Source organism: Antechinus flavipes, chromosome 4 (genome assembly GCF_016432865.1).
Source record: "Antechinus flavipes isolate AdamAnt ecotype Samford, QLD, Australia chromosome 4, AdamAnt_v2, whole genome shotgun sequence".
In the NCBI taxonomy this organism is placed as follows: domain Eukaryota; kingdom Metazoa; phylum Chordata; class Mammalia; order Dasyuromorphia; family Dasyuridae; genus Antechinus; species Antechinus flavipes.
In genome coordinates, this window is record NC_067401.1 from 37,994,391 (window position 1) to 38,066,479 (window position 72,089).

At 41.0% G+C, this 72,089-nt stretch overlaps 1 protein-coding gene across 50 annotated transcripts; it reads left to right on the forward strand.

Annotated features, from left to right (window-relative positions):
* The first annotated feature begins 33,904 nt into the window (after nt 1–33,904).
* On the forward strand, nt 33,905–58,176 carry LOC127559038 (filaggrin-2-like). Of its 50 annotated transcripts, none has more exons than XM_051992485.1 (10): nt 33,905–34,059; nt 35,713–38,171; nt 39,492–39,929; nt 40,456–40,545; nt 42,129–42,302; nt 45,852–45,941; nt 48,316–48,579; nt 49,372–51,747; nt 52,276–53,331; nt 53,859–58,176. In XM_051992485.1, the coding sequence occupies exons 1-10, from the start codon at nt 33,922–33,924 to the stop codon at nt 57,238–57,240; spliced, it is 10,467 nt and encodes a 3,488-aa protein (XP_051848445.1). In that variant the 5' UTR covers nt 33,905–33,921; the 3' UTR covers nt 57,241–58,176. The 50 variants fall into 50 exon arrangements, with proteins under 50 accessions (XP_051848445.1, XP_051848474.1, XP_051848446.1 ...); XM_051992514.1 differs by lacking the exons at nt 42,129–42,302; nt 48,316–48,579 and adding exons at nt 46,205–46,378; nt 46,643–46,732 and having other exon boundaries at nt 45,414–45,941; nt 50,956–51,747; XM_051992486.1 differs by lacking the exon at nt 42,129–42,302 and having other exon boundaries at nt 45,414–45,941; nt 53,859–54,386; nt 54,651–58,176.
* Nucleotides 58,177–72,089: the final 13,913 nt, after the last annotated feature.

Sequence of the window (72,089 nt, forward strand, 5' to 3'; positions counted from 1 at the left end):
TCTCCTCTTTTGAGTTCTCTAACCTTGCTCTCTCTTGCTTCCCCTTCTACATGTCTGACTGCTCCTGGATAATTGGATTATTATTCTGGCTGGATAATTGTTGATATCACATACTCAACTAAGTTTACTTCAAGAGTCTCTCCTGGATCCTTCTCTCTTTTCTTTTTATATTACTTGATAGCCACCTTAGCTGCCATACATTCAATAATCTGTCATCTGTATGCAGATAACTCCCCAGGTTTAGTAACCAGCCATAACCTAGCTTCAATTCAGTTATACATCACAGCCTATTAGATATCACCAATTTTGATATCTCTCCTATAGTCATCTCAAATTCAACATGTTTAAAATAAAACTCATATTTCCCCCCCAAAAAAAAATCATCTTCATGGACTCATCAAGCTAATGAATAGGAAAATCAGAACTTGAATACATCTTTCTGGATTTAAGGCTAGATCCTTATCTACTATAATATAATATAATTCACAGACTCATAAAATTTCAATGTCCAGAAAGGATCTTGGGATGATGTAGTACAGTTAATTGATGGCTGCTATGAAGCATAATAAATAGATGACTGGACTTATAATCAGAAAGACTGGAGGTCAAATCTTACCTTAGTCACTTTACTAGATGAATGACCCCCAAATAAATCACTTAACTTCTCTCAGTGCCAGGTTTTTTCACTTATAAAATGGGGATAATATTCCTATGTCACAGAATTATTGTGAGTATGAAATGAAGAAATATACTTACAATGCTCTGCAAACCTTAAAACAATATACAAATGTTCACTACAATTGTTATAAATAATGTTTACGTATTATTTATATATACATGAATAATATAAATAAATATAAATAAAATGTTATAAAAATATAAAAAATAAAAAAGATATAAAAATAAACTAAACTGAGTCCCAAAGAAGAAGAATAAACTGGTATTCACCAAATTCACATAGTTCTTTTTAAAAATCTCAACAGTATTTTATTTTTCCAATTACATGTAAGGATAGTTTTCAACATTCATTTTTGTAAGATTTTGAGTTCAATTTTTTTCTCCCTCCCTTCATTATCTCCTCCCTCCTAAGGCAGCAAACAATCTGATATAGGTTGAATATGTACAATCATTTTAAAAATATTTTCATATTTGTCACATTGTTGCACAACTCTTTCATGGAAAACTGAGAACCAGAGTCTAGTTTCCTGACTTCTAAGAGCTTTTTCCATATATGTTCTCTATTGACTAAAAATGGAAAACTAGAATTCACCACTAAGCCCCAATTTCTGTTTGCCATTGTCATAATTACGTCTTCCTCTGACCAGTTTTTACTTGATCGTGTCATATTCATTTTTCTTTGTAGCTGATCAATAACTCAAAGATAAAATAGGCCAATCAGGCTTGGGAGAGATCACAGAATACAGATCAGAGAATGTGTGGATTCTCCTCCCCCCTCCCCATTGTATTCAGTCTGACTCAAACTTTGAGATTATTAGTGTATTTCTTCTTCCTCCACCTGTTCATCCATGATTGAATGATTTCAATAGCAGATCCCTTGTTGTTATACAGCTTTAAAAGGTGACTCTTTTTACTATGTTGATGCCTCACTCCTTCTGAGACATCGTCCACCTGGTCAGGAATGTTGCTACAAGGACAATAAAATCCAGATATCCTGGACCGAGTTCAAGAATATCTGCCCTGGCAAAATGACTTGGGAAATGTGACAAGGACTATGACAAAATGCCAAAAGCACCCCAAACAGGAAGCTCCCCACATTCTTGGGCACTGCCACCACCCAAGAGGTTAAAGGGAGAATGAAGGCTAACCCTTTAATCCCCTTCAGTTCTACTTGAATGAGCTGAGTCATCAATAATATCCCCATCAGCCAACTGTTTAGAGAATGAGAAATCATCATCTTGTGGGCAACCACAGCATACAAAATGTATGAATAGGGATAAGATTCACATTGTATTTTCGAGATCCAGGTTAGACCAGCTTAACAAACAAGTCTTCTTACCTAGTTTGAGACACACAGAAACTGGAAGAAAGGAGTCTGAAGAAATTAAATTAATTCAGTTCTTATGGACCAGATTAGTTGAGAAAGATTTCCATTAAGATAGTGGAGGAGGATCCAATCCTCCTAGGCAATCCACGCTGAAATAAAATAATCTTGCTTTCCCAGTATCCAGGAGACTGAGAGAAAATAACCTTAACTAGAATAAGGGTAGATTTATTAAGAATAAAAAGGCATTGCAGGTAACAAAGTTAAGAGGGAATCCTCTGCTTAAATCTGCAAAGGGGTGAACTTGGAAGAATGAGGAATCAAGAACTGAAGAAGGCCTTATATTAGTTCAATAAATTAATGTTTATATATTATTGATCAAGACATTTTAGGAATTATCATTTCCCCTTATTAAATTTTGAACAAGGGGTTGATGAGTGTGGTAATTGTTTTGGGAAAGGAAAAAATACATTTGGAAGAGAGTAGAAAAAAGCCTTTTTCTATGCCCACATAAAAAGGGGAAAAGGCATTAATTAAGCACCTATTATGTGCCAGATGGTGTGATATGTGCTTTACAATTATTATCTTATTTCATCCTCACAACAATCCTAAAAAGTAGGTGCTACTATTATCCGCATTTTACAGTTGAGAAAACTGAGGTAAACACAGGTTAAGTGACTTGCTCAGGATCACATATTTAATTGTCTGAGACTGGACTTGAATCGACGTCTTCCTGACTCCAAGCCCAGCCCTCTACACATATATCATCCAGTTGCCTCATAAATGGGTACTCTTGTGTATATTCATCAATTTTGTTGGAAGTGAGAGATATGGCTGGCAGGAATACATTGATAAATTTACAGCTGTGTCGCAAACTGATAAAAATAAAGTGAACATTGGATTAAATTGCAAAAAAGAACTCTTGCAGACTTCCTATGAGGGGTTTTGTAGATCCTAGGGTTTAATTATGCATTATGAAGTAGAAACTCAAATATAAAATCCTCAATTGGTTTTTTTAAAGTCATTTAGAACCTGGCCTCTTCCAATGTTTCTAATCTTCCTACATCCACTCCCCCCAGCTACCACCCACTCACATATTCCAGGGACCCTGGCCACTTTTCTGTTTCTCACACAAGGCTCTCCATCTCTTTCCTCTTTCCTCATTGACTGTCTTCCATGATTGGAACATTCTTCCTGTTGATTTTGGGGATTTTCTGAGTTCCCTCAAGTTTCAGCTAAAGCTTCTCCTTCTGCCGGAAAGTTTTCTGAGGTTTCCTTAATCTTAATGGAACAGCTAATTGATGCAATGGTGAATTTCTTAACTGTAGAATGGGGATAATAATAGGATTATTGTGAGGTTATATAGAGTTGTTGTGAGTATCAGTACCTCGCACAGGCATTATATAAATGCTTCTTCCCTTTCTTTCACCTCTTTTTTTTGGCTTTCCTTCTGAAATTATCTCTACTTTATCCTACATAAGCCAGCTCCTGATTAGTGCCAATAAAAAATATGTGAAACAGTTCATTATTATTTGAATTTTCATTGCATATTTTCATTGGCCTGGGATGAATTACTATATTTTACATAATTATAACTTTAAGTAGTATGAATTAAATACATGCAATCACTTCACAGGATTTACTATTTAAGCCAGTAAGACTCTAACTGGACATCTTTTTACATATTGTTTGCATGTTGTTTTTCTTCATTAATCTGTGAGCTTCTTGAGACCTGGGACTGCCTTTCTTTATATCTCCAGCACTTAGCACAGTGCATGATACACATATTGGAGCTTAATAAATATTTGTTGATTTAAAAGTGAGAGTCTGGGGGAAAAAAGTGTGGAAGGAGTATGATCACTATCAAAGTAATTGAAATGTTATTCTGAAAAACAGCTAGATTTTATAAATTTTAAGATTTACGAAGCTGATCATCATAAAAACCATGTGAGGTAGGTAAATTTATAATATATTATGTTATGTTGTGCATAATGTGTTATATATGTTGATATATCACATTATTTTATACTGTTATACCATATTATATTACATCACATCATATCATATATCATTACATCATGTCATATATGATATCATATCATGTAATATTATATTATAATCATCCAAAAATACTACAGAGGAAAAAAGGAGGAGTATAATTCCCATTATGGGAGATCTTCAAGAAGTAGAGGGGAGCAGTACTGTTTTAGAGGGCAGTCCAATCCAGTTCTATTATTCTGAGATTCCTTTCTAACTCTGAAATTGTGACCACAATAAGGCTCATACTAGAAGCATTCATTATATTATAGAGTCACAGAACCTCATAATTGGAAGAGATCTCAGAGAGCAACTAGTTCAAACCATCCTTGAATAGTAATACCTTACACATAATAGCCCTTAAGGGGTCATCAAGCCCTTTTTTATGTCCTCCACTGAGGAAAAAATAATTGCAACCCAACCATCACATACTTTTCATTTGTATTCCTTCTAATTGTTGACAAGTCCTTCCTTACAGCAATCAATCAACAAGTATTTGTGGAGCACCCAAATCAACATCATTATATGTTCTGGGCTGTGTATTTTATTTTTGGTATTCCATGACAATGTAATGATTGAGGTAATGTTCAAAGGCAGGAAAATGATACACTATCAAATTAGGTCACATACACATACATGATACTTGCATTCATGAGACGTTATAAAATCCAATGAAATAATATGTTTGGCAAATATTAAAAGTATCTCATTAGGGCCAACCATTATTAGTATTATAATTTCTCTTATTTGAAAATTTCCCATCTAAATATTGCCTCAGTAATGTCTCAAATTTTTTTTTAAAGGAATGGATTAGATTGTTGTGTTAATACTAGAAAATAGCATTGAATATTAGTACATATGTATAATATAGATAGAAATTTTTTTATCCATTTTATCTTAAAATTTAAAACATTTGAGCTTATCATCTACAGAATTACATAGTAATTTTGACTTTACATACGATCTCAATAAATTTGACTTTATTTTTAAATTTTATTTATTATTATTATATTCATTTATATTATATTATATTATATTCATTTCAAAAATATTTATTATATTTAGAATTAATTTCAACAAACCCATTGTTAAAGTTGCATTTTAATTGAAACAATAAATTAATTTTAAGATGACATTTCTTAAGTTTAATTTTTATCATAATCTTCCTTTCTCTATATTTCTTTAGTCTCCCTATGCAACTAGGCAAACCAATTTGATTATTTAAATTCTTACCTTAATAAAGCTCTTTGGTTAAGACAATTGTTTCCATTATTGGATTCTATCTTGCATTTTATTTAATTTTCTACTTGATAAATAGAATCTGAGTCACAGTCAGTGCAGGACCTGTATTATTTTGTTGTCTTTGTATCTAGTATAATTTCTTGCACATAGACAGAATAAATAAATATTCTCTGGATTAAACTGAAATTGACACAGGTAACATTTTAGTACATTTAGCACACAACATAAATAACAAATACAGAGGAGAACTAAGGGGAGAAGAGAGCAGAAAATGGGAGTTTAATATTTAGACAGTGTACAAAAGGGTATTCACTTGTGGTTTTCCATTTTCTTTTTCAGCTCATTTTATAAATGATGAAATTTAGCCAAATAGAGTGACACAGTAACTTTTCTAGGGTCACACAGCTAATAAATATCTGAGGTCAGATTTGAACTCAGGAAGATAAGGATACCTGATTCTAAGTCTGTGGTAGCTCTATTGAGCCACTTAGCTACCTGAGAGTCCATCGAGTCCAAGCCATACCCAACTAAGAATCTCCTTAAGTACAACATATCCAAATTTTCACCTAGGGTTTACTCAAATACCTTCAGTGAGGGGGATAAACTTCAGGAAGTCCATTACCTTTTTGGATTATTCTAATTATCAGGAAGTTCTTCAATTTTCATTTTGCCTCTTTATAATTTTCAGTCCCCTCTCTTAGTTTTGCCTAGTGGGAATCAAATAGAAAAATTCTAGTACCTCTTCCATATGTAATCCTTCAAATAAATGGCACAACTATTATGTCTTTGATAAATCTTTTCTTCATCAGGCTAAACATTCTCATCTTAAGGCCCATCACCATCCTAGTTGTTCTTCTCTAAACTCTCTCTAGTTTACCCATGTTATTTCTAAAATGTGCTGCCCAATGTGGGACTCAATATTTTATATGAGATCTGATTAAGTCCTTTAGTCTTGGGTATTCTGCTTCCCTTCATACAGCACAAGATTTCATAGTGTTGTTGTTTTGGCTGCCACAGAACAATTTAGAAGAGGAGTTTTCAGGGAGAAGGTGACAGCTGAGCTGAATATTAAACATATACAGACACCTAAAAGGTAGAAATAAGGAAAGAATATAACTAGCATGGTCGGTGAGAGTGAGGCCAAAAAAAATCTATTGTTGTACAGTCGTTTTTCAGTCACAGACAACTCTTTGTGACTATTGCACTGTGCTTCCTAGCTGTCCAATAAATCTATATGGAGGTACAAAGGCAAGAATTGCAAGACAAAATTAGGGAATAACTAATAGTTTGATCAGACTTCATTATAGATGACTTGAAAACCAATCAGCTCATATCATAGGTGAGGAAAGACTGAAAAATTGTTACTTTCCCAAGATTGTATAGTGGTATAATCAGGATTAGAATAGATTTTGAAAATAAAAAGCTATTATTAAAATAAAAAGAAGAACCTAAATCCCCTTGAGTCCCAGTACAGTGTTCTTTCCAACATACCAGACCTCCATTCTTCTAATCAAGAAGCCTGGATTTCCTAGATAACTTGTATTTATGACAAACTAAAGCAAAACTTCCATTTGCTGAATCAATCATATACAAGGATAATAAGAAAATCATATGATGGCATCTGGAGCTCTTTGCCTAAGTTTTGCCAACATTATGTAAGAATTGAGTCTTACAACTGGAATTACCAGCTACCATCGTTATAAGCTGGGAACATTTTTCCTCTGCAACCAAGTGCTTCATCAACACACTGCCTCATTCCTACCAGGAGCAAAATTTCTGTATCAGCTGGATGCTGATCCAAATCCATCTTCTGTTGGAAGTATCCTACACATCAATTCCTTTTTGATTTTTGATTTATCTGCTAGATAGAGCACTATCTGTGCTCCCTGAGATTTTCAAGGCCTTTCCATCTATCCTGTTATTTTCCTTGCCACAACCTGGCCTATTTATATTCTATTAACTGAATATAAACATAAGCCCTCTTTTTAATACCATATCCCTCATCTCACTAGAATGTGAGCTCCTTGAGAGCAGATAGTCTAGAATGTTTAGCACAATGCTTAGTACATAATAGTGCTGAATTGATATTTTTTTTAATTGTATGCAGAATTGGCTTAGGACAAGATCCCAACCTTTGTTTTCAAGTGAAAGATAGCTATCAGGTATCTGATATTATGGATCCTTCCCAATGATTACCACGCATTCTCCTAGTAATATAGTAATAACAACACTGTGAAAGTATTTCTGCTCCTACCATCGTAGAATGTTTTGTATCATACAGCCAGATGATCCCACTGCTTAAAACTCCCAACTGAAATTGGCCCCAAGTTTGTCTCTGTCAGCGACTCCCAAAGAATTAGAGCTCATAGAATCATAGATGTACAGCTGAAAGGAATCCCTAAAACCATCATTTTACAGATGAGAACATTGAGGCAGAGAATAGTCAAGTGGTTTACCTGAGATCATAAAAGTAGGAAACATTTGATGTGAGATTTAAACTTAGGTTCTCCCCAAGACTGGTATGCATTCTGTGTCTGTTGCTTTAGTGAACTATGTGTTGCCATGAAAAAAGCAATTGATTTTATTTTTTTCAGAGGATCTAAATTGAATTTTTTTCTTTTCTTTTCTTTTCTTTTCTTTTTTTTTTTTTTTTTTTTTTTTTTTTTTTGCTGAGGTAATTGGGGTTAAATGACTTGTGCAGGGTCACACAGCCAGGAAGTGTTAAGTGTCTGAGCTCAAATTTGAACTCAGGTCCTTCTGACTTCTGGGCTGGTGCTTTATCCACTGTGCTGCCTAGCTGTCCCAGAGGACCTGGATTCAAATCCTGACTGTGTTACTTATTGGTTATATCATCTTGGATCACATTTATACAATTTTCTTAATCATAAAATAAATGTGTTAGACTTCCTGATTTCTAAGGTCTCTTCCAATTCTAGAGATTATGCCCATGTTACCATGGAAAATGAGAAAAATTCATCAAAATAAATTATAATAAATACTATCTGTTTTGTTTTGTTTTTAAATATTAATTTTCCTTTCCTGTTCTACAAAATTCCTTCATTTTATCTTCATTTTAGAAGGTCTTCTATTGTCATTGTGGTTATAATCTCCCCAAACTAAATTCTTAGTTGACAATCCTACCTTACTTTTTTCCCTAAAGACAAACTACTGTGCTCCTCCCCTACCAGTCACTTCATAAAAATTCTTTGAGTGTTTGGATGTAAAGTCAATAGACCATTTTCCAGTTGGGTGTGAGAGTAGTGGATGAATAGGTGTCTAGTATTAATTTAACATATTCCTCCCTGTTGTGATATGGGGGCCACCTGCCAGTGGCTGCTGGAAGTCTAACTCAGACTTGTAGAATGGTTCTCTTCATGTGAGGATGATGATGATGATGATGATGATGATGATGATGATACAAGGAAACTTACAGCTAGTGTTCTCTGACCTCCCCAACTGAAAGGCAGTAGCATTCTCTGATCTCTCTTCTCTTCCTTCTGCCTCCAATTTATTTCATTCCCAGTCCACAAGCAACACCTGTGTCAGTAAAGGCTGCTTTGCAACTCCTTCAGATGTTATGATCCACAGCTGTGGAGGCTCTTGTTGAAATGACCTGTCCATTCACTTAGGCATAGTCCTTAACATTTCCCTGCCATAACCCCTGTGGACAGAGGCTGGTACGTTTTTGGATGCATCAGAGTGGGGAGCAGGATCACATTTATTTTACTTTTTGGGAAGGGACATGAGTTTATCTTTTTTATTGAAGTTTTTTTTTTATTTTCAAAGCATATTCAAGGATAATTTTTCAACATTGACCTTTGCAAAACCTTGTGTTCCTATTTTCCCCTCCTTCCCCCCACTCCTTCCTCTAGATGGCAAATAATCTATTATATGTTAAATGTGTTAAAATATATGTAAATCCAATATAAGCATACATATTTCTATAGTTATCTTGCCACACAAGAAAAATAATACAAAAAAGAAACAAAAATGAAAAAGAAAAGAAAATTCAAGCAAACAAAAAGAAGTGAAAATGCTATACTGTGATCCACATTCAGTTCCTATAGTCCCACATTTATTTTATTATCCACAGACAACTACCTTTACCTCCATCCACAAACAGAAGCCCAGCCTTCGATGCCATTGATATCCATGTTTGTGAAATACCTCCCCCAGGTAACAGAGATTCTGTAATCAATATAGAGAAAGGAAACTAATCCCACATTGGGTGGAGACTGGATTTAATTGGCATATACTTGCCTCAACTTGTTTCTGTGAAGCTCAGAGACTTGAAGCAGGATGGATCAGTCCTTAAACTAGAACTGTAGTTTCCAGTCTCTATGAAAATATAATAGAAAGAAGCAGCTGGAAGCCTACATATCCTCAGTGGATCTGACTTGAAAGAGTTGACCTATAAATATCTGTAGTTGGATTCATGGGTTTCTTTTCTTTTTTTTCCCACATTGGGATACCCTTGGATGTCAGAAACCACACATACTAGATATCACTGGCAAATATTTTCTTGTCCACTGTTTCAGGACACATTTATATCTATCCTTCTCAGTAGCATTTGCTCTTAATGAGGCTGAAGGACAAAATAAATATGACTGGAAATCTCATAACATCAGTACCTAAAAGAAGAAGATGTTGGAATTGGAGCAGTCCATGTTTCATCCAATGAAAAATCAGGAAAAGGGAGACCCCATGAGTTTCTAAAAAAAAAAAAAAAACTGAGCTCTAGGCACATGGATGATCTGAAAAAGACAGAGAAAGAAAAACCAGAAATGTGATGTAGAAATTGGAAATTTGGAACCCTGGGTTTAAGTCTCCGCTCTGTTAGTGCCAGCTATGTGACTTTGGGAAAAAATTATTCTCTTGGCTTCAGTTTTTTATCAGTTAATCAACAAACATATATTAAGCACTTTCTATATGCCTGTCACTGTGCTAGGCATGGGGTGATAAAGAGATGAAGAAAAAACAGATCTTGCCTCCAAGAAATTCACTTCCCAATAGTGAAGACATTGCAAGCATATATAACTTTGTACATACAAAAGTACAAAAATTAGGAAGAATAATATACTGTTGTAATCACAATCAAATGAGATTACAAATGTTAGGCATTCTTAGGCATTCTATACATTCTAAAGCACTAGGTAGATATAAGCTATTATTATTAATGAATATTAATATTACTGAGGCTGGAGTGTAACACACAGTTTTGCCTAAAAGGAGATGAATTACTGGGCTGATAAATGGGTTCAATATATCTTTGTTGTATTTATTCATTTGTTTCATTCATGTGTGAACATTCATGACCTCATTTGGGGGTTTTCTTGATAAAGATACTGGAGTAGTTTTCCATGTCCTTCTCTGGCTCATTTTATAGATGAAGAAACTGAGGCAAACTTTTAACTGCCTTGCCTAAAGTCACACAACTAGTAAGATTTAAATTTGAAGATTTAACTTCAGGTTCAGAACTTTATCTGCTGTGCCATTTAACTGCCCCAACATACCTTGGAATCACTTAATTTGCTACAGGGTGAAGGAAAAACAATGGAGACCAATTATATACAAACGGTTTACTTAGAAAACTCAGTGAAGCAATGAAAAACTAATTAAAATAGCTAATAGCATTAAATAATGAGAAAATAGCATAATATAAATTAAATAAATATGTCTAAATCAAAGTGCACTTCATAAAAGCTGCATGTAACTATGTATGAATCTAATTCCACAAAAATTATTACAATTTGTGAAAAATTAGATAACTGCCTAAATAGAGATCAGTGGCCGAATTCCCACATGGATTGTGGCAAAAATCTAAAACTCACACCAAATCAAATAATGATCAAGAAATGCAATAAATAACTAAATAAGTGCTTTTTTTTTTCATTCTAGCACTACACAAAAAATCTCCTCCAGAAACTTAACAGAAAAGCCAGAGCCAGTATAGGCAAACAAAGTAATAGCCCTTCAGAGCATCATAGACAAAAGATATTGATTACTTCTAAAGATGTAAACCAAGAAATAGAAAGAGTCAAGTGTAACAACCGCAGTAGCATCCAGGACACTCCAGAATCAGCTGGAGTCAGGATAAGCAAAAGTCCTTAATCTTTATTCTTGGTCTTAGAAGCAGGATCGAATAAAATGGAAGCATAATCTCCGTGGCCACCTTCCTCCTCATCTATCACAGAGAGCATGTCCCTCGCTCATCTTACTCCACCCCCTAGTCCCTCCTATAATCCTTTATACACCAATCATTGAGCCAGTACGGATAGTGGAAAGGACCATTTTCTAAATATATGCCCATAGAGTATTGTCCAATCAGAAGCTAGCCTCAAGCGCTCAGCAGTCCCAACCTCAGTGCATCAACCTTCTATACTTCTATAAGTTTCAGCCTTCTATACTCAAGGAAAGGAGTGTCTTCTAAATAAGGTTCAGGATTATTATAAAACCCACAGCCTGGACCTGGGAATCCACTGAGAAATAACTATTGTGTTATATCTTACATCAGTAGTGCTCAGTAAAGAAGCTCCACAAGGACTCCCTCTTGAGATATGGAGGATGCAAGAGATTCATTTCTCTGAACCTCAATGTTCTAAAGTGGCCCAAACCCAGGAGACAGAAATCAGTATAGAAAACCAGATGATATAAAAGGAGACCAAGTAGAACTAATGACTCTATTGCAAAAGCACAGAAGGCTATAGATCCTGAACCTGACACAAATATCCAGTTCAGGAACGAAGCCTAAAGTCATAAGAAGATAAAGAATTATAATGGATTCAATGATATTTAATAATTTAGAAATATGGGGTAATTCACTAACAATTGCAAGATGAACTTCAAAGAAAGAAGGAATTTTTTTTTGCAAGAAATAAACAAATACCTAGAAGAAATGAAACAAGAGTTTAAAGGAATAAAAGCTCTAAAAAGAAGAATTAAAAGTAGAATAAATAGTTTAAAAGAGAACATGGCAAACATTATTTAAGTAATGTAATCCTTGGAAATTTACCATATTTCTAAACTAAAAATCAATAATTTCATGAGGCAGCAGAAAATATTCGAACAAAATTGAAAACTTAAAAAAGAAAAAAGTAAAGCATCTTCTCTCATAAATAAGTAGCCTGAGAAAATGGGTCAAGGAAACATAAATAATCACTATTCTTCTTATTAATCATGGTTTTTTACAAAGCCTTGATACTATTTCAAGAAATTATACATTAATACCACCCAATTCTATTAGGACCAGAGAAGAAAATAAAAAGAGAAAGAATCCATCAATGAATCCCTGAAAGAAACTTTCCTTCCAAAAGGAAAGTCTTAGGAATCTAACAGCCAAAATCCGGAGGTCCCACATTAAAGAAAAAGCATTGTAAATAGCCAGAATTAAAGAGTTTAAGTACAGTGTAGCCATAGCCAAGATACTCTGGTGTCCCTAGATCATACTTTGAGAACCATAGACTTAGTACTTATAACAATACCTAGAGCAAAATAAATAAGTATAACTCCTCTACCTGCCTATCATTTTACATAATTGTTTGTCTGTCTGCCCGTCCATCTATCTAGCTAATTAGCTATCTAAAAATATTCATCTTTTGACTGTTCAAGATAAAAAAAAATTCAAAAAAATATGTAAAGAAAAATTCAATTTGAAATAAATTCAAAATACATTACGTGCCTGTGTTAACCTCCAAAGAAACAGATAGGTCTTATATAAATATGATTAAATAATTCAGTATTTATAGTGGCAAAGACCTTAATAATTAAAGAGGTATTTAAGAGTCATAGATATCCTCCCCCAATGTAATAAAAATGGCGATTCTGATTGATTTAAAAATCTAAACACTAAAGTGTTATTCAAATCAAGTTTAGATAAAATAATGACAAAATTCATATAAAGTAATAAGAAGTCAACTATTTCAAGGTAAATAATGGGAAAAATTCAAATAAATGGGATCTGGCATCTTTATATTTCAAATTATATTATAAAGCAGTAATAACCAAGTCTATTTTGTATTGTTTTGTGAAAGAAAAATAGTTTGGTGAAATAAATTAGATAAAAAAATCCTAAAGGTCAGCATATTCAGCAAGCTAATCATTTTTTTAAAATAACTTTTTATTGATAGAACTCATGCCAGGGTAATTTTTTACAACATTATCCCTTGCATTCACTTCTGTTCCGATTTTTCCCCTCCCTCCCTCCACCCCCTCCCCCAGATGGCAAGCAATCCTTTACATGTTGAATAGATTACAGTATATCCTGGATACAATATATGTGTGCAGAATCGAACAGTTTTCTTGTTGCACAAGGAGAATTGAATTCAGAAGGTATAAATAATCCAGGAAGAAAAACAAAAATGCAAGCAGTTTATATTCCTCTCCCAGTGTTCTTTCTTTGGGTGTAGCTGCTTCTGCCCATCTTTGATCAATTGAAACTGAATTAGCTCTCTTTCTCGAAGAGATCCACTTCCATCAGAATATATCCTCAAACAGTATCATTGTTGAGGTATATAATGATCTCCTGGTTCTGCTCATTTCACTTAGCATCAGTTCATGTAAGTCTCGCCAGTCCTCTCTGTATTCATCCTTCAGCAAGCTAATCTTATAAAAAAAAATTGAGGAGACACTCTTGATTAAAGAAGGACTACTACAAAAGCTAAAAAAGCAGTTTTGTTGAAAATCCACTTAAAGTAGGATCTTGCATCATTATGAATGAATAAATAATCATTATAAAATACCAACATAAAAATTAAAAGACAACGAAATTATAGGACAATATTTATCTTAGCTTTGGAATTCTTAACCATACAAAGGTTTTAAAAGAACATAAAAGATAAAACAGACAATTTCAATTATATATAATTTTAAAGCTTTTACATAAACAAAATCAGTGCAGCTAAGTCATGAAGTGAATTGGAGAAAAACATTTGTATCATACATTCCTAAAAACAGTTTGACACTAAATGTGTTTATGTGGTTACATAAAACTGTAAGCTACAGTCATTCTTATGTTATTGTTAGTAGGTTGAAGGATATGAACAAATAGTTTTTATGAGAAAAAAGGCATCAACAAACATGTAAAGAGTCAAAACCATCGTTTTAATAGAAGTGAAAATTAACACAACCCCGAAGCACAACCTTATAGACTTTAAATTGTAAAAGATATAAAAACTCAACTTTTTAGAGGGGTTATGAAAAGCTAATGGAGTTGTGAATTGGTCCATTCATTCCTGGGGCAATTTCACTTTGACATATAGGTTGATAGACACAGTCCCTAAGCCAATAGAATATCAAATTTAATAATAATCTCATACTAGAAACTCCCCATTATGCTCTGACATGCCCATACTCAAAATATTGCCAAAATTTGGATTAAGAAAGCTTGGGAGGGGTAAAATCGTCAAATGACCTGTCTTGTCCAATTGAATTATGTTCAAAACAAGCTTTCTAATATTGCTGTAATTTTAATTCCTCTTTTCTGTATAAATCACTCCTTTGTTGCTAATTATTGAGGAATTAGTTGACCTGATTTAATGGTAATCTGCCAACTATTACAATTAAATCATCACTTGGAAGTTTTGTATCTCTGTTTCTTCTATTTCAGAAGATCAATTAACTATTCAATCCTGAGATATTCCACATTCAATTTACCTCCTACCTATATAATGTTGTCCTTTTGTTCCTTTAAAGAATCTCTACTCTATAAATCAGGCTCTTTTGCTGGTGAACTCAGTAGACTCTTGTGGGCTCCTAAATTTATGATACTTCATTTGGGTTATGGATTTGACAGTTGTGGGTCTGTTGCAGAGCCAACAATTTTATCTAGAACAGTGTGAAAGGATGCAAAAAGGTCAAGAAGAATAAGGAAGAGAAAAAGCAAGTTAATATGGCAGCTAAGAGAGCATGAATAATTTTGGAGAAACAAATTCAGCATAATGATAAGGTTGGAAGCCAGATTGTAAAGGATTAAGAAGAGAGTAAGAGGGAAGAAAGTGGAGACATTTATTAAACAAAGTCTTTTAGAACAATTTCACTATTAAGGGTAGAAGATGTGCGTGTGTGTGTGTGTGTGTGTGTGTATGTGTGTGTGACGATAGTCAGTGAGGTTGGAAGAATCAAATGAGAGATTTTTTAGGATGGGGAGACAAAAACATGTTTGTATGCAATAAAGAAAGAAAGACTGAAAATAAGTGAAAGACAATTTTAAAGGACTCATGATGAAAAATGCTAACCATTTTCAAATAAAGAACTGATAGATCCTGAGTGGAAGATTGAAACTTTTTTTTCTTTCTTTCCTTCTTTTTCAACATGGATAATGTAAACATTTGTTTTTGCAAAATTTTAAGTGAATACTGGGTATCATACTCCCTGCCTTTTTAATTGGGTAAGGCAGGAAATGGAGGGAAGAAGAAAATTATCAATAGCCTATTAATCATTTCTTCTCTCTAATACATCCTTCATACAGCTGTCAAATTTATATTCCTAATGTACATATCTTTTCACTTGTCTGTAAATCCTAGCTCAAAATGCTTCAGTGACTCAGCATTGCTTCAAGGATAAAATACAAATGTCTCTGTTTAGTATTTAAAATCCTTCACAATTTATCTTTCCAAATGTATAAAGCAAATAGATCACCTTCCAATCAATGTTCCAGACAAACTGGACCATTTATTGGTTTTTATATACCACATCTCCCATCTCTGTTACTATATAGGCTGTGCCCTCTGCCTAAGGAATATGTTCCCTTTTAACTTTTTTTGTTTGGGTTTTTAAAAATTTTTTTTCCCTTTGAATGTCAGAAACGGGAGAGAGTGAACACAGTCCCCTTTTAACTTTTTTATCATAGATTTCTTTGGTTCTTTTAAGGCTTAGCTCAAGTATCACTTCCTTGGTGGTGGTGGCGATGTTTTGTCCTTCAGTCATAACTGATAATTTGTTACTCCATAGACCATGTTTTTCCATGCAAAGAAATATAATGGAGGGGGAGGCAGAGTATGACAGAGTAAAGGCAGGGACTCATCTAAGCCCTCCAAAACTCCCAATCTAAACAATTTTAGAATCATGCCTGAAAATGAATTCTAGAGCAACAGAATCAACAAAATATCAGAAGGAAACAATTTTTCAGCCCAAGATAACTTAAAATGTCAGCAGGAAAGATTTGTTTCATAAGGGTGTGAGTGGAGTGCAGTCCCAGTGTGCCTGGGAAAATGATCCAGCAGTCCTGGAGAATAGATACATCAGTGGCCATAAAGGCTTCCAGAGCTCTCATCCTATAGATGATAAGAGGGTCAGGCAAACGGTCAGAAGGAAAGTACAGGAGACCGTTTGCTACTACTGGGAGAAGGACTCTGTTGCATTGCTCATATGCAATTCTGCATTATGTTCTCAGTGCAAGGAGGAACACTAAGCAAGGTATTTAGAACCAGATCACAATTCCAGGGTAGAGAGGACTCCTTGTGGTCTCTCACAAATCAGAACACAGATAAGTAACTAGAAATCTCCTTATGTTATACTACCTTAGAAGCTTCAAAAACTAAAAGATGCAGAACTACTTCTGAAAGCAGTAGTAAGAAAGATATAAAGCTTAAGACAGTGCCACCACTACCCTAGTAGCAGAGCCCAATTTTAATATGAACTTAAAAATCAAGAAATAGGCTGAGGAAATGAGCAAACAAGGACCTGACTATAAAAAGTTACTATGGTGATAGGAAAGATCAAAAAACAAATTCAAAAAAAGAAAGAAAATGAAATCAAAGTAGCTATACGCAAAATCTCAAAATAAAAAATATGAATAATACCAAAACTATAAAGAAATTCTGGAGGAACTCCAAAAACATTTTTTAATAATAAGAGAAATGCATTACCTTTATAAATATATAACCTATAATGAAGAATCACTTTTTTGCCTTAGGGAAGGTGGAGGGGACAAGAGGAGAAAAGGAATAGAATTTAAATTTAAAAAGAATCAAAATGTTTAAATTGTTTTTACATGTAATTGGGGGAAACATAAAATGTTATTTTTAAAAATAGAGGGAAAAGAAAAACGGGGAAAGAAATTAGACTAATTCAAGAAAATCATGAAAAGTGACAACTACACAGAGCAATACATAGAGCACCAATGCTGGAGTTGGAAGGACCTGGGTTCAAATCCAGCCTCAGACACTTGACATTAACTGCGTTTCCTCTGGGCAAATCACTTAATCCCAATTGCTTCATAAAAAAGAGAAAAGAAAAATCATTTAAAAAGAGTCAATAGTTTAGTAAAGGTGGCACAACAAATTACTGAAGAAAAGAAAAACTAAAAAATAAAATAGGCCAAATGGTAAAAGGAAGCACAAAAATCCACTGAATAAAAGAACTCCTGAAAATATTGCAAGCATCCAGAAAGAAACAATTCAAATATAGTGGAGCCACAGTCATGATAACACAACATCCAGCAGTTTCTATATTAAAGGATTAGAGGGCTTGGAATATGATGTTCCCAACAGCAATGGAATTAGGGTTGCAACCAAGAATCACCTACCCAACAAAACTGAGTATAATCATTCAGTGAAACAAAGGATTTTCAAGCATTTGGGATGAAAAGACCAGAATGGAAATATTGATTTTCAAACACAAGACTCAAATACAGGAGATGGAAAAGGAAAAGGAGGTAATCAGCAAAGTGATATCATAAGGGACTTAATAAGGTTTATCTGTTTACATTCCTACATAGGGGGATGATACTTGTAACTGATTAGAACTTTTTCATTATTATGGTATTTAGAAGGAGTATATATGGACAGAGGGCCTGGGTATGAATTGAATATGAAGGGATAATAGTTTTTTTTTTTCCATGATGAAATTAAGGGATGAGAGAGGAATGTGCTGGAAAAAAGGGAAAGGGAGATGTGGAATGGTACAAATGATTTGCCATTTAAAAAAAGAAGCAAGAAAAAGCTTTTACAATGGAGGGGAAGAAGGAGAGAAGAGGGAGAGTAAATGAATCTTACTTTCATCATAATTGGATCAAATAGGAAATAAGATGAATATTCAATAGGGATATAGAAATCTATCTTGCTCTATAGCAAAATAGGAGTAGAATGAGATATGGGAATGGAAGTGAATGATAAAAGAAAGGGCATATTGGGGGAGGGAGTGATCAGTAGCAAAAGCCTTTTGAGGGGGGAATAGGATAAAAAGAGAGAGAACAAATGGGTGGGAAAATAATTAGCAATAATAATTGCAAAAATAATTTCAAAGCAAGTTTCTCTGGTGGAATATTATTGTTCTCTGGAAAAGGATGAACAGGATGCTCTCAGGGAAAAAAACTGGAAAAAAGAGAAGTCCTTAAAAAGCAAAATAGGTCAAGTAGAAAAGGAGGTACAAAAGTTCACTGAAGAAAATGATTTCTTAAAAATTAAAAATGAGCAAGTGGAAGCTAATGGCTCCATGGGATATTTAGAACTATCCAAATAAAATAAAAGGAATGAAAAAATAGAAGAAAATGTGAAATATATCATTGGAAAAACCAATTGACCTAAAAATAAATCAAAGAGAGATCATTTAAAAATTATTAGACTACCTGAATAGCCATGATCAGAAGACAAAACCTATCATAATTCAAGAAATTATTAGGAAAAATTGCCTTAATATACTAGAAGCAGAGGGAGAAATAGAAATTAAAAGAATCCATAATCACCATCTTAAAGAGAGCCCCAAATAAAAAGTCTCAGAAATATTATAACCAAATTCCAGAGCTCCTAGGTCAAGGAGAAATTATCACAAGCAGCTAGAAAGAAACAATCCAAATATTATGGAAGCACAGTCAGGATAACACATGATTTAGCAGATTCTATATTAAAAGATTGTTGGACTTGTAATATGATATTCTAGTAATTATGACCAAGAATCGTCTACCCAGCAAAACTGAATATAATCTTTTTGCTGGGGAAGGAGGGAAATGATATTCAATGAAATAGAAAACTTTTAAGCATTCCTTATGAAAAGACCAGATAATCTATTTTTAAATGTAATTGGGGTAGAGGGAAAATTTTAAAAAGATACTGGAGTGATTTGCTATTTCCTTGTTCAGTGGATTAAGGCAATAGAAATTCAATATCTGAAACCAGATTTGAACACAAATATTCCTGACTCCAGACTCTGCTTTCTATCTATTGAGTCACCTAGGTATCTCCTACATATGTCACTTTCTTTTTAAAATTTTATTATTTTTCCTTTTTTTAAGCTTTTTTATTTTTCAAACATGCATGGACAAGTATTCAACATTATCCCTTGCAAATTCTTGTATTCCAATTTTTCCCCCCTTCCTCCACCCCTTGCCCTAGATGGCAAATAGTCCAATCTGTGTTAAACATGGTAGAAATATCTGTTAAATCCAATATATGCATACATATTTATATAATTATCTTGTCACAAAAGAAGAATCAATTCAAACCAGAAAAAAAAATGAGAAGCAAAATAAAGTGCAAGTAAACAACAACAAAAAGACTGAAAATGCTATGTTGTGAACCAAACTCAGTTTCCAAGTCCTCTTTCTGGGTGTAGATGGCTCTCTTCATCACTAAACAATTGGAACGAGTCTGAATCATCTCATTGTTGAAGAGAGCCATGTCTATTAGAATTGATCATCATATAATCTTGTTGTTGCCATGTCATATGTCACTTCCTACATAAAGTGTGTCCATTAATTGCTAGAATCCTTCCCTCTATTTTGTATTTACTTTGTACATATCTTGCATTTACTTGTCTAAATGTATAATCCCTCCTCCCCCCCCCATTCCATCCCATATAAAACATAAATACCTGGTAGCTGAAAATATTTTTGTCTTTGTGGCTTCTGTCCCTAGATCAATGTCAAGGCCTGAAAGGATGAGAAAGATAATATAATATCTACAATACAATGTCTACAACTGAAATCATTAGAAGGCAACAGAATTTAGGCAAAATAAAATGGATATGTTGGTCACAAATCATTTAAGTTAAAACACATCCTTTCTTTGTGTTTACAAGTGGCAAATAATAACAACTGACATTTTTATAGTGGCTTAAAGTTTTCAAAACACTTTACATGTATTAGACTTTGTGATCTTCATAAATCTACAAGATAAGTATTACTAGTATTATTTATTATCTTGGCAGCTTAGAAAATGGAGACTCCAAGAAGTTCAGTGATTAGCTCATGGTCACGTGACTACCAAATATTAGAAATTCGCTATGCATCCAGGTCTTCTGGACTGCAGCTTCAGCATTCCATCCATAATATTACATTGTTTCTTAACTGTAATAATGAATGGTGCTCATGGAACATGTATAAATGAAGTCATAATTTGGTTTAACTTTTATAGAAAATTACTGATAGAGAAACACAGGCTTTATGGGAAAGGGGAGTTACTATTATACAAAAACAAACCATATCAATAAAAAGGGGCAATTAGGAAAACAATGCAAACAAATGAAAGAAGGAAAAAGGAGAGCATCAATGTATCTAGCAGGTCAGCTCAAGATATGGTATTCTGCCTTACCTCATAAAAAAATACAAGAACCTCTCCAAATGACTCACACACCTGCAACAAGACAACTCAAAAATTGAGCAGAGACAGCAACAGCAGCAATAGCAGCATGATGGTTATCACTGTGCATCTCCTCTTACATTTAGAATCAAAGGAAAAAGGAAGTAAAACCTAGAATCAAAGGTATGGGATGTTGGGTAAATCACATCCTCTTAAGCTTCTTCATCTGTAAAATGAGAACAATTATAATTATATTACCTGTCTCACAAGGTTGTTGTAAGAATTTATTGAGTTAAATATATATACATATATATATATATATACTTTTCTTTTATTCTTTTCTCATCTTTTTTTTATTTTATTACTACTAGTTTTAGAGAGACAATGCTCAAAGACTACAAGCTGCAAAGCAAGGGCCAGTCTGAATTAGTAAAGGGAATTCTTCATCAGTAAAGTTCTAAATCACAGATCTGGTTTTTTTTTTATCACTATTACTTAGGATCAGAGAATGTTGGACATAGGCAGAATTGTTCATCTGAGCAATAAAAGATGGGAGGCAGAAATAAGCAATTAATTGTTAAAGACCTTCCATGTATCTACCACTCTGTTAAACACTTTTTTGGGAGGGTTGATCCTCAAAGAGCCTTGGAAGATAGGTGCTGATATTATCCTCTTTTTGCATTGAGGAAACTGAGGCAGAGTGGTAAATTACTTACCTACAGTCCTAGATCTAGTATGTGTCTGAGGCTGCATTTGAACTCAGCTTTTCTGGATGTGAGAGCCAGTGTTTTATCCATTATGCTACCTGGCTGCCTTTAGAGTGATCACAACAGATAAGATAGAGTGGGGGAGGGTCTTAGAATTAAGACCTTACAAAGTAAAACAACATTAACTCATTTTGGACTCACTCTGTCCATTAGAGGCCTAAATACAAACCAGTTTTAAGTAAAATCTCTGAAAGGCAGTCTGACATGCTTTGGGGATCAGGAATACCTAGATTCAAATCTGTTTCAGAGACTTACTAGCTACATGACTTTAGGTTTCCCCATCTATTAAAAGGATAACTCACCTTATACAGTTGTTGGGGAAATCAAATGAGATAACATAGGGAGCTTTGCAAAATTTAAGGCACATAAAAAAGTAAAAGCTATTATAATGGGGGCTCTCAATACCCACTTATTAGTTGAATGATTAACAAAGGAGACTGTTAACAGTCCTAATCATGCCAATGATTATGCGTGACACAAATGATTATTCATGAGATTACATAGACACAAACAGGCAGAAGGTGTGTTAGATTTTTTAAAAAGATACCACATTCTAGTTTCATCATAACATTTCATTATATTTGTTATAGGGGTATTGTTTCTTTTAGAGTTTTTTTTCCATAAGTTTAAAAAACTATTGTGACAAGAACAAGAAAGAACTTGGCCATTTAAAGCATGAAATCATATTTCCAAAAGCAAATCAGCCTATATCTATCCTTTTCAAGTTTGAACCCAAGTCATTATCAATCTGAAATCCTTAAACAAGACGTATGGACTGTTTGGAATAATTCTCATCCAAATATACACCACACTTTGGACAAGAAGTAGCCTTCATCTTTCATCTGCTTTTTTTAAAGTTAGTTTTTCCCTTATAAATACTTGGATTGACCTCCTTAGAATGATTAGTAATCTTTTTGGGAAGGATCCATGTTGTTCCTATGGTTGATGCAATGAAAATAATGGCATCTGGTAATAGAGGCACACAAAGGATCGTATCATCTGAAGAGAATCCCTCCCCAAACTGGATATCCTTTAGAACAGTGACAAAAACCTTTGGCAAGCATATGGTAATCTCCCCATGTGAAACCTCACCTGATAAAATCAAAGAAGGGATCATTTTTGTCTAGTGACACCATAAAGCAGCAAATTATGAAATATTATGATCTCCGAGGACTTGAAATTGTGGGTCGCCCCAAGGGGCATAAGAGATAACTAGTAGGCTTAAATAGATTGTAGTTTTTTTATCAATATTGAAATGTGCTCACAAAATTAGATAAAAAGACATCAAATAGTTGTATGACTAGAAAAAAAATCCCATAGCAAGTGAGAGTGTTGCATTAATATACATGTAGAATCTTGAAATCCAGTATATATTGAGTGGGCTTCTGTGGAAATTTTAAACAAGAATCACACAGGATGAGAATATATGGATGTGTTACCATCTGCCCAGTAGAAAGGAGCACCTACCTTGGTGAAATATTAGATTCACTGGCGAAATAAAATATGATGAGTTTGGAAAGAAACTAAGAATAGACAATTATTTAGAAGTTTAATAAAGGTTATGGAGGAACCCCAGGCAGAGAGGGGATAAACTCTGAATCAGCTGATGACACAGTGGATAAACTACTGGGTTTGGAGTTATGAAGAATTGAGTTCAAATCTAGATTATATATGGTCTTAGGTAATTCATTTAGCATCCACCTGCCTCAGTTTTCTCAACTATAAAATGGGGATAGTAATAATACCTATGTGCCAGGGTTATTATATAATATTTGTTAGATAATATTTGTTAAAAAGCACCCAGCAGGAGGATAATAGGTAAATGCTTATCCTTCTTCCCTATTCCATATATCCAGACTTGTCTTTATCTGTGGTATCATTTCCTTTTTCTATTTTAATTCATGCTCTACTGGCTACACCTAAAAACTGCTGGCTTAAAGGTTCCTTCTCTACTTTTTGAGTTTATTGCTAGAATAGTTGCTAGAAAAATCTTTTCATACTGTTAGCAGCAGCAGTAGACACAAAGTGGTCTGCCGTGTCAGAAATCAATGGTACAGACCAACAAATAGTGAGTTGTATAGTAGTAATGGTGGTAGCTGTAGTACACAATAATGATAGTATACAATAGTTGTAGTACACGGAAATAGTAGTAGTAGAATACAGTAGTATGTAGTTGTAGTACACAGTGGTGGTAGTAATAAAAATAGTAGTAGTAATAGTAGTAATAGTAGTAGTAGTAGTAGTAGTAGTAATAGTAGTAGTAGTAGCAGTAGCAGTAGCAGTAGTACACATAGCATGTATATAGTGTTTTAAGGTTTGCAAAGACTTCTATATATGTTAACTCATTTTACCTTCTCAACAATAATGCAAAGTAGATATTACTATTTTCCCTATTTTATAGATGAGGAAACTGAAGCATGAAGGTTACTTGACTTGGCCAGGGTCATACACTCAATAAATCTCTGAAGTTGTATTTTAACTCAGATCTTCTTGACATCAGGTCCAACATTCTATCCAGTATCACCTAATAAAGTTTTGTCCTATGCCTTCAATTTAATAAATACTTATTAATTGACTATTATGAGCTGGAAATAACAAAATAAAACAAATAACAAAAATAAATAAAAAACAAAATAAAATCATCTCTGCCTTTGATAAGCTTATAATCTGCTTGGAGAGGAGGCATATATGATATGTGCCCAAAGGAGAAGTCTTTTAGATCAAATGGATTAGGGACAGAGAAAAGATCAGACAAAAAGCTGTAGAAAATCTGAAGAGGTTTTTAGCTGGAGAGATCAAGAAGGCCTCATGTGGGCTATGACTCCTAAGCAGAGCTTGGAAGAGAGAAAAAGCTTCAACATTTTTCAGAACATCAGTCCTAGTCTCCCTTGCACAGCTGTCAGTGGGGGGTGAGGGTGGAACATCAGGGATTTTCCTCAGTATTCTTGAGGGCTTGAGGGCAGATGGATGAGGAATTGGGTAACAGAACACAGTCAATCCTTGGGAACTTAGTCACACTCTAACATTTAAATATGTTTAATTAATTGCCTAATAAATTTAACTTAATTAGCAATAACATCACAAGGCTGATGACCCAATCCAGCTGGTTCAAAGTACCAGGCCCCAGGAAAAGGTGTTGTGTGAATTCCCCACGTGGAAGAGAAAAACAAAAGAACCATGGCAGCACTTAGCTTCCATAGACCCCCAATATATAACATCCTCATTTTAAAGATCAGCCTTTGAGAATACTCAGTGAGGCTGAATATTCCTTGACCAAAAGTTCAAATATTGGGAGCACGGTTCATGCCAAAGGTGTGGTAACTATGTGTGGGTGGAGTATCATTACCTGGAATAGGTTAAATAAACATAATACATTTCTAAAAAGAAACCTATATTAAAAAATAATAATAATGACAACAATATCAACTTTTTGTTGATTTTAATTTATGCTGATTTAATTCTACTTGGTATATTATCAAAATTCCTTTGCTCATGACTACATAGATCTATAGGTAGTCTGAGGATCCAAATCAGTCAATTTTTTTTCTTATTTGGAAGGCACAGAAGATGAGGCTAATGGAAGTTATGAGAGTGTGATGTTATCAGATAGAATATCCTTGCCGTGTGTGTGTGTGTGTGTGTGTGTGTGTGTGTGTGTGTGTGTTTATGTGTGCATGGGAGAGAGAGAGACAGAGACAGAGGTGAGGGAGAGGGGCAGACTCCAAGAACTCAGATAACTTCCAAAAGAAAAGAGAATTGAGCTCCCTGAATAGGGTCATGAAAATCATTTTGAGATTGAGAACATGACAACAAGAATACAGTCTATTTGTCCTGAGACACAAACCTCAGATCACATTCCTCTGCTATCTAGTCTTCCATCAGCATAAGACAGACCTAGGCACATTCTTCAGTGAATATACTTTTCTCCATGAACTGTGGCAATTATTTCATTCTTGTCTAAGCAGCATTACAAGTGTCCTACACTGGGACTTCATAAAAGATATGACTATTAAGTAATGTTCTCTTAACACCCATCCCAGGATAGGCATATTAAAAGGAGCACTGCTCCTTCTTGGGAAGTTGTATTCCCATACTCCAATGATACTGCCATTGTTCAAATGGATGGAGAACATTTCTTTGGGGATTGCTTTGAATTAGTTTGTTGGAGGAACAGAAAACTGATTTCACACAATTTTAGTGAGGGACCCTAAGGATAACCTCATCCAAATCCATCTTTGAACAGGAATGCTCTTCTGTAACCTCCTGATAAGTGGCCTTCTGGCTGACAAACCTCCAAAAGAGTGCTCAGTCCTTCCTGTGGTAGCCTATTTCAGTCCTGAATCACTCAAATTGTTTGGAAGCTTTTCTTTGTATCAAACCTCCATTCACCTCTGAGATTTCCATTCATTGTTTCTATTTCTGCCTTCTGGGACAAACTAGAACAAATCTAAATTCTTCCTTCTCCCATATTACCAACTTTTAATTATCTGAAGACAACTATTACAGCGAAGTCCAAAATATTCTCTCTTCTAGTCCAAATAGCTAGTTCTTTCCACTGATTCTTCTAGGATATAATTTTGATCATTATCCTAAGCCATCTATTACCTTTTGTACTACACCATTCCATTTCTCAGAGATGCCTTCTGTGATGTCTGATACTTTCTGTCTTCAAAAGAGAGTTGTATAGCCTTAATTTTTTTAAGCCTCAGATCTGTAGGGAATCTCAAATCCTAAGAGTCTTCTATATGATACAGAAATTATCTCTTCAGTGACTCCAACAAATGACCTATTAGCCAATATTTGAAAATTTCCAATGATGAGATACATGCTGCTTCATGAGGTAGTCCATTCTTTTATTATATAATTGATGCAAAATGCTATTTATCACCCATCATATTCATCAGACTTGGCACTAAATTTATGATCTATGGCTATTTCCAAAAACAGTCCGTACTTAGTGTAGTGTAGTTTAGTACAATTGGAGATGTTTTTAAACAAAATAAGCCACAATATTTTCAGAATTGTTTGAGCCATGGCATTGTCTTTAGGCTATTTGCAAACGATCTACTGGAATAAAGGCAACAAACTCCCTTTGAATTATAAATTCCATGTCTATTAGTTTTTTTTTTAAAGTCACATTACTTTAGAGTTAATTTGCCCTCTCTTCCCACCACCTAAAATCAAACAAACAAAACTGAGTATTTGGGTCAAATTCAATTGTCTTGGTAATAGTCTAAATAAGTTTGATCTTCCATTATTTGTCAAACCAAGAAGAAAACCACTAAATCTACCAATCCATTCGAAGCTCTCTTTACCTCTATAGCCAGCTCTGGATTCCTGCTACCTGATGAACACAATGTCATTAATTCACACAATGGGTATGACTCTATATTGGGGTCATATTTTATATATGGGGTCATATGGGGTAATGGGAGTCCCATCAAAGAAGAAAGACCTGTCACTATGCCCTTGGGAGTATTTACAATTTTAGAGACACACTAGGCATTCTTAAAATGTCCCTACAATCACAATTGTTCAGAACCTCAGCCATTTAAGAGTTATTTATTTTTGTAAGTTAAGAGGGTAATGATGAAGATAGTTTGTGTATGAATTAATATTTAGAGATGGAAGAATCATAATTAGTTCATGCTGATTGGGGCTCTAAACACTTCTTTTCAGTCTTTGAGGGGAAAAAAAGTCTTTGGATTTAAAAAAAATTAATTTTAATATATGTAATAAAACAAGCATTCCCATAAGATAAGAATTGTGTATGAAACTACATATATATGTACAACTTGCTATTCCTTTTAAATATGCACAATTATCATGTAAATTTCTTTTTTTCTTTTTTTCTTCCTTTCATTATCTTAGAAATGACCACTATTTGACACAAATAGGCATCATTGTATAAGTATGTGTATACACAGACACACACACACACACACACACATATATATACACAGATGAAAAAATATTCCATACATATTTCCATTTATCAATTCTTTTTCTGGAATAAGTTATTTTGACTATTATAAATACCAAATTGACTATAAGACGAGAATAAAGATTGTGATCTGGGGACCTCCCCATATACCTTCTCCTTAGGGGCCTTCTACGGTATGCTGAACAACAGGAGTGACCAGGTAACATATTGACCTGCCTCAAGGATTACCCAACACCACCCACTTGACCCTCCCTGGAGAAGAGATAGGAATTAAGCCATGGTACACAGAGCATGCAAACACAATAAATGCTGTGCTCTCCCATTAGGCATTGCAGAGAATATTATAAAACCAGCTAGCCAGCTCAAGAAGAAATCGGCAACAGAGTTCCGTAAGGAGGGCTGACACTAGATCTGACTAACTAACATATTTTTGACAAAATTTTGAGAAAAATAATAGCTTCAGTTTTGCCTAGCAGGAATATGTTAAATTCTCCTTGGATATATACAGGTCTTTCTTTGTACAACCCAAAATTCAAGGCTGAAAAGCATTTCCAAGATGGGCACAAAAGCTCTTGAGAAATTCTATGCTCAAAGAACGTTAAGATATGGAAGCCATCTAATTCTTCCTGTATCTGACCAAAAATATCCTTTCCCATATCCCTTATAAGTGTGTTTTCAATTGAAAGAGCTCTCCCAAAGAGAAAACTACTACCTTAACTTTTTGGATTGCTCTGATTGTTAGGATTTTTTCCTCTTATGTCAAACTGAAATATGTTTCTTTAGAAACTTCCACTTATGGCTCCTACTTTTGCACAAAAGGACAATTCCCATCCTTTTTCCATATGACAACCCCTCAGATACTTGAAGACAGCTTTCATGTTCATCCTCTCCTATATTTCCTTGCACTAGATATCCCCAGCTTAACTGCTCTTCACATGCTATAACAAAACCCTCTTTTCACCATATTTTCCCCTCTCCTCTAGTTTTGTCTGGCTAATAAATATCATTTCCAAATTATAGGACTTAGAAGTGAACAATGACATTCTATTTGGGATCTAACTAAAGGGAACTATCACAACCTTCTCTTAATACAACTTAGTTCAAATTAACTTTTTTGACCAGTATATTGCACCATGAATTTAATGTGAATTTGCAATCTATTAAAACTCTGATCTTTCTGGTTCTTTTAACTTGAATTATTCTCTAACCAAGTCTCTCCCATCATACATTTGTGAAATTTTTAAACTGAAGTTTCAGACTTTACATTTATCCTTTTTGAATTTCATCTCATTCAATGTGGCTTAAAATTCTGATGAGCATTTTGGATTCTAAATCTGTTATCTGATATATAACTTTTCCTCTCCCCTATATAAACATTTATACCCCAAAACATATTATAACATATCAGGATATATCACAATTTAAAACTAGAGAGGAAGTTTCACTCAGTTCCTTTAGGTATCCTCCTTTGGGGAGCAATCCCCATCCACTGTTTACATTACTCTAGTACAAGAGTTCTTAACCTGACATTTACAAACTTATCTTTAAAAATAGCTCAGTAACTTGTATTTGGGTATAATTGGTTTTGTTTGTAATCTCATGTATTTTTTGCATTTAAAAGTATTATTTGAGAAGGGATCCACAAACTTCACTAGAAAGCAAATGGGGTCCATGACATAGAAAAAAACTAAGAACCCCTGTTTTAACTGCATTGAAACAGGAAGCTTTCCAGTAAAGAGATAAAGATACAAGGAGATATTTTAAAAGGGATTTCTTAGAATAGTTCATTGATATATTGACCTTCCTTAATTTTTCACTTAGAAGAATTTCAGGGCAAAATTGGCTCAAGTATTTGAGACTGAAAAAAAAAAAAAACATAAGGAAGATCATTATGTAGGACAGATTTGTCCTGTAACCTCCATGGCTAAGAAACATTTGTTAGGAGAGGTTTTATCAGTGAGCAAAATACTGAATTTAATAATAAATGGACTTCTAGGCTACATTTATGGGTAGTCAGGTGGCTGTGTAGAGAAAGTGTTGGGTAGAGAATCAGGAAGACTTATCTTTCTGAGTTCAAATCTGGCCTCAAATATTCACTATGTGACTCTGGGCAAGTCACTCAACCCTATTTGCCTCAGTTTCTTCATATGTAAAATGAATTGGAGAAGGAAATAGCAAAGCACTTCAGTATCTTTGCCAAGGAAACCCCAAATGGCATTACAAATTGGTAGACATGACAGAGCAACAAGAACAAGGCCATATTTATCAATATAGAATTATGGAATTGGAAAAGACTTTTTAGATCGTTTAGTTCAAAATCTTTCTTTTATAAATGTGAAGATTAACTCAGAGATAACTTGCTCAAATCATTGTCCAATTAGGTAGTAGGAGAAAGAGAGTTGAACTTGAGAAGAAACAGGCACTAGGAACAGGATAGTTAAAAAAAAAAAAAAAAGAGCAATGAATTTTGGGTCAAGAGACTCAAGCCTGTTAGTTATTAGCTCTCTTATTGTCTCATGTTTTTTTTTTTTTTAAGGAGATTGGATTGGATAATAGGTACAGTCCCTACCAGCTCTAAATCCTATTGTTCACTCTCAGCTTTCACACATTCAGAGTTGAACTTCTTTTCTAGAACTGAGATAGTTGAGAATCATGAGAGGAGAGTTTGTTATCCTTCCTATGGAAAATGAAAGCATTGCTCTATTGAAGGCTCCAGGGAATGGTCATCAAGAAAGTCAAGGCACTCAAGAAATATATACTGTAACTCAGCTGTTCATAACTACAGCCAAACCTATTCCAAAGAAGTTTTCATTTAAAAAAATCTGCTGGCCATTTATTCACTGGGACCAAGAACTACAGGGTCTGTTGGCACATGGAATGTACTTTAGCCTGAGCACAGAGAAGCCAGTGACTACTCGAAAATTAGCAGGATCTCTAAGAATAGTGCTGTTAAAACAAGACCCAAACTTTTTGACTTACTCAAGAATACCAGACATCTAAAAAGTTAAACAGACATTACTGTTCCCCACAAGTCACTTATATCTGTGCGTATTTTCTTGTATTTCTTTCCAAACACTATTTGATCCACCTGTGAAACATTTGGAGGAATTTGATAATTCTACAGAATGGCTAATAAAATGAGAGCCAGTGGTAATTACCTCCCTGGGATGCTTTATAGAATGGAAAAACCAAAATAGAAAAGATAAAGAAATTTGCTTAATGTCGATCATTTACTGGAAGATCCAGCATTAACCACCCTTCGTTTAACACTCTGGTGCAAAAGATTTACCCACAATTTTTTATTTGTTTGGTTGGTTTGGTTTGGTTTTTAATACAGAGTATTCCAAAATCTGAGCATAGGTTTAAACTATGCACACTTTAAACTTCACTAAGACTTTGGGGACACTCAAGATAGCCTATAAAGATAGGCTCACTAATATCTCATGTATATTTGAAAAAAGGGGAGAAATCAAAAGTAAAATAAAACAAAGCAAGATAAAGGGGTGCTACATGTAAATGAAACTATGTTTTATATATAGGAGATAGAATAACTTGCTATCGAGGTCTTTTTATCCTGGGTCCTCACATCTACATCTTTATTACTTTATTACTTATAGAACTTAGCACAATGACTAGCAGAGACGAAACACTAAACACATAATGAATGCTAACAAACTGATTTATTGATAGAAAAGTAAAAGGCATCTCTGCCAGCTGTTTTGGTCCTGAACCATGTCTGGGTTCTTTTCTTTCATGGATTATCAACTAGAATTGAGGCACCAAAATTGGACTTGAACCCTCTGGATTCTTTCACTGTGCCTCTGTCATTTTATATTTTATATTTATATTTATATTTTATATGATGAAATTTATTTTGTAGTCTTTGAGATCCAAACCACCACTATAGTATTGTGATGAGTGGCTAGGTGAATGAAAAATGGGAAAAAATAAAGGGGATAATAGGGAAACAGAGTTCACTTCTCACAAAGTTATCCCAAATTGTTCTAAGGACAGTTCATGAACATATCCTCAAACAATTGTACAGAAAAGCCCTCTGAATATGACCAGATTAGCACCAATTCTTTGCCACAAGGGTGCACTCTGTTCCTTGACTAATTTCCACTATTTCCAAATTGCTGTTCAAATGAACTGAATGGTGCTAAGGAAAGGAATCCTCTAGCTGGTCCAAAGATGCTCTGTTCATAGAGGCAGCTCATTTTTTTTCTGGATTCAGCACTGTAGTAACAGAAGTGAGAGATAGACAAGATGGGGTTCCTGCCTTTGAGGAGCTCACAATGTACATATAGGCTCTTCTGCAAAATGTCCTCAACCACACTAATAGGTGGGGCAGATATCCACCTGAGTTTGGAAGCTGCCAATGCAATTTCAAATGAGTACGTGGGGAAGTGCAGTGAGGTAAACAAATGGCCCTGGAGATAGAGAGGTGGAGAGGGAGGTGGAGCTGGGTTTGGTTGTAGATGAATCAGGTTGTCCCACAAAAGGGTGTCACCTTGTTAAGATGGACCAGTAAACCCACTATAAAAAGCTTAGCATCCCAGACATCCAGCACCCTGCAAGCTGCTTTGGTCTACATCCTGCTTGTTTCTTTGGTGAACTAGGTAAGTAAGAAAAGGTTTAGCTGAGATTCCAGCTACTTGTTAGCAATGGATGCGGAAATGAGTAATGTGGTCTTCCTTGAGCTATTGGAAGAATTGTTTTATCCTTTAATTCACACTCTTGGTGTGAAGTTCTCTTGAATATGCATATGATGAGGGCAGAAGTTGCAACTGAGCACTCTCAGATTTCTAGTTTAAGTCTGCATAAACAGGCTCAGAAAATTAGCTAAGAACAACAGAGATCTGGCAAATGTCAGTGCCCTTGAATCAGGCAATTAGACTTAGGTGGAGAGTCCTATAGCCCCAAGTATTAAGGAGACAACATAGGTGGGCAAAATCAAGGGAGAAAATGTATCTAGTGGAAGTGGAAATTCTTAGCTACAAATAAGAGATTTAGCCCATGTGAATTTAAGAATGGGGCAAAGGGAATGGTATTTGTGCTATTTTCTACTCTTAGTTCATTAAAATTCAAGGAAATTTTCCTTTTGATCATTCAGTTTCATCTCACACTTATGAATTCCTCATTTTCTTTTGTTGTATTAGTTTGGCCCTATCATCCTCTGCTTTCTTTATGTTAATTTTCTTGCTCCATTCCCCATCTCTCCAAGCCCCTCACTACACCCCTTTTAAGCTTTAACCTCCTTCTTATCAGAGATTGAACTTTATATGCAACCCTGAATCTTGCACATGATGTAATTGTATTGAATATTTCCTTAATTTAACTGAATGCTCATGAAAATTTTGATGGATAACAGTATGATTATGATGATTAAATGTGGAGATGTGGACTGAGGCCAATTCCTAATGGGTGACCACTTTCTAGGTTTTCATTCCCTAGAGCTTTGGAAGATTTACTTTCATTGGACAAATATTTATTGTTGTTTTAATCTATTTATTTTAACACGCATTGCTTTATGAATCATGTTGGGAGAGAAAAAATAGTGCAAAAGGGAAAAACCCTGGGAGAGATTTTTTAAAAACAGAATAAAGAAGTGAATATAGCATGTGTTGATTTACATTGTCTCCTTAGTTCTTTTTCTGGATGCAGATGGCAATTTCTGTCCTAAGTCTATTGGGACTGCTTTAGATCATTGAACCATTGAGAAGCACCAAATCTTTCATAATTGATTGTTGCACATTCTTGCTGTTACTGTGTACAATGTATTCCTGGTTCTGCTTGTTTTGCTCAGTATTAGTTCATGTAAATCTTTCCAGACCTTTCTAAAATCACTTTGTTCATCATTTTTATAGAGCAATAATATTCTATTACATCCATATATCATGGACAAATATTTGTTAAATTTAAATAAATTGAGATGAGAGTTTCATGTAGCAATCAGTGCTCCAGAGGACTGATGTCTCCTAGAAACAAGATCTTTCCCATGTTATCTTGGAATAATAGTAGGTAAAAGGTGATTGAAATGATGAATGAGGGATAGAATATATTTGAATTCAGGCATGAGATGTTTGATTTCACTGAAAGCAAAGAAGATAAAACTCAAATTGATGGTTTCTGTATTCATATTGAATTAGGGATTAAGAGACTTGGTTTTCAGTCCTAGCTTCACTGGAACACTGTGGAATTCCCTGCTCTGTTATGTCAAAAGACATAAATTATATCTAACCCATGATTTCTCATTGGGCTATTTTAAGCTGGAAATTGATAAAAAATGTAAGATATCTTTATGATTATTTTCACTCATTAGGCTTCCTGAGAAGAAATAATAAAAAGAGGAAATGACAAAAGAGAGACACTTTATTTTTGCTTTCTTTCTCAGGTTCATAAAAACGTACAAAAAAGATGTCTCATCTCCTGAGCAGTATTCTTACCATTATTGATGTTTACTACCAGTACACCAACAAAGATCAAGATTGTAGCACATTGTGCAAAAGGGAGTTGAAGGAACTTCTGGAAAAGGAGTTTCGACCAATTTTGAAGGTAAGAGCTGCCTGCCAGAGTCAAAGGCTTATGCAGGAACTTTTTTGAAAAAGGGGTTTTCAATCCTAAAAATCTACAAACAAAAGTTATAATGACTCATTTGTGATTGCTCTGAATGGTATTTTACCACAGCATCCTACCCACAGAAGATAATCAATGAATATTTGCTGACTTGAATAGAATAAAATCAATGATACTGAGAAGGGATGAATGGCCTTAGGCATACTGAAGTAGTTGAAATATTATCTTCAATAATCTTATATTTTGTTTTTCTTCCTTCCTTCCTTCCATTATTTCTTCCTTCCATCCTTTCTTCCTTTTTCATTCATTTCTTCATTCTTCTTTCCTTCCTTTTGACTTCCTTCCTTTCTTCTATCCTCCCACCATTTCTTCTTCCCTTCCTTCCTTTATTTCTTCCTTCCACTCATTGTTTCTTCCATCTTTATATCCTTCCTTCCTTCCTTCCTTTCCTATATTTCTAATATCAACTTCATGTTTCTTCTCATTTCCTTTACCTGGGGGCCATCCCTTATAACAAAGAATAAAAAACAGGCAATGAAAAAAAAAATTCAGAAAAATTGACACATCAACAAAATTAGACATACATAATACTCCACGCCTATGGGCTACCATCTCTGTAAAGGAGAGAAGAGGCTACATTATCATATATTTTCTTTGATCCTTCCTTTTCTTTGCCCTCCTTTACTACATTACTTTCAAATCCTAACCTCACTCTAGATTAAAAATCAAGTTGATTCCATATTGCCCCAGCTGCTTCTCTCAATTCAAAGTAATCTGAAAATCAATTAATATTCCTTGCTTAGGGTTACACACTTTCTCTAAAGAAAAACCCTTTCTGAGAAGTAAAATTTCAGACAGTATTTTCTGTTTGGAAAATGTATAGTCTCTGTGTGAGCAAAAGGACAAAGTGTTCTGGCAATCACATCAGAGACAACCATCTCCTAAGTAGGTGACTCTGGACATGAAGCTTTAAGGGAGGGTGAAGATATATGGATAAAAGTTTATATTTTCCAGTGTTCTCATCTGAGCATAAGAAGTGTACCATGTATTCATTTTAAAATACAACATTGTAGAGCAGCTAGGTGGTTCAGTGGGTAGAGCACCAGCCATAAAGTCAGGAGGACCTGAGTTCAAATCTGGCCTTAGACACTTAACACTTTCTAGCTGTGCAATCCTGGACAAGTCACTTAATCCCAATTGCCTCAGGAAAAAAAAAAAATATATTATAAATCTTAAATTAGATTTGGATTCTTTGCATCAAAACCCTGAGATGATGTCCTTAGTGACTGACTGTTCTATCTAGAAGAGGTTTTTTCTACAAAGACAAAATTCTATATCAGTAGCAAAATGTAGTAAAAAAGATAACTTTTAGTAAAAAGTTATAAAAGGCCTTACACTCCTTACACTCTATAATTCCCTTCTTTCATCTTTAAACAAATTCTTAGTTTCTGCCCATGTCACCTTGTTTCTTCCTATTTAATGTCTATGGATTTCTGTGGATGTCAAAATAGGTTAAACCAACATGCCAAGTCAGGTCCTATCCAGATATGCTAAATACCCTTCTTTTTAGTTATAGGTAGACAAGGGATTCTGGATTAATTAGCTTTTCCTTTATTCTTTGCTTCTGGACAGAATCCAGATGATCCTGACACTGTGGAAGTATTCATGCACATGCTTGATCGAGACCATGACAGGAAAGTGGATTTTATTGAATTTCTTCTGATGATATTCAAACTGACTATGGCCTGCAACCAGTCTGTTGGAAAAGAATACTGCCAAGCTTCAGGGTCACATAAAAAACATTCTAGTCACCATCACCAAGAAGAACAGAGTGAAAGTGAAGAGGAAGAAGAAGATGATTCTAGTAATTCAAGTCGGAGTGCAGGAGAAAAACCCAAATCCCATACTGGGCAATCACAGAAGACCAGAAAAGTAAGGCACAGATCCAAGTCCAGTTCTCCAGGAAATGGGAAACTCAGTCACTCATCGAGTCCAGGACATAGTGACATCCATGAGAGAAGACACCATTCATCAAGATTACGTCACCCCAAAGGAAGTGAGAAAAAAAGAAACGGGTCCAGTTCAAGTGATCTGGAGGAAAAAAGACATAAGTCAAATATTAGCCCCTCCAGGGAATATGGAGGAGAAGAACATGAACTTGCCTCTGAGTGGTTAGTGAGTGAGGGAAGAAAAAGATTTGCTTCTAGTTCAGGAGTCTTATCCTGCAAGGTTAAGAGCAAAGGACAGAAGTCTAATACTAACCAGTCAGAAGAGTGTAGAGAACAAAGACAAAGACACCAGTCTTGCCAAACAGGAAGCTATAAACAAGCCTCCGGTCAATCAGATGGATGTGGAAGACAAAGAAGATGTTCGGAAAACTGTGAGGGAAAAGGACAAAAGACAAGTGGTCAGTCACAAAGTTGTGGAGGACAAGAACATTGGTCCTATTCATGTCAGTCTAGCTGTGGACAACAAAGGTCTGGCTCAGGTCAGTCCTCTAGCTATGGACAACAAAGGTCTGGTTCACATCAGTCTTCCAGCAGCAGCCCATGTAGAACAGGCTCAGATCAGTCATCCAGCTGTGGACACCAAAGGTCTTGCTCACATCAGTCCTCCAGCAGTGGTCAATGTGGATCAGGCTCAGGTCAATCTTCCAGCTCTGGACAAAAAAGGTCTGGTTCACATCAGTCCTCCAGCAGTGGCCAAGGTGGGGCAGGATCAGGTCAGTCTTCCAACATTGGGCAACATGGGTCAAGCTCAAATCAGTCCTCCATCAAAGGACAAGGTAGGTCAGGCTCAGGTCAGTCCTCTACTTCTCAACAACATGGCATGGGATCTGGGCAGTCCTCCAGATATGACCAACATAAGTCTGGTTCAAGTCAGTCCCCCAGCTATGGAAATTATGGGTCTCACTCAGGACAGTCTTCTAGTTCACACCATCATGGGTCAGGATCAGGAAATTCCTCAAATTATGGGGAGGGGAGAACAGCTCAAGGACACAATAATAGCAATACAAAACAGGGATCTGGTGAATGTTATTGCCCTTGCCCTTGTGCACAGGAATCAGATACAGGTGGGTCCTCTAGCTCCAATTATCAGAGAGAGGGATCAGATAGGAATTCAGTATCTGATAGTAAACAGAGAATTAGTAGACATGAATCTGACTCTGAACACTCAGTGTCTCCTCAACGAGAGTCAACAGATTCTAGGTCCAGGGGAAGACAGGGAGTAGGCAGCAGACAAGAACAGGACTCTTCCAGACATGGACGGTCTGGGCAAAGCCAGTCCTCTGACTCTAGATCAAGGGAAAGAGAGGAATCAGGCAGGAGGCAAGAACGTGACTCTTCTAGGCATGGAGTGTCTGGTCAAAGACAATCCACGGATTCTAGCTCAAGGCAAAGAGAAGGAAGGAGAAGACAGGAACAAGACTCTGGACACTCAGTGTCTGGTCAACGGGAGTCCACAGATTCCAGGACCAGGGGAAGACAGCGAGTAGGCAGCAGACAGGAACAGGACTCTTCCAGACATGGACGGTCTGGGCAAAGCCAGTCCTCTGACTCTAGATCAAGGGAAAGAGAGGAATCAGGCAGGAGGCAAGAACGTGACTCTTCTAGGCAGGGAGTGTCTGGTCAAAGGCAATCCACGGATTCTAGCTCAAGGCAAAGATCAGGAACTAGTAGACAAGACCATGACTCTAGACAATCAGTGTCTGGTCATCGAGAGTCCACAGATTCTAGGTCAAGAGGAAGACAGGGAGTAGGCAGCAGACAAGAACAGGATGCTTCCAGACATGGAAGGTCTGGACAAAGCCAGTCTTCTGACTCTAGGTCAAGGGAAAGAGAGGAATCAGGCAGGAGGCAAGAACGTGACTCTTCTAGGCAGGGAGTGTCTGGTCAAAGGCAATCCACGGATTCTAGCTCAAGGCAAAGAGAAGGAAGGGGCAGACAGGAACAAGACTCTGGACACTCAGTGTCTGGTCAACGGGAGTCCACAGATTCCAGGTCCAGGGGAAGACAGGGAGTAGGCAGCAGACAAGAACAGGACTCTTCCAGACATGGACGGTCTGGGCAAAGCCAGTCCTCTGACTCTAGGTCAAGGGAAAGAGGGGAATCAGGCAGGAGGCAAGAACGTGACTCTTCTAGGCAGGGAGTTTCTGGTCAAAGGCAATCCACGGATTCTAGCTCAAGGCGAAGAGAACGAAGGGGCAGACAGGAACAAGACTCTGGACAATCAGTGTCTGGTCAACGGGAGTCCACAGATTCCAGGTCCAGGGGAAGACAGGGAGTAGGCAGCAGACAAGAACAGGACTCTTCCAGACATGGACGGTCTGGGCAAAGCCAGTCCTCTGACTCTAGATCAAGGGAAAGAGGGGAATCAGGCAGGAGGCAAGAACGTGACTCTTCTAGGCAGGGAGTTTCTGGTCAAAGACAATCCACGGGTTCTAGCTCAAGGCAAAGAGAAGGAAGGGGCAGACAGGAACAAGACTCTGGACAATCAGTGTCTGGTCAACGGGAGTCCACAGATTCCAGGTCCAGGGGAAGACAGGGAGTAGGCAGTAGACAAGAACAAGACTCTTCCAGACATGGACGGTCTGGGCAAAGCCAGTCCTCTGACTCTAGGTCAAGGGAAAGAGAGGAATCAGGCAGGAGGCAAGAACGTGACTCTTCTAGGCATGGAGTGTCTGGTCAAAGACAATCCACGGATTCTAGCTCAAGGCAAAGATCGGGAACTAGTGGACAAGACCATGACTCTAGACAATCAGTGTCTGGTCATCGAGAGTCCACAGATTCTAGGTCAAGAGGAAGACAGGGAGTAGGCAGCAGACAAGAACAGGACACTTCCAGACATGGACGGTCTGGGCAAAGCCAGTCCTCGGACTCTAGATCAAGGGAAAGAGGGGAATCAGGCAGGAGGCAAGAACGTGACTCTTCTAGGCAGGGAGTTTCTGGTCAAAGGCAATCCACGGATTCTAGCTCAAGGCGAAGAGAAGGAAGGGGCAGACAGGAACAAGACTCTGGACAATCAGTGTCTGGTCAACGGGAGTCCACAGATTCCAGGTCCAGGGGAAGACAGGGAGTAGGCAGCAGACAAGAACAGGACTCTTCCAGACATGGACGGTCTGGGCAAAGCCAGTCCTCTGACTCTAGATCAAGGGAAAGAGGGGAATCAGGCAGGAGGCAAGAACGTGACTCTTCTAGGCAGGGAGTTTCTGGTCAAAGACAATCCACGGGTTCTAGCTCAAGGCAAAGAGAAGGAAGGGGCAGACAGGAACAAGACTCTGGACAATCAGTGTCTGGTCAACAGAAGTCCACAGATTCCAGGTCCAGGGGAAGACAGGGAGTAGGCAGCAGACAGGAACAGGACTCTTCCAGACATGGACGGTCTGGGCAAAGCCAGTCCTCTGACTCTAGATCAAGGGAAAGAGGGGAATCAGGCAGGAGGCAAGAACGTGACTCTTCTAGGCAGGGAGTTTCTGGTCAAAGACAATCCACGGGTTCTAGCTCAAGGCAAAGAGAAGGAAGGGGCAGACAGGAACAAGACTCTGGACAATCAGTGTCTGGTCAACGGGAGTCCACAGATTCCAGGTCCAGGGGAAGACAGGGAGTAGGCAGCAGACAAGAACAGGACTCTTCCAGACATGGACGGTCTGGGCAAAGCCAGTCCTCTGACTCTAGATCAAGGGAAAGAGGGGAATCAGGCAGGAGGCAAGAACGTGACTCTTCTAGGCAGGGAGATTCTGGTCAAAGACAATCCACGGGTTCTAGCTCAAGGCAAACAGAAGGAAGGGGCAGACAGGAACAAGACTCTGGACAATCAGTGTCTGGTCAACGGGAGTCCACAGATTCCAGGTCCAGGGGAAGACAGGGAGTAGGCAGTAGACAAGAACAAGACTCTTCCAGACATGGACGGTCTGGGCAAAGCCAGTCCTCTGACTCTAGGTCAAGGGAAAGAGAGGAATCAGGCAGGAGGCAAGAACGTGACTCTTCTAGGCATGGAGTGTCTGGTCAAAGACAATCCACGGATTCTAGCTCAAGGCAAAGATCGGGAACTAGTAGACAAGACCATGACTCTAGACAATCAGTGTCTGGTCATCGAGAGTCCACAGATTCTAGGTCAAGAGGAAGACAGGGAGTAGGCAGCAGACAAGAACAGGATGCTTCCAGACATGGAAGGTCTGGACAAAGCCAGTCTTCTGACTCTAGGTCAAGGGAAAGAGAGGAATCAGGCAGGAGGCAAGAACGTGACTCTTCTAGGCAGGAGTTTCTGGTCAAAGGCAATCCACGGATTCTAGCTCAAGGCAAAGAGAAGGAAGGGGCAGACAGGAACAAGACTCTGGACACTCAGTGTCTGGTCAACGGAGTCCACAGATTCCAGGTCCAGGGGAAGACAGGGAGTAGGCAGCAGACAAGAACAGGACTCTTCCAGACATGGACGGTCTGGGCAAAGCCAGTCCTCTGACTCTAGGTCAAGGGAAAGAGAGGAATCAGGCAGGAGGCAAGAACGTGACTCTTCTAGGCAGGAGTTTCTGGTCAAAGACAATCCACGGATTCTAGCTCAAAGCAAAGATCGGGAACTAGTAGACAAGACCATGACTCTAGACAATCAGTGTCTGGTCATCGAGAGTCCACAGATTCTAGGTCAAGAGGAAGACAGGGAGTAGGCAGCAGACAAGAACAGGACACTTCCAGACATGGACGGTCTGGGCAAAGCCAGTCCTCTGACTCTAGATCAAGGGAAAGAGGGGAATCAGGCAGGAGGCAAGAACGTGACTCTTCTAGGCATGGAGTGTCTGGTCAAAGACAATCCACGGATTCTAGCTCAAGGCAAAGATCGGGAACTAGTAGACAAGACCATGACTCTAGACAATCAGTGTCTGGTCATCGAGAGTCCACAGATTCTAGGTCAAGAGGAAGACAGGGAGTAGGCAGCAGACAAGAACAGGATGCTTCCAGACATGGAAGGTCTGGACAAAGCCAGTCTTCTGACTCTAGGTCAAGGGAAAGAGAGGAATCAGGCAGGAGGCAAGAACGTGACTCTTCTAGGCATGGAGTGTCTGGTCAAAGACAATCCACGGATTCTAGCTCAAGGCAAAGATCGGGAACTAGTAGACAAGACCATGACTCTAGACAATCAGTGTCTGGTCATCGAGAGTCCACAGATTCTAGGTCAAGAGGAAGACAGGGAGTAGGCAGCAGACAAGAACAGGATGCTTCCAGACATGGAAGGTCTGGACAAAGCCAGTCTTCTGACTCTAGGTCAAGGGAAAGAGAGGAATCAGGCAGGAGGCAAGAACGTGACTCTTCTAGGCAGGGAGTGTCTGGTCAAAGGCAATCCACGGATTCTAGCTCAAGGCAAAGAGAAGGAAGGGGCAGACAGGAACAAGACTCTGGACACTCAGTGTCTGGTCAACGGGAGTCCACAGATTCCAGGTCCAGGGGAAGACAGGGAGTAGGCAGCAGACAAGAACAGGACTCTTCCAGACATGGACGGTCTGGGCAAAGCCAGTCCTCTGACTCTAGATCAAGGGAAAGAGGGGAATCAGGCAGGAGGCAAGAACGTGACTCTTCTAGGCAGGGAGTTTCTGGTCAAAGGCAATCCACGGATTCTAGCTCAAGGCAAAGAGAAGGAAGGGGCAGACAGGAACAAGACTCTGGACACTCAGTGTCTGGTCAACGGGAGTCCACAGATTCCAGGTCCAGGGGAAGACAGGGAGTAGGCAGCAGACAAGAACAGGACTCTTCCAGACATGGACGGTCTGGGCAAAGCCAGTCCTCTGACTCTAGATCAAGGGAAAGAGGGGAATCAGGCAGGAGGCAAGAACGTGACTCTTCTAGGCAGGGAGTTTCTGGTCAAAGACAATCCACGGGTTCTAGCTCAAGGCAAAGAGAAGGAAGGGGCAGACAGGAACAAGACTCTGGACAATCAGTGTCTGGTCAACAGGAGTCCACAGATTCCAGGTCCAGGGGAAGACAGGGAGTAGGCAGCAGACAGGAACAGGACTCTTCCAGACATGGACGGTCTGGGCAAAGCCAGTCCTCTGACTCTAGATCAAGGGAAAGAGGGGAATCAGGCAGGAGGCAAGAACGTGACTCTTCTAGGCAGGGAGTTTCTGGTCAAAGACAATCCACGGGTTCTAGCTCAAGGCAAAGAGAAGGAAGGGGCAGACAGGAACAAGACTCTGGACAATCAGTGTCTGGTCAACGGGAGTCCACAGATTCCAGGTCCAGGGGAAGACAGGGAGTAGGCAGGGTTCTAGCTCAAGGCAAAGAGAAGGAAGGGGCAGACAGGAACAAGACTCTGGACAATCAGTGTCTGGTCAACGGGAGTCCACAGATTCCAGGTCCAGGGGAAGACAGGGAGTAGGCAGTAGACAAGAACAAGACTCTTCCAGACATGGACGGTCTGGGCAAAGCCAGTCCTCTGACTCTAGGTCAAGGGAAAGAGAGGAATCAGGCAGGAGGCAAGAACGTGACTCTTCTAGGCATGGAGTGTCTGGTCAAAGACAATCCACGGATTCTAGCTCAAGGCAAAGATCGGGAACTAGTAGACAAGACCATGACTCTAGACAATCAGTGTCTGGTCATCGAGAGTCCACAGATTCTAGGTCAAGAGGAAGACAGGGAGTAGGCAGCAGACAAGAACAGGATGCTTCCAGACATGGAAGGTCTGGACAAAGCCAGTCTTCTGACTCTAGGTCAAGGGAAAGAGAGGAATCAGGCAGGAGGCAAGAACGTGACTCTTCTAGGCAGGGAGTGTCTGGTCAAAGACAATCCACGGATTCTAGCTCAAGGCAAAGATCGGGAACTAGTAGACAAGACCATGACTCTAGACAATCAGTGACTGGTCAACGGGAGTCCACAGATTCCAGGACCAGGGGAAGACAGGAGTAGGCAGCAGACAGGAACAGGACTCTTCCAGACATGGACGGTCTGGGCAAAGCCAGTCCTCTGACTCTAGATCAAGGGAAAGAGGGGAATCAGGCAGGAGGCAAGAACGTGACTCTTCTAGGCAGGGAGTTTCTGGTCAAAGACAATCCACGGATTCTAGCTCAAGGCAAAGAGAAGGAAGGGGCAGACAGGAACAAGACTCTGGACAATCAGTGTCTGGTCAACGGGAGTCCACAGATTCCAGGTCCAGGGGAAGACAGGGAGTAGGCAGTAGACAAGAACAAGACTCTTCCAGACATGGACGGTCTGGGCAAAGCCAGTCCTCTGACTCTAGGTCAAGGGAAAGAGAGGAATCAGGCAGGAGGCAAGAACGTGACTCTTCTAGGCATGGAGTGTCTGGTCAAAGACAATCCACGGATTCTAGCTCAAGGCAAAGAGAAGGAAGGAGAAGACAGGAACAAGACTCTGGACACTCAGTGTCTGGTCAACGGGAGTCCACAGATTCCAGGACCAGGGGAAGACAGCGAGTAGGCAGCAGACAGGAACAGGACTCTTCCAGACATGGACGGTCTGGGCAAAGCCAGTCCTCTGACTCTAAATCAAGGGAAAGAGAGGAATCAGGCAGGAGGCAAGAACGTGACTCTTCTAGGCAGGGAGTGTCTGGTCAAAGACAATCCACGGATTCTAGCTCAAGGCAAAGATCGGGAACTAGTAGACAAGACCATGACTCTAGACAATCAGTGTCTGGTCATCGAGAGTCCACAGATTCTAGGTCAAGAGGAAGACAGGGAGTAGGCAGCAGACAAGAACAGGATGCTTCCAGACATGGAAGGTCTGGACAAAGCCAGTCTTCTGACTCTAGGTCAAGGGAAAGAGAGGAATCAGGCAGGAGGCAAGAACGTGACTCTTCTAGGCAGGGAGTTTCTGGTCAAAGGCAATCCACGGATTCTAGCTCAAGGCAAAGAGAAGGAAGGGGCAGACAGGAACAAGACTCTGGACAATCAGTGTCTGGTCAACGGGAGTCCACAGATTCCAGGTCCAGGGGAAGACAGGGAGTAGGCAGCAGACAAGAACAGGACTCTTCCAGACATGGACGGTCTGGGCAAAGCCAGTCCTCTGACTCTAGATCAAGGGAAAGAGGGGAATCAGGCAGGAGGCAAGAACGTGACTCTTCTAGGCAGGGAGTTTCTGGTCAAAGGCAATCCACGGATTCTAGCTCAAGGCGAAGAGAACGAAGGGGCAGACAGGAACAAGACTCTGGACAATCAGTGTCTGGTCAACGGGAGTCCACAGATTCCAGGTCCAGGGGAAGACAGGGAGTAGGCAGCAGACAAGAACAGGACTCTTCCAGACATGGACGGTCTGGGCAAAGCCAGTCCTCTGACTCTAGATCAAGGGAAAGAGGGGAATCAGGCAGGAGGCAAGAACGTGACTCTTCTAGGCAGGAGTGTCTGGTCAAAGACAATCCACGGGTTCTAGCTCAAGGCAAAGAGAAGGAAGGGGCAGACAGGAACAAGACTCTGGACAATCAGTGTCTGGTCAACGGGAGTCCACAGATTCCAGGTCCAGGGGAAGACAGGGAGTAGGCAGTAGACAAGAACAAGACTCTTCCAGACATGGACGGTCTGGGCAAAGCCAGTCCTCTGACTCTAGGTCAAGGGAAAGAGAGGAATCAGGCAGGAGGCAAGAACGTGACTCTTCTAGGCATGGAGTGTCTGGTCAAAGACAATCCACGGATTCTAGCTCAAGGCAAAGATCGGGAACTAGTAGACAAGACCATGACTCTAGACAATCAGTGTCTGGTCATCGAGAGTCCACAGATTCTAGGTCAAGAGGAAGACAGGGAGTAGGCAGCAGACAAGAACAGGACACTTCCAGACATGGACGGTCTGGGCAAAGCCAGTCCTCGGACTCTAGATCAAGGGAAAGAGGGGAATCAGGCAGGAGGCAAGAACGTGACTCTTCTAGGCAGGGAGTTTCTGGTCAAAGGCAATCCACGGATTCTAGCTCAAGGCGAAGAGAAGGAAGGGGCAGACAGGAACAAGACTCTGGACAATCAGTGTCTGGTCAACGGGAGTCCACAGATTCCAGGTCCAGGGGAAGACAGGGAGTAGGCAGCAGACAAGAACAGGACTCTTCCAGACATGGACGGTCTGGGCAAAGCCAGTCCTCTGACTCTAGATCAAGGGAAAGAGGGGAATCAGGCAGGAGGCAAGAACGTGACTCTTCTAGGCAGGGAGTTTCTGGTCAAAGACAATCCACGGGTTCTAGCTCAAGGCAAAGAGAAGGAAGGGGCAGACAGGAACAAGACTCTGGACAATCAGTGTCTGGTCAACAGGAGTCCACAGATTCCAGGTCCAGGGGAAGACAGGGAGTAGGCAGCAGACAGGAACAGGACTCTTCCAGACATGGACGGTCTGGGCAAAGCCAGTCCTCTGACTCTAGATCAAGGGAAAGAGGGGAATCAGGCAGGAGGCAAGAACGTGACTCTTCTAGGCAGGGAGTTTCTGGTCAAAGACAATCCACGGGTTCTAGCTCAAGGCAAAGAGAAGGAAGGGGCAGACAGGAACAAGACTCTGGACAATCAGTGTCTGGTCAACGGGAGTCCACAGATTCCAGGTCCAGGGGAAGACAGGGAGTAGGCAGCAGACAAGAACAGGACTCTTCCAGACATGGACGGTCTGGGCAAAGCCAGTCCTCTGACTCTAGATCAAGGGAAAGAGGGGAATCAGGCAGGAGGCAAGAACGTGACTCTTCTAGGCAGGGAGATTCTGGTCAAAGACAATCCACGGGTTCTAGCTCAAGGCAAACAGAAGGAAGGGGCAGACAGGAACAAGACTCTGGACAATCAGTGTCTGGTCAACGGGAGTCCACAGATTCCAGGTCCAGGGGAAGACAGGGAGTAGGCAGTAGACAAGAACAAGACTCTTCCAGACATGGACGGTCTGGGCAAAGCCAGTCCTCTGACTCTAGGTCAAGGAAAGAGAGGAATCAGGCAGGAGGCAAGAACGTGACTCTTCTAGGCATGGAGTGTCTGGTCAAAGACAATCCACGGATTCTAGCTCAAGGCAAAGATCGGGAACTAGTAGACAAGACCATGACTCTAGACAATCAGTGTCTGGTCATCGAGAGTCCACAGATTCTAGGTCAAGAGGAAGACAGGGAGTAGGCAGCAGACAAGAACAGGATGCTTCCAGACATGGAAGGTCTGGACAAAGCCAGTCTTCTGACTCTAGGTCAAGGGAAAGAGAGGAATCAGGCAGGAGGCAAGAACGTGACTCTTCTAGGCAGGGAGTGTCTGGTCAAAGGCAATCCACGGGTTCTAGCTCAAGGCAAAGAGAAGGAAGGGGCAGACAGGAACAAGACTCTGGACAATCAGTGTCTGGTCAACGGGAGTCCACAGATTCCAGGTCCAGGGGAAGACAGGGAGTAGGCAGCAGACAAGAACAGGACTCTTCCAGACATGGACGGTCTGGGCAAAGCCAGTCCTCTGACTCTAGATCAAGGGAAAGAGGGGAATCAGGCAGGAGGCAAGAACGTGACTCTTCTAGGCAGGGAGATTCTGGTCAAAGACAATCCACGGGTTCTAGCTCAAGGCAAAGAGAAGGAAGGGGCAGACAGCAACAAGACTCTGGACAATCAGTGTCTGGTCAACGGGAGTCCACAGATTCCAGGTCCAGGGGAAGACAGGGAGTAGGCAGTAGACAAGAACAAGACTCTTCCAGACATGGACGGTCTGGGCAAAGCCAGTCCTCTGACTCTAGGTCAAGGGAAAGAGAGGAATCAGGCAGGAGGCAAGAACGTGACTCTTCTAGGCATGGAGTGTCTGGTCAAAGACAATCCACGGATTCTAGCTCAAGGCAAAGATCGGGAACTAGTAGACAAGACCATGACTCTAGACAATCAGTGTCTGGTCATCGAGAGTCCACAGATTCTAGGTCAAGAGGAAGACAGGGAGTAGGCAGCAGACAAGAACAGGATGCTTCCAGACATGGAAGGTCTGGACAAAGCCAGTCTTCTGACTCTAGGTCAAGGGAAAGAGAGGAATCAGGCAGGAGGCAAGAACGTGACTCTTCTAGGCAGGGAGTGTCTGGTCAAAGACAATCCACGGATTCTAGCTCAAGGCAAAGATCGGGAACTAGTAGACAAGACCATGACTCTAGACAATCAGTGACTGGTCAACGGGAGTCCACAGATTCCAGGACCAGGGGAAGACAGCGAGTAGGCAGCAGACAGGAACAGGACTCTTCCAGACATGGACGGTCTGGGCAAAGCCAGTCCTCTGACTCTAGATCAAGGGAAAGAGGGGAATCAGGCAGGAGGCAAGAACGTGACTCTTCTAGGCAGGGAGTTTCTGGTCAAAGGCAATCCACGGATTCTAGCTCAAGGCGAAGAGAAGGAAGGGGCAGACAGGAACAAGACTCTGGACAATCAGTGTCTGGTCAACGGGAGTCCACAGATTCCAGGTCCAGGGGAAGACAGGGAGTAGGCAGCAGACAAGAACAGGACTCTTCCAGACATGGACGGTCTGGGCAAAGCCAGTCCTCTGACTCTAGATCAAGGAAAGAGGGGAATCAGGCAGGAGGCAAGAACGTGACTCTTCTAGGCAGGGAGTTTCTGGTCAAAGACAATCCACGGGTTCTAGCTCAAGGCAAAGAGAAGGAAGGGGCAGACAGGAACAAGACTCTGGACAATCAGTGTCTGGTCAACGGGAGTCCACAGATTCCAGGTCCAGGGGAAGACAGGGAGTAGGCAGTAGACAAGAACAAGACTCTTCCAGACATGGACGGTCTGGGCAAAGCCAGTCCTCTGACTCTAGGTCAAGGGAAAGAGAGGAATCAGGCAGGAGGCAAGAACGTGACTCTTCTAGGCATGGAGTGTCTGGTCAAAGACAATCCACGGATTCTAGCTCAAGGCAAAGAGAAGGAAGGAGAAGACAGGAACAAGACTCTGGACACTCAGTGTCTGGTCAACGGGAGTCCACAGATTCCAGGACCAGGGGAAGACAGCGAGTAGGCAGCAGACAGGAACAGGACTCTTCCAGACATGGACGGTCTGGGCAAAGCCAGTCCTCTGACTCTAGATCAAGGGAAAGAGAGGAATCAGGCAGGAGGCAAGAACGTGACTCTTCTAGGCAGGGAGTGTCTGGTCAAAGACAATCCACGGATTCTAGCTCAAGGCAAAGATCGGGAACTAGTAGACAAGACCATGACTCTAGACAATCAGTGTCTGGTCATCGAGAGTCCACAGATTCTAGGTCAAGAGGAAGACAGGGAGTAGGCAGCAGACAAGAACAGGATGCTTCCAGACATGGAAGGTCTGGACAAAGCCAGTCTTCTGACTCTAGGTCAAGGGAAAGAGAGGAATCAGGCAGGAGGCAAGAACGTGACTCTTCTAGGCAGGGAGTGTCTGGTCAAAGGCAATCCACGGATTCTAGCTCAAGGCAAAGAGAAGGAAGGGGCAGACAGGAACAAGACTCTGGACACTCAGTGTCTGGTCAACGGGAGTCCACAGATTCCAGGTCCAGGGGAAGACAGGGAGTAGGCAGCAGACAAGAACAGGACTCTTCCAGACATGGACGGTCTGGGCAAAGCCAGTCCTCTGACTCTAGGTCAAGGGAAAGAGGGGAATCAGGCAGGAGGCAAGAACGTGACTCTTCTAGGCAGGGAGTTTCTGGTCAAAGGCAATCCACGGATTCTAGCTCAAGGCGAAGAGAAGGAAGGGGCAGACAGGAACAAGACTCTGGACAATCAGTGTCTGGTCAACGGGAGTCCACAGATTCCAGGTCCAGGGGAAGACAGGGAGTAGGCAGCAGACAAGAACAGGACTCTTCCAGACATGGACGGTCTGGGCAAAGCCAGTCCTCTGACTCTAGATCAAGGGAAAGAGGGGAATCAGGCAGGAGGCAAGAACGTGACTCTTCTAGGCAGGGAGTTTCTGGTCAAAGACAATCCACGGGTTCTAGCTCAAGGCAAAGAGAAGGAAGGGGCAGACAGGAACAAGACTCTGGACAATCAGTGTCTGGTCAACGGGAGTCCACAGATTCCAGGTCCAGGGGAAGACAGGGAGTAGGCAGTAGACAAGAACAAGACTCTTCCAGACATGGACGGTCTGGGCAAAGCCAGTCCTCTGACTCTAGGTCAAGGGAAAGAGAGGAATCAGGCAGGAGGCAAGAACGTGACTCTTCTAGGCATGGAGTGTCTGGTCAAAGACAATCCACGGATTCTAGCTCAAGGCAAAGATCGGGAACTAGTAGACAAGACCATGACTCTAGACAATCAGTGTCTGGTCATCGAGAGTCCACAGATTCTAGGTCAAGAGGAAGACAGGGAGTAGGCAGCAGACAAGAACAGGATGCTTCCAGACATGGAAGGTCTGGACAAAGCCAGTCTTCTGACTCTAGGTCAAGGGAAAGAGAGGAATCAGGCAGGAGGCAAGAACGTGACTCTTCTAGGCAGGGAGTGTCTGGTCAAAGGCAATCCACGGATTCTAGCTCAAGGCAAAGAGAAGGAAGGGGCAGACAGGAACAAGACTCTGGACACTCAGTGTCTGGTCAACGGGAGTCCACAGATTCCAGGTCCAGGGGAAGACAGGGAGTAGGCAGCAGACAAGAACAGGACTCTTCCAGACATGGACGGTCTGGGCAAAGCCAGTCCTCTGACTCTAGATCAAGGGAAAGAGGGGAATCAGGCAGGAGGCAAGAACGTGACTCTTCTAGGCAGGGAGTTTCTGGTCAAAGGCAATCCACGGATTCTAGCTCAAGGCGAAGAGAAGGAAGGGGCAGACAGGAACAAGACTCTGGACAATCAGTGTCTGGTCAACGGGAGTCCACAGATTCCAGGTCCAGGGGAAGACAGGGAGTAGGCAGCAGACAAGAACAGGACTCTTCCAGACATGGACGGTCTGGGCAAAGCCAGTCCTCTGACTCTAGATCAAGGGAAAGAGGGGAATCAGGCAGGAGGCAAGAACGTGACTCTTCTAGGCAGGGAGTTTCTGGTCAAAGACAATCCACGGGTTCTAGCTCAAGGCAAAGAGAAGGAAGGGGCAGACAGGAACAAGACTCTGGACAATCAGTGTCTGGTCAACAGGAGTCCACAGATTCCAGGTCCAGGGGAAGACAGGGAGTAGGCAGCAGACAGGAACAGGACTCTTCCAGACATGGACGGTCTGGGCAAAGCCAGTCCTCTGACTCTAGATCAAGGGAAAGAGGGGAATCAGGCAGGAGGCAAGAACGTGACTCTTCTAGGCAGGGAGTTTCTGGTCAAAGACAATCCACGGGTTCTAGCTCAAGGCAAAGAGAAGGAAGGGGCAGACAGGAACAAGACTCTGGACAATCAGTGTCTGGTCAACGGGAGTCCACAGATTCCAGGTCCAGGGGAAGACAGGGAGTAGGCAGCAGACAAGAACAGGACTCTTCCAGACATGGACGGTCTGGGCAAAGCCAGTCCTCTGACTCTAGATCAAGGGAAAGAGGGGAATCAGGCAGGAGGCAAGAACGTGACTCTTCTAGGCAGGGAGTTTCTGGTCAAAGACAATCCACGGGTTCTAGCTCAAGGCAAAGAGAAGGAAGGGGCAGACAGGAACAAGACTCTGGACAATCAGTGTCTGGTCAACGGGAGTCCACAGATTCCAGGTCCAGGGGAAGACAGGGAGTAGGCAGTAGACAAGAACAAGACTCTTCCAGACATGGACGGTCTGGGCAAAGCCAGTCCTCTGACTCTAGGTCAAGGGAAAGAGAGGAATCAGGCAGGAGGCAAGAACGTGACTCTTCTAGGCATGGAGTGTCTGGTCAAAGACAATCCACGGATTCTAGCTCAAGGCAAAGATCGGGAACTAGTAGACAAGACCATGACTCTAGACAATCAGTGTCTGGTCATCGAGAGTCCACAGATTCTAGGTCAAGAGGAAGACAGGGAGTAGGCAGCAGACAAGAACAGGATGCTTCCAGACATGGAAGGTCTGGACAAAGCCAGTCTTCTGACTCTAGGTCAAGGGAAAGAGAGGAATCAGGCAGGAGGCAAGAACGTGACTCTTCTAGGCAGGGAGTGTCTGGTCAAAGACAATCCACGGATTCTAGCTCAAGGCAAAGATCGGGAACTAGTAGACAAGACCATGACTCTAGACAATCAGTGTCTGGTCAACGGGAGTCCACAGATTCCAGGACCAGGGGAAGACAGCGAGTAGGCAGCAGACAGGAACAGGACTCTTCCAGACATGGACGGTCTGGGCAAAGCCAGTCCTCTGACTCTAGATCAAGGGAAAGAGAGGAATCAGGCAGGAGGCAAGAACGTGACTCTTCTAGGCAGGGAGTGTCTGGTCAAAGACAATCCACGGATTCTAGCTCAAGGCAAAGATCGGGAACTAGTAGACAAGACCATGACTCTAGACAATCAGTGTCTGGTCATCGAGAGTCCACAGATTCTAGGTCAAGAGGAAGACAGGGAGTAGGCAGCAGACAAGAACAGGATGCTTCCAGACATGGAAGGTCTGGACAAAGCCAGTCTTCTGACTCTAGGTCAAGGGAAAGAGAGGAATCAGGCAGGAGGCAAGAACGTGACTCTTCTAGGCAGGGAGTGTCTGGTCAAAGGCAATCCACGGATTCTAGCTCAAGGCAAAGAGAAGGAAGGGGCAGACAGGAACAAGACTCTGGACACTCAGTGTCTGGTCAACGGGAGTCCACAGATTCCAGGTCCAGGGGAAGACAGGGAGTAGGCAGCAGACAAGAACAGGACTCTTCCAGACATGGACGGTCTGGGCAAAGCCAGTCCTCTGACTCTAGGTCAAGGGAAAGAGGGGAATCAGGCAGGAGGCAAGAACGTGACTCTTCTAGGCAGGGAGTTTCTGGTCAAAGGCAATCCACGGATTCTAGCTCAAGGCGAAGAGAAGGAAGGGGCAGACAGGAACAAGACTCTGGACAATCAGTGTCTGGTCAACGGGAGTCCACAGATTCCAGGTCCAGGGGAAGACAGGGAGTAGGCAGCAGACAAGAACAGGACTCTTCCAGACATGGACGGTCTGGGCAAAGCCAGTCCTCTGACTCTAGATCAAGGGAAAGAGGGGAATCAGGCAGGAGGCAAGAACGTGACTCTTCTAGGCAGGGAGTTTCTGGTCAAAGACAATCCACGGGTTCTAGCTCAAGGCAAAGAGAAGGAAGGGGCAGACAGGAACAAGACTCTGGACAATCAGTGTCTGGTCAACAGGAGTCCACAGATTCCAGGTCCAGGGGAAGACAGGGAGTAGGCAGCAGACAGGAACAGGACTCTTCCAGACATGGACGGTCTGGGCAAAGCCAGTCCTCTGACTCTAGATCAAGGGAAAGAGGGGAATCAGGCAGGAGGCAAGAACGTGACTCTTCTAGGCAGGGAGTTTCTGGTCAAAGACAATCCACGGGTTCTAGCTCAAGGCAAAGAGAAGGAAGGGGCAGACAGGAACAAGACTCTGGACAATCAGTGTCTGGTCAACGGGAGTCCACAGATTCCAGGTCCAGGGGAAGACAGGGAGTAGGCAGCAGACAAGAACAGGACTCTTCCAGACATGGACGGTCTGGGCAAAGCCAGTCCTCTGACTCTAGATCAAGGGAAAGAGGGGAATCAGGCAGGAGGCAAGAACGTGACTCTTCTAGGCAGGGAGATTCTGGTCAAAGACAATCCACGGGTTCTAGCTCAAGGCAAAGAGAAGGAAGGGGCAGACAGGAACAAGACTCTGGACAATCAGTGTCTGGTCAACGGGAGTCCACAGATTCCAGGTCCAGGGGAAGACAGGGAGTAGGCAGTAGACAAGAACAAGACTCTTCCAGACATGGACGGTCTGGGCAAAGCCAGTCCTCTGACTCTAGGTCAAGGGAAAGAGAGGAATCAGGCAGGAGGCAAGAACGTGACTCTTCTAGGCATGGAGTGTCTGGTCAAAGACAATCCACGGATTCTAGCTCAAGGCAAAGATCGGGAACTAGTAGACAAGACCATGACTCTAGACAATCAGTGTCTGGTCATCGAGAGTCCACAGATTCTAGGTCAAGAGGAAGACAGGGAGTAGGCAGCAGACAAGAACAGGATGCTTCCAGACATGGAAGGTCTGGACAAAGCCAGTCTTCTGACTCTAGGTCAAGGGAAAGAGAGGAATCAGGCAGGAGGCAAGAACGTGACTCTTCTAGGCAGGGAGTGTCTGGTCAAAGGCAATCCACGGATTCTAGCTCAAGGCAAAGAGAAGGAAGGGGCAGACAGGAACAAGACTCTGGACACTCAGTGTCTGGTCAACGGGAGTCCACAGATTCCAGGTCCAGGGGAAGACAGGGAGTAGGCAGCAGACAAGAACAGGACTCTTCCAGACATGGACGGTCTGGGCAAAGCCAGTCCTCTGACTCTAGGTCAAGGGAAAGAGGGGAATCAGGCAGGAGGCAAGAACGTGACTCTTCTAGGCAGGGAGTTTCTGGTCAAAGGCAATCCACGGATTCTAGCTCAAGGCGAAGAGAAGGAAGGGGCAGACAGGAACAAGACTCTGGACAATCAGTGTCTGGTCAACGGAGTCCACAGATTCCAGGTCCAGGGGAAGACAGGGAGTAGGCAGCAGACAAGAACAGGACTCTTCCAGACATGGACGGTCTGGGCAAAGCCAGTCCTCTGACTCTAGATCAAGGGAAAGAGGGGAATCAGGCAGGAGGCAAGAACGTGACTCTTCTAGGCAGGGAGTTTCTGGTCAAAGACAATCCACGGGTTCTAGCTCAAGGCAAAGAGAAGGAAGGGGCAGACAGGAACAAGACTCTGGACAATCAGTGTCTGGTCAACAGGAGTCCACAGATTCCAGGTCCAGGGGAAGACAGGGAGTAGGCAGCAGACAGGAACAGGACTCTTCCAGACATGGACGGTCTGGGCAAAGCCAGTCCTCTGACTCTAGATCAAGGGAAAGAGGGGAATCAGGCAGGAGGCAAGAACGTGACTCTTCTAGGCAGGGAGTTTCTGGTCAAAGTCAATCCACGGATTCTAGCTCAAGGCAAAGAGAAGGAAGGAGCAGACAGGAACAAGACTCTGGACAATCAGTGTCTGGTCAACGGGAGTCCACAGATTCCAGGTCCAGGGGAAGACAGGGAGTAGGCAGCAGACAAGAACAGGACTCTTCCAGACATGGACGGTCTGGGCAAAGCCAGTCCTCTGACTCTAGATCAAGGGAAAGAGGGGAATCAGGCAGGAGGCAAGAACGTGACTCTTCTAGGCAGGGAGTTTCTGGTCAAAGACAATCCACGGGTTCTAGCTCAAGGCAAAGAGAAGGAAGGGGCAGACAGGAACAAGACTCTGGACAATCAGTGTCTGGTCAACGGGAGTCCACAGATTCCAGGTCCAGGGGAAGACAGGGAGTAGGCAGTAGACAAGAACAAGACTCTTCCAGACATGGACGGTCTGGGCAAAGCCAGTCCTCTGACTCTAGGTCAAGGGAAAGAGAGGAATCAGGCAGGAGGCAAGAACGTGACTCTTCTAGGCATGGAGTGTCTGGTCAAAGACAATCCACGGATTCTAGCTCAAGGCAAAGATCGGGAACTAGTAGACAAGACCATGACTCTAGACAATCAGTGTCTGGTCATCGAGAGTCCACAGATTCTAGGTCAAGAGGAAGACAGGGAGTAGGCAGCAGACAAGAACAGGATGCTTCCAGACATGGAAGGTCTGGACAAAGCCAGTCTTCTGACTCTAGGTCAAGGGAAAGAGAGGAATCAGGCAGGAGGCAAGAACGTGACTCTTCTAGGCAGGGAGTGTCTGGTCAAAGACAATCCACGGATTCTAGCTCAAGGCAAAGATCGGGAACTAGTAGACAAGACCATGACTCTAGACAATCAGTGTCTGGTCAACGGGAGTCCACAGATTCCAGGACCAGGGGAAGACAGCGAGTAGGCAGCAGACAGGAACAGGACTCTTCCAGACATGGACGGTCTGGGCAAAGCCAGTCCTCTGACTCTAGATCAAGGGAAAGAGAGGAATCAGGCAGGAGGCAAGAACGTGACTCTTCTAGGCAGGGAGTGTCTGGTCAAAGACAATCCACGGATTCTAGCTCAAGGCAAAGATCGGGAACTAGTAGACAAGACCATGACTCTAGACAATCAGTGTCTGGTCATCGAGAGTCCACAGATTCTAGGTCAAGAGGAAGACAGGGAGTAGGCAGCAGACAAGAACAGGATGCTTCCAGACATGGAAGGTCTGGACAAAGCCAGTCTTCTGACTCTAGGTCAAGGGAAAGAGAGGAATCAGGCAGGAGGCAAGAACGTGACTCTTCTAGGCAGGGAGTGTCTGGTCAAAGACAATCCACGGATTCTAGCTCAAGGCGAAGAGAAGGAAGGGGAAGACAGGAACAAGACTCTGGGCACTCAGTGTCTGGTCAACGGGAGTCCACAGATTCCAGGTCCAGGGGAAGACAGGGAGTAGGCAGCAGACAAGAACAGGACTCTTCCAGACATGGACGGTCTGGGCAAAGCCAGTCCTCTGACTCTAGGTCAAGGGAAAGAGAGGAATCAGGCAGGAGGCAAGAACGTGACTCTTCTAGGCAGGGAGTGTCTGGTCAAAGGCAATCCACGGATTCTAGCTCAAGGCGAAGAGAAGGAAGGGGAAGACAGGAACAAGACTCTGGACACTCTGTGTCTGGTCAACGGGAGTCCACAGATTCCAGGTCCAGGGGAAGACAGGGAGTAGGCAGTAGACAAGAACAAGACTCTTCCAGACATGGACGGTCTGGGCAAAGCCAGTCCTCTGACTCTAGGTCAAGGGAAAGAGAGGAATCAGGCAGGAGGCAAGAACGTGACTCTTCTAGGCAGGGAGTGTCTGGTCAAAGACAATCCACGGATTCTAGCTCAAGGCAAAGATCGGGAACTAGTAGACAAGACCATGACTCTAGACAATCAGTGTCTGGTCATCGAGAGTCCACAGATTCTAGGTCAAGAGGAAGACAGGGAGTAGGCAGCAGACAAGAACAGGATGCTTCCAGACATGGACGGTCTGGGCAAAGCCAGTCCTCTGATTCTAGGTCAAGCGAAAGAGAGGAATCAGGCAGGAGGCAAGAACATGACTCTTCTAGGCATGGAGTGTCTGGTCAAAGACAATCCACGGATTCTAGCTCAAGGCAAAGAGAAGGAAGGGGAAGACAGCAACAAGACTCTGGATACTCAACCTCTCATCATACCCAATCACAGCATAGTACAATAAAGAACCCATCCAGTGGTAGTTCCAGAGTCTCTGATTCTTCTGTTAGTCATTCTGTTAGTAGAAGGCTGCAAAGACATGCTTCAGGTTCCCGATGGAAACATGGTAGCTATGGCAGTGGACAATATGATTATGGCCAAACTGGCTTTGGACATTCTGGGGCTAATCATGTGACTCTCAATCTGTTTCCTGTGCATGGATATTCATCCTTAACATTTGATTATACTGATTCTGATAACAGTACAGGAAATCTTGTTTCCTCCATGAATCATGATGAACAATGTGTTAACAGATCTTATTCTATGCCCAGATGTCAAATTTCAAGCTCTGATTACTCTAGTGAAGAGGAAGCAATATCAGAGAATAGAAAATCAGTGTCCTCTCCTAAAGAGTCCAAGTCTGTTCATGGAATGTCAACATCCAGCCACAGACCATCAGAATTCCGAACAAGGATAGAAATAAGAGGATCCAGCCCTGGGCAATCTGGAAATAGGCTAACAAGAATTCCACAAAGACAAGAATCAAGTCAATACCAATCAGAAGATGATCCTACTGAGACTAGAAGAAGTTCAGAATACAGTCAGAGCCAATCAGCGACAATCCCTGATCAGTCAGGTAAATCTCGGAATCACTCTAGGTCCAGAACAAGTAGAAGGCATGGATCTAGTCCTGCCCAATCCAATGATAGCCCTAGGCATTCAGGTTCCAGGCATAGACAAACAAGTCATGAGCAATACAGTGATAGATCTGGCCATTCTGAATCTGGGTATGATAACACAGGATATACCACACACAATAATCACAGATCCAATTCAAACCAATCTGCTGATAGCTCAGACCAGGCAGGAACAAGAGAACTTGGGCGTAGGAATCCATCAGGTAGTAGAATTACAAAGGAGATTATGAGAAACCAGTCAGAAACTAACTCCAGTGTTCCAAGAGACAGTGAGAGGCACAGACAAGATATTGTTGGTTCTCAGAGATCAGAAGTCATTGATATAAGGGAGAGAACCTACTCAGGCTCCTACTATCCTTGTAGTATCACTCCTCTCTATGAGTACATTCAGGAGCAAAGATATAATTACTATTACTGAATAGCCATCAAAAAACTAAATGAAATATTAAGAATATATGTGAACGAAGAAATGAAAAGTCTCAACTATACTATTCTTCAGGATGCTTATTTCTAGGAACAGGGCTGTGTTTTCCTTTCTTTTCAACAAAATTTTTCTGCTTCTTTGGTTTGGTATGTTAGATATTTATGAGGGTGCCACTGAAATGATATAGTGTATTTTAGTTCTTAGTGGTGAATAAAAGAATAAAATTTGGGTGGCAATATTCAATATTATTCAGAAGTTTAATGTACTAATTAAATTCAACTCTCAAATAAGATTACATTTTTGAAGTTTTTTCTTAACATTTAACTGACTACTACAAATGTGGATCATTACTCTCCAAGAAGTAACAAAATCTGTCTCACCTACCTGTTGTCAAAGATAAAGCTACAATTCAGCATCAGGTGCCATATTTAGAACCATACAATGAAGAAAGGAAAAGGAAACTAAGGACAGGGATAGAACTTCAGCAATTTCTTTGGATCATATATCATCCAAATACAATTCCTGTATCATTTTTAATAAGCAAACTGAAAATTAATATGAAAAACTGGTACTGTCTCCGTTTATTTTTAGACCTGAGTCTTTGATGAATGAGGACTGAGCCATTTTTTTGTCCAATGTTCCAAAATCTAAACTCTAATTTGAACTTAAAAATAAAGATACTGTTCTGTAATCTGTTCTAAGCTTAGGGGATTGGGAATGTGGGGGGTTGTAGACTTCAATTGTGAATTCTGCAGAATACCATTTTTCTTTCTAAGTAAAAAATAAAATGCAATTAAAAGGGGAGGGTGAATATATTTGTTACTGCTATGTGACCTATAATTGATTGTAACATGCTTGAGATTATTGGTTTTTCAGGGACATTTGATTCCAAAATTATATTTAATGAAAATAAACAATTGGTGATCAAAACCTATTGTTTGTCTCTGTTCTATTAGCAGACTTCCCAAATGATCAGACTAACTAGATTAATGGAAGGTATTTATTTATTTCCTCTGTGATGGCCACTGTCCACTATCCCAGCCCACCCCACCAAATAATCGAGGGTCTTTTAACACAGAAACATAAATGCAAAGGAGTTTGAAGAAGAAAGTATTATGCCAACTCCCATTCTTCTACCCAACATTATCATAACATCACTCAAGAGTTTCTTTTCAAAGCAAAATTAATTTCATTAAACAGAATTTACTGATCTTGGACTGTCCCTGTGGGAAAAAAAAGAGTTTAAGATATTTTTCTAAAATAGAATGGAGGATATAATGTAACTAAGTAGAAATCAAAGAAGAAAGAAAATTTATTCATGCCAACTAGCAAAAGTGTAATGACCGCGTATTTAAAATCAGCCAGAGTCAGGAATTCAGATTAAGGGAAAAATCTTCAATATTTATTGAAGTGAAGAGATGAATAAGGATTGCGATAGCAAATATAGGTAAGAAAGATTGCGATAGCAATATGGGCAGTTGCGACAGGAAGCCAGCTAACAGAGAGAGATCTGAGCTGAGCAAACCGTTGCAAAAGCAATGCTAAAAGTCTCTCCTTCCCCTTCCTTTTCCACTCCCCTGCCTCCACCCACCAAAATTGTCATTTCCTATACAACACATCAGGACTTGCACAAAGAGTGGGCGGGGGCCAATCTTTCTCCAAGCTTATATATTAATAGATTATGGTCCAATTACTATTTACCCTCATGTGCTTGGGACCTCAGTGCATCAACTCAAGCCTCAGCCCATTACATCACCCGCTTTCTTTTGTTTTAGAACACAGGTGATCATGCCATCCCTCCTCAGGGAGGTCAGAGTCCCCAAGGGGAGGTGATCACACCCTCCCTGACTTCTCAGGAAGGGAGGTGAAAGCACAAAAAAGGAGATAATTACGCCCTCCCTGACATCTCAGGAAGGGAGGTGAAAGCACAAAAAAGGAGATAATTACGCCCTCCCTGACATCTCAGGAAGGGAGATGAAAAGCACCAAAGGGAAGTGGGGGTTGCTAGCAGGTTTCTGGGCTCAAGGGTCTTATTATGCACAAACCCATCAGCATGGGAAGTATTACACAAGCACATAGCAACAATGCAGAAGCTATTAGTGATGACTCTCCCCACAGTCAGTGCAGGCTTAATGTGGTGTAACAAATATGAATTATACACCCAAGTAACGGTATAACAAACTATATAAATCAACATTGTGTTGTAAAAGATTGCCAGAAGTCCTAGAAGGAGAGTATGTAAACAGCAGTCCCACATACACTTTCTTCAGCAGCCAAGAGATAGTCCAAAACCAATCTATTGTCCATTGCTTCACATATCAGGGAATCCAATGATCCCAGCAGATTTTGAAGTCCTGTAACAGTCATCATTTCTCAGAAAATTCAATGATTCCTGAGGGCTTTCAAGTTTTATGTCTCAAAGAATCCAATGATTCCTGAGGGATTTAAAGTCCTACAACAATCTAATGTCTCAAAGAATCCAATGATTTCTGAGGGTTTTGAAGTCCAATGATTTTCTATGTCCACGAGTCAAACACCATAACTGCCACATTCTTTCAATGGTGAGCACAATCAGCAACAGAACCACCCGATGTTTCTTGGGTCTTCTCCTTTGTTTCAAGGGTCTGCTCCATCTCTCTGCGATGGACAAGGCGAATACGGCTCGTTGGCACCCATCTGATTCCTTCTCCACCTGTAGAGATACAAGCAAACCCTCTCCCCCAGATAGTTAGCCTATCTGGTCCCTTCCATTCACCACTTTCTGGGTCTTTCCACATCACCTGGCAATTATCTAAAGATAGTGGAGCTGCTCGCACTGGATATTGCCCTTCCAGTGGGTTATAAAACCTGTCTGCCGGAGCCAGTGCATCTTTGTCAAAAATCAAGAAGTTAATAGTATAAAGTGCTAGATTTAGTAGTTCTCTAGGGTTACCTGTGGCTCCCCCTTTCTTTTGTTTTTGGAGCAGCGTTTTAATGTCTCTGTTTCTCCTCTCTACTATTGCCTGTCCTTGAGGATTAAAGGGTATGCCAGTGGTGTGTAAAATCTTATACTGTGCACAAAAGTGTGCAAAATGTTTGGAGGTGTATGCAGGACCATTGTCTGTTTTTATTGCTTGTGGCACACCTATAATGGCAAATGCTTGCATGAGGAATTCAGTGACCACTCGGGCTGTCTCTTTTGCTGCTGGTATGGCAAAAGTGAATCCTGAAAAGGTGTCTACCACAACATGGATAAAAGACAGACGACCGAAAGATTTATAATGGGTCACATCCATTTGCCAGATTTCATTGGGTCTCAAACCACGAGGGTTCTTCCCTGGAAGCAGTGTAGGAGTGTGGAAAGGAAGGCAAGCTGTACAGCTTTTTACTATGCTCCTAGCTTCCTCTTTTGTTATCCCAAATTGTAAACGCAAAGCTCGAGCAGCCTGATGGTATTTAGAATGGGATTCCTGGGCCTCCTGAAATAAAGGCGTACTGGCTAACATAGTTAAAAGGCTATCTGCCTTTGAATTCCCATCAAAAATAGGGCCTGGGAGTACACTATGTGAGTGGACATGCAAGATATAAATCTTACCTGGATGTTTTCTCACTTGCTCCTGAAGTTCCTTAAAGAGCTGATATATATTAGAAGCTGCAAATTTTATTTGGGCTGTGGCAATTCTTTGTACCACACCTACTGAATAGGCTGAATCAGATATTATATTTATGTCTCCTGGGTAATAAGTGAGAGCTAACATGATCGCATATAATTCGTTCTGCTGAGTGGACTGAAAAGGAGTTCTGACTACTCTCTTTATAGTTAAGTCATGAGAGTATACAGCACAAATATTGTGTTTGGATGCATCTGTAAAGATAGTTGGTCCTTTAAGAGGAACTTTAGAAACTTTTTCTTCAAGAATCCATCGCCAATTATGTAAAAGTCTGGTTATCTTTAATGGAGACCCATGTGTAAAATTTGGAGCCATGGCTAATAAAATTTGCCACTCTGGGATGGTCTCACAACACACATTAATTTGTGTATTGGTGTAAAAGGTGTATATCTTATCAGGTCTTGCCGCAGATAATTGTACTGCTCGCTTAATGGCCTTTAACAAAATTCTAGCCACAAGCACTGGGTAAGGAGTAAGGCTTTGTTCTGGTTGTGCCGGGAGGTTCACCCACTCTATCACACTGTCTCCTTGATGAAGGACTGCTGTGGGTGCCTCTTGTGTGGCAAAAACTGATATTTCCAAGGGCTTTTGAATGACTCTTTCAACCACATTGGATAAAGCCAGTTCAACTTTTCTCAAAGCCTCTTGAGCTTCTTTTGTAAGCTGGCGTGGTGAATGTAAAGCACTGTCTCCCCTTAAAATATCATATAATGGTTGTAACTGATAGGTAGTCAAGCCTAACCCTGGTCGCACCCATTGGATATCTCCTATCAATTTCTGAAAATCATTTAAGGTGTTTAGCTTCTCTGTTCTTAAGGACAGTTTTTGTACTGTAAGCATCTTAGGGTATACTTCATATCCTAAATATTGAAAAGGAGCATGTCTTTGAATTTTCTCTTCAGCTATGTATAATTTTTAGTATCTTAGTGTTTCTATGGTCTTTTGTAGATATGCTTCTAGCATTTGTTCCTCAGGTACACATCCCAATATATCATCCATATAATGTAATAGCATAACTTTTGGAAATGCTTTTCTTACTGGAGCAAGAGCAGCAGCAACATACATTTGACACATAGTGGGGCTGTTTTTCATTCCCTGTGGCAAAACTGTCCATTCATATCTTTTATAAGGCTCAGCTAAGTTAACGCTGGGCACTGAAAAGGCAAATCTTTTCATATCCTCCTTATCCAGAGGGATAGAATAGAAACAATCCTTAATATCGATGACCCAAAGAGGCCACTCTCTAGGCAATTGAGTAGGAGATGGAAGTCCAGGCTGAAGAGTTCCCATAGTTTCCATCTGTTCATTTACTTTTCTTCAATCAGTGAGCATCCTCCATTTTCTCGATTTCTTTTTTACAACGAACACTGAGGAATTCCAAGGACTTAGAGAAGGTTGTAAATGCCCTTGTTCAAGCTGCTCCTGTACTATATCTAATAAGGCCTGAATTTTATCGCTACCTAAGGGCCACTGTTCTATCCACACTGGTGTATCAGTTTTCCATTGGATAGGAACAGGTGAAAGTGTTGGCAGGCCTTCAACAGCAGCCCTGCTTAAAAAACCGAAGTACTAATTTTTAACCCTAATTGTTGTAAAATGTCTCTTCCCCACAGATTGATGGGGAGTTTTTCAACTATAAAAGGAGTAAAAACTCCTGTTTTGCCTTCAAAAGTCCATCTCATAGGGGCAGCACTAACTTCAGCTGCTATTGATCCTCCTACTCCAGACATGTAGGTGTCTGCTTTAATCTTTGGCCAGTGACTGGGCCAATTGGCACCTCTAATGACTGTACGATCTGCACCTGTGTCTACCAATCCTTCCAATGGTAGGCCATTTATATAGATCGTGAGCATAGGTCGGTCAGCTGTTACAGCTGCTGTCCAGTATATTCCTGGATTTTGTGGTCTGGAGTCAGAATCTGGGTGACTATCACCAGGTTGCTTATTAGGATTCTGTATGAGTAAACCTGATGCTACTACTTCTCCTGGATGATAAGTCACACATTGACTACCTGTATTAGTGACTGGGATATTATCTACACATTCCCCAATTTCCCACATCAGTGTGTGGATGGACACTGTTTTGTACGTACAAAAAGGAGGTGAAATGGTCAAGCCTACTGTGCCTGGAGGTAAGGGATCCATAGGCTGGAGAGGAACAGATTTCACCTCTCCAGGGGGTATCTCAGTTGTCCCAGCTGCATACCGCTCTATTCTCCCCAATTGTAATTCCCTTCTGCCATCAGGTTGCTTCCTGGCTGGTTGACTGTGTAATCCCCTTCTCCCATCATATGGCTTTCTGGCTGATTGGTCATGTCTGGGTACTGGACTTCTAGGCATTCTCTGGGTGCACCATTGGCTGCCATCATGCCTCAAGTGTTTTTTGCCTTGGGCTCTGAGGCTGGGCCCCTCATCCCATTTCCCCTGAATCTGTCTACATTCTGAGGCCCAATGGAAGCCTCTGTTGCATTTTGGACATGGGGTATTGGGTCTTGTTCTCCCACCTTGTTTTCCCATTCTATCTCTATACCAACATTGAGCTTTCACATGCCCTACTTTTCCACACTGAAAGCATCTACGAGTCTCTCTGGAAGTCCCTTGCCAAGAGGGACTCTGTCTTCCCATGTTTGGATTTTGGGCAGTCTGCATCATAGCCTGGCTATAAAAGGCATCTGTGCCCAATGTGGCACAGCGTCTTATGATCTCCTCTAAAGGAGCATCCTTGCGCAATCCTAGTATAATTCTTCTGCAAACCTCATTAGCATTTTCCTTAGCAAGTTGCCTTATCAAAATGTCTGTTATTGGATTTTCTCCATTTGTTTTTGTGATAGCTGTCTGCAAACGTCCCACAAAGTCAGCAAAGGGTTCATTTGGCCCTTGTGTTATTTTTGTGAAGGCCCCACCCTTGTCGTCTTCATTATGAAGAGAAGCCCACGCTTTGATAGTATTAGCAGCAATTTGCTCATATGCTGCTATAGAATAATTAATTTGTACTGTGACATCTGCATAAGGACTTACATCTGTTAGTAGGTCATAGGTGATTGCAGCATGAACTCCACTTTGACTATTTTGTTGGGCTTGTTGTATCCTACAGAGCTCACTATATTCAGAGAGCCACAAGTAGTTTTGTCTAGGTTCTAGGCATATCTTTGCTATAGATTTCCCGTCATTAGGGGTCAAGATTTCAAAAGCCAAATTCTGTAATAACATCTTAATATAAGCTGATGTAGCCCCATAAAGAGTGCAAGCTTTTTTCAGGTCTTTGAGGATACCTACATCAAAAGGAGAGTATCTTCTACTTTCTTGACCTGAAGAATTAAACTATTGAATAACTGGAAAAATGTGGTGTTGGAATTCCAATACATTTCTCCCTTCCTCTTTGGCCTTAATTAGTCCCTTTTGCAATCTACTCCAAGGAGCAGCTGGATGCTGGGGGGTAAGGTGCTGGATGTTGCGGGGGAGGTGCTGGTGCTGTCACTGCTCCCCCCACTACCCCTCCTCCCTCCATCCTGGAGGTTGGAGTTAATGGAGGAGAGTCAATTACCTGCTCCTTAGGTGGGGCTGAAGCTGCCTCAGATTCACCCCGCCCTTGAGCCTCACTTAAGTCTCCATGCCCTGTGAGGATATGGCCATTAATCTGTTCTTTGTCTTCCTCCTTTATCTCAGGCTTCCCCATTTGGCTATTCCTAGAGTTTTTTCCTTTTCTCCTAGAACTTATACGGTATTTTAAGGCCAACTGTATGGTATTGTATAAATAGAATGCCTCGAAGGAAATTGAATGAGGACCGTTTTCATTGTTATATGCAGAGAGCTCTTGACCAACCAATGCTCAGTTATCTAGAGAGATTGGCTCTTCCTCTAAGAACCAAGAGGAGGTGCGTTTTAATGTACCCAGAAGTTTAGCTGCATGTTCCCAAGTTACAAGTAGCCCTTGATCTTCTATCAGCTTAAGCAGGCTTTCTATAGCACCACTCCTGGGTGGGGCAGGGGTTGGGGGGGTTGGGGTGGGGGATGGAGAATCTTTACCTAGGATTTGTCCCATTTCAGCCAAAAAGTTACTGCTTTAGTCTTTAAGAAATAAGTTCCCTGTGTGTCTTATACTCACCTAAGTTCTTGGTCACTGGAGACTTCTTCACTGAAAGTAGGGTCCTTGGTTCCCACACTTGGGCGCCAAATGTACTGACCGCGTATTTAAAATCTGCTGGCGTCAGGAATTCAAGTTAAGGGAAAAATCTTCAATATTTATTGAAATGAAGAGATGAATAAGGATTGTGATAGCAAATATAGGTAAGAAAGTTTGCGATAGCAATATGAGCAGTTGTTCCTTGTGGACTGGAATGAAATAAATTGGAGGCCAGCGGGAAGAGGAGAGAGATCAGAGAATGTAACTGGCCCTCAGTCTCCTTCTATCATCATCATCCTCTCACATGAAGAAGATCCATCCTACAGGTCTGAGTTAGATTCCCAGCGGCCACTGGCAGGTGGCTCCCATGTCACAGCGACAGTCATTTAAGTATCTGAGGCTGGGTTTGAATTAAGGTCTTTCTCACTCCGTTCAATCCACTGAGTCGCCCTACAAAAACAAAGGATTCCAAAATTACCCCAAAAAGTGCTCACAGCAAGTGCAATAGCTAGATACATATCTCTTGGCAGAAGCCACAAAGAACCTTAACCTCACTAATTGTTACCCTTCATCTACCATCAGCCTTTTCCCAAGGTTCAATTTTGGGAGAAGCTTAATACTCAACTAACAGAAGAAAGCAATGAACTTGCAAGCTGTTAGAACATCCTTCCCCTTCTTTCTACTTACTCTCACTCTGCTTCAAAGGGAAAATGGCTATTTACCGTAGTGTTGTTTTAAGGGATCAAGGTTTTCCTTCAAAGGAGATAAACTAAAAATGCTTTCTCATCCCTTAGATAATTGGTCAGTTTATTTTCTTCCCACATAGAAAACAATGATGAACATAAGGGAATTAGAATGTGTATTAAAAGAAAAACTTAAATATAACTTGTCAATTCAACATATAACCAAGTTGTAGCTTGTAGTTATGTTCCAGGAGGCTTTTAAAGCAAGTCTTCCCATATAATTAGATCAGTTTGACAATTGTTCAAATTAAGGATTTCACATTTTTCATGATCAAAGTTCAAACACCGTGTGTGTGTGTGTGTGTTTCCAAGGCAGATCTTTTCCAGTGGTGACTTTTTCTCAAAGATCAACTCTTCCTTTTTTTCCAGTCTGCTGCTACCCCCACAACTGACCACTTCAAGAAACAACCATAGTCCAGGGCCTCATGACATTCTGAAATTTACATCACCTGGGCTTATCCATCCTGAGGTTTTGACTCAGTGACCTAGCAACTTTGGAAAAAGATACATTTTCCACCATTTCCGTACTCTACTTTCCCATAAAGCTTTTTGAAGAGACCTTAGGATCAGAAGCCATAAAGCAAAAGATCATTTGGGGAGAGGGGCAGGGCTTTGAGCCCTCCCCCCCATTTGTTCTTCAGCCAGTACTGTAGGTATACAGATAACTCTTAATTAGTATAAATAATGATTTCTCTAAAGTTGTCCCACATATTGACATAATTTGTAGTTATACTTATGTAAAACATTGCCATTGGTTCTAGCCCAGTTCCACCATATAGTGCAAATCCAATAATGTATGTAATCTATTTGCAAGATTCAGTATTTGCATTAATTGCAACCATACTAAGGTCTGGCTTGAGAAGCAATGGGAAAATTTAAGATATGTAGATGCAATCAGATACAGACATAATCTATATCTTTTCAAAAACAGCTGGAGAAAAGGGCACTCAATACCAATATGTCCCACATGTAGGAAAACCAAGGAAAAAACTTCAAAAGAATAGCTTTACTAAATTTGACATTTGAAGAAATGGGTTCAAATCTAGCCCCTTTCATTTAATAGCTGTGTCCCTTGCCATGAAAGAGAGACAACTGTACTTAAAGTGCATAATTCTTGTAAATTTGCAGTAAAAATAGAGTTAACATATGTAAAGTGTTATATGAACCATGAGATACTGGGTATGTGGGAGTTAATTATAACAACAATAATAACTGTTGGATGAATTATTTGTCTATTTTCATCATTAAAAATTCATGAAAATGTTTTTCAACTTCCACAAATTTTATACTAGTTTCAGTCAAATATCTGTAAGTCACAAGATTTTGATTAATGATTTGCCTCTGTATTTGAAATATTAACTAATATGAAATTAGTCTTCATATACCTTGGCCTTCACCCCAATTTTAAAAAAAAAAAAAAAAAAAAAAAAAAAAAAAAAAAAAAAAAAAAAAAAAAAACAGGGAGGGAGGGAAGGAAGGAAGGAAGGAAGGAAGGAGGGAAGGAAGGAAGGAAGGAAGGAAGGAAGGAAGGAAGGAAGGAAGGAAGGAAGGAAGGAAGGAGGGAAGGAAGGAAGGAAGGAAGGAAGGAAGGAAGGAAGGAAGGAGGGAGGGAAGGAAGGAAGGAAGGAAGGAAGGAAGGAAGGAAGGAAGGAAGGAAAGAAGGAAGGAAGGAGGGAGGGAAGGAAGGAAGGAAGGAAGGAGGGAGGGAAGGAAGGAAGGAAGGAAGGAAGGAAGGAAGGAAGGAAGGAGGGAGGGAAGGAAGGAAGGAAGGAGGGAGGGAAGGAAGGAAGGAAGGAAGGAAGGAGGGAAGGAAGGAAGGAAGGAAGGAGGGAAGGAAGGAAGGAAGGAAGGAGGGAAGGAAGGAAGGAAGGAGGGAAGGAAGGAAGGAAGGAGGGAAGGAAGGAAGGAAGGAAGGAAGGAGGGAAGGAAGGAAGGAAGGAAGGAAGGAAGGAAGGAAGGAAGGAAGGAAGGAAGGAAGGAAGGAGGGAAGGAAGGAAGGAAGGAGGGAAGGAAGGAAGGAAGGAAGGAAGGAAGGAAGGAAGGAAGGAGGGAAGGAAGGAAGGAAGGAAGGAAGGAAGGAAAGAAGGAAGGAAGGAGGGAAGGAAGGAAGGAAGGAAGGAAGGAAGGAAGGAGGGAAGGAAGGAAGGAGGGAAGGAAGGAAGGAGGGAAGGAAGGAAGGAAGGAAGGAAGGAAGGAAGGAGGGAAGGAAGGAAGGAGGGAAGGAAGGAAGGAGGGAAGGAAGGAAGGAAGGAAGGAAGGAAGGAAGGAGGGAAGGAAGGAAGGAGGGAGGGAAGGAAGGAAGGAAGGAGGGAAGGAAGGAAGGAAGGAGGGAAGGAAGGAAGGAAGGAGGGAAGGAAGGAAGGAGGGAAGGAAGGAAGGAAGGAAGGAGGGAGGGAAGGAAGGAAGGAAGGAAGGAAGGAGGGAGGGAAGGAAGGAAGGAAGGAAGGAGGGAAGGAAGGAAGGAAGGAAGGAGGGAGGGAAGGAAGGAAGGAAGGAGGGAAGGAAGGAAGGAAGGAGGGAAGGAAGGAAGGAGGGAGGGAAGGAAGGAAGGAGGGAGGGAAGGAAGGAAGGAGGGAAGGAAGGAAGGAGGGAAGGAAGGAAGGAAGGAAGGAAGGAAGGAAGGAAGGAAGGAGGGAAGGAAGGAAGGAAGGAGGGAGGGAAGGAAGGAAGGAAGGAGGGAGGGAAGGAAGGAAGGAGGGAGGGAAGGAAGGAAGGAGGGAAGGAAGGAAGGAGGGAGGGAAGGAAGGAAGGAAGGAGGGAGGGAAGGAAGGAAGGAGGGAAGGAAGGAAGGAGGGAGGGAAGGAAGGAAGGAAGGAGGGAAGGAAGGAAGGAAGGAGGGAAGGAAGGAAGGAGGGAAGGAAGGAAGGAGGGAAGGAAGGAAGGAGGGAAGGAAGGAAGGAGGGAGGGAAGGAAGGAAGGAAGGAGGGAAGGAAGGAAGGAGGGAAGGAAGGAAGGAAGGAAGGAAGGAAGGAAGGAGGGAAGGAAGGAAGGAAGGAAGGAGGGAAGGAAGGAAGGAAGGAGGGAAGGAAGGAAGGAAGGAAGGAGGGAAGGAAGGAAGGAAGGAGGGAAGGAAGGAAGGAAGGAAGGAAGGAGGGAGGGAAGGAAGGAAGGAGGGAGGGAAGGAAGGAAGGAAGGAAGGAAGGAAGGAAGGAAGGAAGGAAGGAAGGAAGGAGGGAAGGAAGGAAGGAAGGAAGGAAGGAAGGAAGGAAGGAAGGAAGGAAGGAAGGAAGGAGGGAGGGAAGGAAGGAAGGAAGGAAGGAGGGAAGGAAGGAAGGAGGGAAGGAAGGAAGGAGGGAAGGAAGGAAGGAAGGAAGGAAGGAAGGAGGGAGGGAAGGAAGGAAGGAAGGAAGGAAGGAAGGAGGGAAGGAAGGAAGGAAGGAGGGAGGGAAGGAAGGAAGGAGGGAAGGAAGGAAGGAAGGAGGGAGGGAAGGAAGGAAGGAGGGAGGGAAGGAAGGAAGGAAGGAAGGAGGGAGGGAAGGAAGGAAGGAAGGAAGGAGGGAAGGAAGGAAGGAGGGAAGGAAGGAAGGAAGGAGGGAAGGAAGGAAGGAGGGAGGGAAGGAAGGAAGGAAGGAAGGAAGGAGGGAAGGAAGGAAGGAGGGAAGGAAGGAAGGAGGGAGGGAAGGAAGGAAGGAAGGAGGGAAGGAAGGGCATCCCTTCGATTCCCAGTTCTTTACCACCACAAAGAGCTGCTCAGCATTTCTTAAAACACAATCATAGGAAATTCAGGCCAATTCCAATGAACTTGTGATGAAGAAATCCATCTCCCATCCAGAAAAAAAACTGTGGGGACTAAAAAGGGATCACAATATAGAGTTTGCACTGTTTTGTTGTCATTTTCTTGCTTTTTTTTCTTTCTTTCTCATTTTTTTCCCTTTTTGATATGATTTTTCTTGTGCAGCATGATAAATGTGTTTAACATATTGGATTGCTTAATGTCTAGGGGAAGGGTTGGGGGAATGGAGGGAGAAAAACTCAGAAAATAGGATTTTGCAAGGGTGAATATTGAAAACTATCTTTGCATGTATTTTGAAAATTAAAAGTATTGTTAAAATTTAAAATTATTTTTTTTAAAAAGTAGATTCCTTACTTAACAGTAATTCAAAATAAATATACCTGAATTCAAAACTCAGAGCAAATTCAGTTACGGTCATTAGAGATTTTAACTCAGTAAGTTTTACCATTCATAGCTTAGGGCAGGTTGTAATTATTTTTCATGTTGCAATAACAATTCATTAGCAATAAACACAAAATATTTATTTATTACATAGGAACAAGATCTTTCCAAAAGTGTCTACTCAACATTTTTATTCTCTACTTTAAACATACTAATATAAAAGTCAATCATTAGACAAGACTTTCATTAATCACATACATTTTTGAAGTTTCTTCTTTTGTAGAATTGTAAGATTATATAACTTTGTCAAGCCTGAAGATCCACAGAAAGAACTTCATACATGATGAGAATTTACAAAATGTTTCACAAATAATCCCCACTGAGAACAAAAGACCTACAGGATGAGGTCTTGATTGGTTTTGGTTGGTTGGAAAGGAGGTGAGGGAAAAGACATGGGAGGCAAGGGAAAAGGGGGATTAGGAGTAGAAAAGGGGGGAGGAGAAGAAAAGGGGGAAAAAGGGAGGGGGAAACAGAAGGGAAAAGGAGAAAATGAAAAAGAGGGGAAAGAGAAAGGGAACAAGGATATGGAGATGAGGAGGGAGGAAGGGAGAAGAGAAGAAGCAGAGCAAGGAGAAAAACAACAAGCAACAGCGATTCTTCAGGATGGGTATGCAATATTTCAGTTTTTGCAGATTCAGTGAGGAGGACTTCAGATTTCAGCAGGAGCTGAAAAAACAAATAAAAGTGGGTTGATGGTGCAGAGAATACATTTCACATCATAAATGGAGGAGTAGTGAGGAGGGGAAGGACAGCAGGGAGAGGGACAGCAAGAGGAGGGGAAAGCCAAGACCAGCTAGATAATAACCAGTAGTGTTTCCCTTTGCAGAAATGTCCTTACAATTTGGGGGTTGAAAACAAGTCAGTAAAACAAAATACTCCTAGCTTCTATTCATTCTATGTAACTTTAAAACAAAGCAGATTTTAATGATCACTCCCAATGGAAGCATGCAACAGGAGGACATAAACCAATACTGAAAATCAAAGTATCTCTGTAGGATATTTGAAAATCGCCGTCATATCTTCCTTTAGTTTTCTCTTATCCATATCTCTAGTCTCTGAATTCTTCAAACGCCCTCCTAGAATGTAACATCCTTCAAAAACACAATACTCTGGACAGGGGCTTATCAGCCCAGAGTTGAATGGGACCATTATCCTCTATATACCCTCTGTAGTCTTAGGGTATGTTTAAACCTTCCAACTAAAACTTTTCTCCCCCGAACTACCGTAATCCCCTTCTTCCTTCTGCCCCTCCACTAGTAACAGCATGAATAAGACAATTTAAATTCTGTATAGGATGGGTTTGAAGCCAGGGCTGCCTGGTTGAGAACAGCTCTCCCCTGCATGCGGCAGGCTCTCTGTCCCGTACCACTCCTGCCCAGACACTCTTGCCGGCAGTAACGGGGAAGGAAGAATCAGAAGAGGAACCTAGACTGCATTTGTCGAACCCGGGCCCAAGGATCCTCCTTTTCAGGCTGGGCGCTTCCTTCAACTTCACAGAACTGTTAAGGGCTGCACGATATTTGAGAGATTATCTAATAGAACGCCTTCATTTTACAGGAGAAACCACCGAGCCTCGCAAAGGAAGTGCTGTGCCCGAAAAAGCAAGCAACAGAGTAGCTCCCGACAGTCGAAAGCAAGACCTGGAGCTTTGGCCTCTTCCAGCTGCGAGCTAACGGATCCGGCACCTGTGCAGCACCAGGGCGTGACTTGACCATTTTTCGCATCCGCATGAGCCACGGACCTGACAAACGCACGCGCGGTTCAGTTCCCCTCCCGCCATTGCCAGGGTTGCAGGCCGCTCTAGGGCTGAATCAGTTATAACTGCTGCGGGCTCACAGGTCTCGAAACCTGCGGCCTCAGCCTACTGACATTTCCCTTTTTAATTCCCCTTCCGAGCAGGTGAAGGGGCCCAAGAGACGATTCCCCCGCGAGTTCTCCAGACTAGTCTCCATCCCTACCTATAGCATTTTCAGGTATCACCTATGACATTTCTCTTGAAAAGTAGATTTCTAAAAAAAACTTAATTAAAATTTAAAATTATTTTTTTTAAAAAGTAGATTCCTTACTTAACAGTAATTCAAAATAAATATACCTGAATTCAAAACTCAGAGCAAATTCAGTTACGGTCATTAGAGATTTTAACTCAGTAAGTTT

Bases quoted from the DNA above. Each gene is read 5' to 3' on its own strand.
- LOC127559038 (XM_051992484.1), top strand. From the start codon at position 33,922: ATGTCTCATCTCCTGAGCAGTATTCTTACCATTATTGATGTTTACTAC. The intron at 45,942-48,315 runs GTCAAGGAAAGA...TTCTGACTCTAG, and splicing joins AGCCAGTCCTCTGACTCTAG to GTCAAGGGAAAGAGAGGAAT. The intron at 48,580-49,371 runs GTCAAGGGAAAG...TTCTGACTCTAG, and splicing joins AGCCAGTCCTCTGACTCTAG to GTCAAGGGAAAGAGAGGAAT.